A 60,948-nucleotide genomic window follows, 5' to 3' on the forward strand; every position below is an offset into this window, starting at 1 on the left:
AACTATCAAAACTACTAGCATAGAGATGGCAAATCTCACACTCTCAGCAATGAACTTATCACAAAGGACGTAGAGGTGAGACAAGGACATTTGAGAGGTGATATTTTCAAACTAGAAACCCTCTAATATAAAGGTATCTACCTCTAGATGAGAATTTTTAGATAAATGAGGATTTCTAAGAGTCATTAACAAAGAAAAAAGTTAAGATTTAATTTATTAAGTTCGATGAAAAAAATAGTCAAAACGAGGAAATCTAAAGGCCACGACTCACTAAACAATGGAGATAAGTTCTGTTTCGTGCAGGACTGACTTCAATATTTACCCATTTTAATAGGGCTACCATCAACAACAATTGCTAAAACATACTTCTAACATGTAGGAGGACAGTTTTCTTCAATCTGTATCTCTTTAGGCAAATCCAAAACATGTAGTGATCTTGTCCAAAAGTCGAGGCGGTAGATACTGGGGACGTGACGTTCCCGTTGACCGTGTGAAGACTCTGAATGACGTGAACCTACAGCCATAAAACGTCAGTGCCGAGCCAAGGAGTAGTTCCCAGGCGTTGGTCCTCCGACGCTTAAGTCAATCATCGGCGGTATGAAAACAAAGATGTGGAGTGAAAGCAGCAGAGTAACAGTGACTACAGTAGAATATGCATACCTCCGTTGAAGCTCGAGGCTCTTTATATATGGCTCCGGGAGCGCGCGTGCACGTTTCTCAAAGCTTATCCTGAAAAGACATATCAGTAAAATATCCTTAACATCATACCTTAACGATTCGAGCATATCTCTGACAAGATAGTGGAAGCTTCCGTTGTATGATCTTCTGCCTGACCATGCTGTCTGTAGGCGGCACGGGTTCCCAAAAGGATATTGGCAAATTCTCCTTTTGTCTGCTACTGGGTTGAGCGGGAGGGTCGCTCGGCCAACCTTTATCCATGCAGGTGTCGGTCTGTCCTTGGGTTGAGCGGGAAGGCCGCTCGACCGAACTTCCACTGTCCGGGCTCCGCTGTAATTCCGAGCGGGAAGCCGTGTTTGAATGTCATCTGCTCGGTCATGCATCCGCCTTGCTGGTTTCGCGACCTGATATATGTCCGAGCGAGATAGCCGCTCGGCGTGTGCTTTGCCAATTCTTCGGTTTTCTAAGCGTTGGAAGCTCAGTGCATGGCCGAGTTGTGATAATGTCGGATCAGATATTCCTTGTTCCGATCGGGCAAGTGGGTTATCCGATCGGACGATAACATGAGGGCGTTGATCACCTTGACTTTGACCCTCTGTCGGACGGGCCCTTCCTTATCACCGGATTATGTAGTTTTCATTATATTATTATATTATTTTTTAGTCATTTTTACTATACCATAATATTCTTTGAACAATTAATGTTCTAATAATGTTATTCTTTAAAAAAATGATTTTAAGGATGAATTTTAATGATTTAAAATTCATCATAAATTTATGATAAAATTAGTTGATCCGGTGATAAGGACGGGGGACCCTAGTGGGCGGAAAGTCAACGACACGTGGAGGTCAAAGGTCAAGAGATTCAACCCCGAGCGGACATAGCAGGCCGACCGATCGGACATTTATGGCCGACCGACTGGGCGATGCAGGATGACCGGCCGTGAATCCCCCGAACCGAATGAAGACAACCCGACTGGGGGTCGGGTTTCCGATGCTCAAGGTAAAAAGGTTTTAAGGCCAAGCGGGATGTCCGTTCGGCCGTGGCACCCGGCAATAGAGGCAAGAGCAATATCATCTGAGCATACAACCGAGGTAGAAGTGACATGCTCGCCGAGCGGCCGAACCGCCCGGCCCTGGAACAGACAGGAATCGCAAGAGGACAAAGGAGACAGAGGATAACATCAGCCTCGAGACGTCTGCCGCCGACATGCAGCAGAGTTGGCGGCCGAGCCGTACACCGGATCATACAGTGGAAGCTTCCACCGTCACATCCGGGATATGCTCGGGCGATTACGGAATGGCGCCAGAGGTACTTTTCTGACACAGGCTCGTTAAGGTATGTTTTGGGGAAGCATGCATGTATCGGGGAGCGTGCCCGTGCTCCCCCGGGGTCCTATATAAGAACTCCAGACGTTGACGAAGGTATGCGCAACTCTTTACTATAGCCACATTACGCTGCCTCTCTCGTTGCCTGACTTGAGTGTCGGAGGGCCGTCGCCGGAAACCTCTCCCGGCTCGGCTTCTTTGCAGGTTCGTCGGAGAAGTTACGCCACCCGTCGGAGACAGCGGAGCGTGCCACGTCCCCAGCGTCCGTCGACTCAGCGCTCGGACAGGATCAAATTGGCGTTGTCTGTGGGAACTTTACTTGAATCCGAGTCGAGAAGATGGAAGAAGCTGGACGTCAACTTCTGGTAATGCTCTCTCCCGAAGAGCTCGAAGTACTCATCCAAGCGCGAGCAGCAAAAATCGTGGAGCAGCAGCAGAAAGCTCAGGCCGAGCGGGCAGCGCAATAGGCGACATCAGCCTCGGGGGGCCGAGCGCCGCTTGAAGACAGGCAGGAGTAGCTCTCGATATGGGGGCAAAATAAGGGGTCGGTCGGCACTCAGATGGGGGTGTCACCCGCCCCGATACCTTTTCATCGGGCTCTGCTTCAGACGCCCTCGGAGGTAGCGCAAGTCAATCAAGACAAGGGATCTTCATCGGACGAAGCACCCGTCCGGGACGTCAGAAAAGGAAAGGCGCCTCGAACAGATTCGTCACCCGAGCGGATCAACCGGCAGTTTTCAGACGCCATTCTTCGCGATCCGCTGCCAAAGCATTACGCGCCCCCCGCGATCGGGGAGTACAACGGGACAACCGACTCAGACGACCACCTGGGTAAGTTCGACAGCACTGCCACTCTGCATCAATACACAGATGGTGTGAAGTGTCGAGTGTTCCTCACCACGCTTTCGGGATCGGCGCATCGGTGGTTTCGGAGACTGCCGGACGGATCCATCACAAGCTTCAAGGAATTCTGAACGGCGTTCCTCCATCATTTTGCAAGCAGCAGGCACCACCAGAAGACAAGCGTCAACCTGTCTGCCATCAAACAAGGCGCGAGAGAGCCGCTCCGAGCGTACATTCAGCGCTTCAACCAGGTGGCCATGGACATTCCAACGGTCACCTCGGAAACAATGATGAACGCGTTCACGCAAAGGCTCGTGGACGGTGACTTCTTCCGCTCGCTCATCCGGAAGCCGCCCATGGACTACGACTACATGCTGCACAAGGCCAACGAATACATCAATGTGGAGGAAGCCCAGGCGGTGAGAAGAAAAGAAGCCCTGAGTGACCAACCAGTTTCCGCCGAGCGGAAGCAGCCCATCAGTCACCAGCCACCCAGAGGACCGCGAGCCGAAGCCGCTCGTCCTCATCAGCACGCTCGGCCGCACGCCGTCCAGTAAGTCGCGGCTGATCGGCCCAAGCACAGGGGGAAGGTATGGACCCCGATGTTTTGTTCACTCCATCAGTCGGCTACTCACAACACCCGTGACTATCGGAGCCTCCCTCCCATCGCTCACCCCGTGCCAAGGAGTTACCGCCGCCGATCGCCTTCACCAAACCGGCAACATCGACAACGGAGCCCCGTTCAAAAGATAGAAAGGAGATCCCCCGAGCGGCAGCATCGTCATCAGCCCGGAACTCACCATCGGGCATCACACGAACGACCTCGACCTTCCGCTCGGGAGGAGGAAAATAGGGGCAACGCATCTCGGGGAGAGATCAACATCATCGCCGGAGACCCGACCGGTGGAGATTCCAACAGAGCCAGAAAGGCACACGCAATGCAGCTGAGGATCCACGCGGTCTGTTGTAGCCAGGAAAGGGCGAGCGGACCCGAGATAAGCTTCGGGCCCAGGGACCTCAAAGGAGTCGAAGTCCCACACAATGATGCCCTGATTGTCCGAGCGGTAATAGCTAACTATACTATTCACCGTATTTTCATTGACACAGGCAGCTCAGTCAACATAATATTCAAGAAGGCCTTCGACCAACTATAAATAGACCGAGCTGAACTCCTGCCAATGACGACCCCCCTCTACGGGTTCACGGGTAACTAAGTCTTGCCGGTCGGCCAGGTCCGGCTAGCTATTTCGTTGGGCGAAGAGCCACTCAGAAGGACAAGGACCACCACCTTCATCGTGGTCGATGCTCCTTCGGCGTACAACGTGATCTTGGGACGACCGGCTCTCAATGAATTCCGGGCGGTCGTCTCTACCTTCTGCCAAAAGATCAAGTTCCCGATGGAAGATCAAGTAGGGGAGGTGCAGGGAGATCAACTGGGCGCTCGAAGATGTTATGTGGAGATGGTCCGAGCCGAGGCCAAGTCCGCTCGGAAAGTACCGCAGGTCGAGGTAAATACTATAACCGAGAAACCACCTTCTTTGGTTTATGAAGAAAAGGAAGAGGTGCAGATTGATTCTTCCCGACCGGAGGCCACCACCTTCATAGCATCCGATCTGGAGGAGAAACAGAAGGAGAAGCTGATCAAATGCCTACAGCGAAATCGCGACGTCTTCGCTTGGTCGACCCACGAGCTGCCAGGGGTCTCGCCTAGCGTAGCGCAGCATGAACTTCACGTCCGGCCGGATGCTCGACCGGTGAAACAAAGGAAGAGGGACTTCAGCGCGGAGCAGAATGTAATCATCCGGGTGGAGGTAGAAAAACTTCTAGAGGCAGACCACATAAGGGAGGTGCAATTCCCGAGTTGGCTTGCGAATGTGGTTCTGGTCTCCAAGCCGGGCAACAAATGTAGAGTCTGCATCGATTTCCGGGACTTGAACAAGGCATGCCCGAAGGACTTCTACCCCCTGCCCCGGATCGATCAACTGGTGGACTCCACGGTCGGGTGCGAGCTGATATGCATGCTGGATGCATACCAAGGCTACCATCAAGTGTCGCTCGCCCGAGAAGACCAAGAGAAGGTTAGCTTCGTCAAGACGGACGACACCTACTGCTACAATGTAATGTCGTTCGGGCTGAAGAATACCGGAGCCACCTACCAGCGTCTGATGAACAAGGTCTTCAGGGAGCAGATCGGACGCAACTTAGAAGTGTACGTGGACGATATACTCATCAAGTCCTTCCGGGCGGCTGATCTCTACGCGGACATGGAGGAGACCTTCCAAACATTGAGGAGGTATGGCGTCAAACTTAACCCTCAGAAGTGCCTGTTCGGAGCAAAAGGCGGGCGCTTCCTGGGTTACATTGTGACCGAGCGGGCATAGAGGCGAACCCCAGCAAGATAAAGGCATTGCAAGACATGCCGCCTCCCAGAAATCTCCGAGAAGTACAGCGTCTCACCGGTCGGATAACGGCTCTGTCAAGGTTTATCTCTAAGACCGTCGACCGGAGCTTGCCATTTTTCAAGATTCTCCGTAAAGCCATCAAGTTTAAATGGGACGAGGAATGCGATCGGGCATTCGAGGAATTGAAGACTTACTTGAATTCCTTACCCGTGTTGGCAAAACCAGCCGTAGGTGAGCCGCTCCGCATTTATTTATCTTCAACTGAGCATGCTATGGGCTCAGCATTAGTAAGGTCGAGCGACGAGGAATAGCAGTGTACTTTTTAAGTCATATCTTAAAGGATGCTGAGTCTCGCTACACTGGTCTCGAGAAGTTGGCTTTCGCCCTGGTCCTTGTCGCTCGGAGGTTGCGCCCTTACTTTTTGGCGCACACCATTATTGTGATGATGAATAGCCCGCTAGCAAGGGTACTCCTGAACCCTGAAGCATCCGGACGACTCATCAAGTGGACGACGGAGCTGAGCGAATTCGACATCCAATACCAACCCCGCTCGGCGATCAAAGCACAGTCCTTGCCAGATTTCGTGACCGAGGTACAAAGTGTTGGAACCCCGAGGTGTTTTGATGTGATCAAACAAGTTAAGCTAGGTCCTGCGTTGTTTAACCCTTGTGTCTAAGTGTGCAGGAGCTTAGGGACACAGGAAGTCGAGCGGAAGACGCGGCTAACGAGAAGGACGGCACGGGGAGAGAGCCGACGGGCTCGGTGCGTCCGAGGGACGAGGTGACCGCGGAAGAGTACACCGGCGGACGAGAAGAACGTGCGCGGCGTTCTTGGGACGAGAAACCGGGAATGAAGGCTGCTCGAGGAGAAGGCCGGAACATGGGTTCGGGTGAGCCCTATTCCGGAAGGCCGAGATCACCCAAGCAAACGGAGCCGGAGCGAACAGACCCGGACCGAGATGAGCTAGATCGAGACGAGCTGAACCGGAGTCGAAAAGTCAATTTAAGTTGACCTTAGGGCTCCGGGCGCCCGGAACCCTTCCGGGCGCCCAGAATCGACTTTTCAACAGGATCGAGTTTTGACTCGATCCGACCGTTAGGGGATAAAATGTATCCCCCCCAGGGCGTCCGGAACCCTTCCAGGCGCCCAGACCAAGACTATAAATATAGCCTTGGTCCAAAAGCAATGATTAATTAAGAACAACTACTTGTAATCCAGTGCTTTCATTTGTGTTATTTCTTTCTGTGCTTTCAACGCTGTAAGAGGCTACTCCGCCCAGAGGAGAATCAATTAGTGCGTCATCTTTGCCTTGGATTAGCAATCCTCTGATTGCAAACCAAGTAATTCCTCTGTGTTTATTTTCTGTTTTAATTAGTCTCTGCCTTTTTAATTACAAGTTCTTTTAAGTTAGTTGAATATCCGAGAAGAGTTTTTGGTTTTTTTTGTAGGGCAATTCACCCCTCCCCTCTTGTCGGCCTCCAAAGGGACCAACAAGTGGTATCAGAGCAAGGCGCTTCAGGAGGACTAACCGCCGATCGAAGCAACAAAGATGGCCGGACCAAGCATTGTTCCACCAAAATTCGAGGGGAACTTCGCAGACTGGAAGCGTCGTATGGAGGTATTCCTAAAAACAGATTTTGAAATTCGGGTTATCATGAAATATGGTTTTGTAGCTCCAATAGATAAAGATGGAAAAGAAAAAGAAGAGAGCGATTGGACAAAGAAGGAGCAGAATGAGTCGGTAGCAAACAGCCGTGCGGAACATCACCTGCTGAGCGTGTTACCGCCTCAAGAGGTCAACCGCATCGGAAACTATTTATATGCTAAAGAACTTTGGGAGAAGTTCTTAGAACTCCACGAAGGCACGTCCGAAGCGAAGCTCGCTAGAAGGGACATCCTCCGTAACAAACTGATGAACATCCGTCTGGAGAAAGGTGAGAAAGTAGCTGGTCTACATGCGAAGGTAAAAGAACTAGTTACTTGTCTCGAAAACCTTGGTGAAACGGTAACAAACCGGGACACTATACGCTACGCGCTCAACGCGTTTCCAAGAACTCCGGAGTGGACATCAATCGTCGACGCCTACTACATTTCAAAAGACCTAGAGGTAAGTACTTTAGAAGAGTTATTTTCTACTCTTGAATTGCATGAAACCAGGTGTGCAGGAACGACAAAGGATACAACCCAGACTATGGCGCTGAACGCAACCCAGAAGGATGAACTAGACTCCGAAGACGATCAAGAAGCATACATGGTAAGAAATTTTAAAAAGTTTTTTAGATCTAATAAATTTAAAATGCAGAATCAAAAGAATCAAAAAGGTAGAAGAAAGGTACGGTGCTACCAGTGTCAGAAGGAGGGACACCTAAGGGAAGAGTGCCCAGAACTCAAGAAGGTCAAAATGAAGACACCCAAGAAACACAACCTAAAAGCAACTTGGGATGACACTTCTTCATCTGAATCAGAAGCTCAAGAATATGCGGGGATTGCACTGATGGCAAGCCACGAAGGACAAAGCACATCAGAACCCAGCATCGATGAAGGGGGAGCGACCTCAGATGGAAGTAACGAAGCAGGGGGAGATTCAGGCTTCAAGTCTGATATGGTAAGTGAGGTATGCCTCTTACCTCCTGATGAACTTTACTTTGGTATTAAAGCTATGACTAAATCCATGTATAAATTAGAAAATGAAAATATCAAATTAAAAAATGAAATTTTGGAAACAAAAAGAATTTTAGCAAAATCATGTCTTATAGAGGATTTTGATAAATTGAAAATTGAAAATGAAAAACTAAAAGAAGAAATAGAAAGATTGAAAAAATATAAAAGTTCAAATATTTCTACTTTTAGAAATTATAGAGGTTTAAATTGATATTATAGATTTCATCAAAGTCAAATTAGAGATATATCAAAAATCTATGTACCTAGGAAATACTTGGTTAACCCTGTAGGTAGGAACCTCTACTGGGTTCCAAAAACCTGTTTAATTTAAAATTAGACTTAGCATTTTCAGCAAGGAAATTAAACGACTAATTTCATTATGAGGCTTTGTCTAAGGAAGTGGTTGTTGCTCCAATAACCAAGAAGGCCTAGTGCCTCGCCACGACCTGGAAGCCAAGTATCGAAATGAAAAGTTTAATTGACTAACTGAAAAAGTATTAATTTAATTTACCTAATGCTTTAAAAGAGTTATTCAATTTGTGTTAGAAAATACTTAAAATTAATTTATATAATAATTTTTTTTGGGAAATAATTTTTTTTTGAAAATTTCTGAAAATTATTGTCTTATACATTTTTTTTAAAATCGCCTTAGAAATCTTTTATAAAAAATAACTTAAAAATTTTCTGAATATTGACTTAGAAATTTTTAGAATTTTTTTATGACAATTCACTTAAAATTTTGTTTACCTTAGACTTGTTTAAAGAACCCCTATTTTTAATGTGATCAAAGGGGGAGAAGAATGTTAAGTCTAGGGGGAGGTATATAAATTTTTTTATGAAATATCTTTGGACTTAATTGCAAATAAATTGTTTTTATTGCATCTGTTTTTCCCTAGCTTAACTTGGGTTGCTCACATCAAAAAGGGGGAGATTGTTGGAACCCCGAGGTGTTTTGATGTGATCAAACAAGTTAAGCTAGGTCCTGCGTTGTTTAACCCTTGTGTCTAAGTGTGCAGAAGCTTAGGAACACAGGAAGTCGAGCGGAAGACGCGGCTAACGAGAAGGACGGCACAGGGAGAGAGCCGACGGGCTCGGTGCGTCCGAGGGACGAGGTGACCGCGGAAGAGTACACCGGTGGACGAGAAGAACGTGCGCGGAGTTCGAGGGACGAGAAACCGGGAAGGAAGACTGCTCGAGGAGAAGGCCGGAACATGGGTTCGGGTGAGCCCTATTCCGGAAGGCCGAGATCACCCATGCAAACGGAGGCGGAGCGAACAGACCCGGACCGAGATGAGCTGGATCGAGACGAGCTGAACCGGAGTCGAAAAGTCAATTTAAGTTGACCTTAGGGCTCCGGGCGCCCGGAATCGACTTTTCAACAGGATCGAGTTTTGACTCGATCCAACCGTTAGGGGATAAAATGTATCCCCCCTAGGGCGCCCGGAACCCTTCCAGGCGCCCGGACCAAGACTATAAATATAGCCTTGATCCAGAAGCAATGATTAATTAAGAACAACTACTTGTAATCCAGTGCTTTCATTTGTGTTATTTCTTTCTGTGCTTTCAACGCTGTAAGAGGCTACTCCGCCCAGAGGAGAATCAATTAGTGCGTCATCTTTGCCTTGGATTAGCAATCCTCTGATTGCAAACCAAGTAATTCCTCTGTGTTTATTTTCTGTTTTAATTAGTCTCTGCCTTTTTAATTACAAGTTCTTTTAAGTTAGTTGAATATCCGAGAAGGGTTTTTGGTTTTTTTTGTAGGGCAATTCACCCCTCCCCTCTTGCCGGCCTCCAAAGGGACCAACACAAAGGTCCGAGCCTGAAGCTACATGGAAAATATATGTGGACAGATCGTCCACTCAGCTTGGAAGCGGAGTTAGGATCATGCTACTTTCGCCTCAGGGAGAGCGGATGCATTTATCCGTCCGGCTGGACTATCGGGCAACCAATAATGAGGCGGAGTACGAAGCCCTCATAGCCGGATTGCAGGCCGCACGGCATGTTGGAGCCAGTCGGGTGGTGATTCACTCGGATTCCCAGCTTGCCGCTCAGCAACTCATGGGCACTTTTGAGATAAACAATGCAAGGCTCAGGTTATACGCGGAGGCCTTTGAAAAACTCAAGACCGGCTTCACCGAGGTGGTGGTCCTGAAGATACCCCGAGCGGAGACCAGACGGTAGATGAGTTAGCCAAACTCGCAAGCTCAATATCGCCGGTCATCATCCAGCAACCAATCGAGCAAGTATCTTTGGTAGCGCACGTGGACCGGATGGATGGCCTCACATTCCCGAGCGATTGGAGAACAACCATCACGGAGTTTCTACGCTCGGGCGCCACGCCGTCCGATCGGGAGGAAGTCCAGCTACTGAGGAGGAGAGCTGGCCGGTTCACGCTCATCGGAGATCAACTTTACAAAAAGGCGTTCTCCCGACCTCTGCTGAAGTGTGTCAGTTCGGAAGACGCCGAGTACATTCTCCAGGAAGTGCACCAAGGATCTTGCGGAGGTCATCCGGGCGGCCGGCCCTTGGCTAGGAAGATCTTGCTGGCCGGATACTTCTGGCCAACGCTACACGAGGACGCTGCTCGGACCGTCGCAACGTGTCTTTCCTGTCAGAAGTACCACAGTTTCTCACATAAGCCGGCGGAAGAAATGAAAGCGTCCACAGTGTCTTGCCCGTTCGACCGGTGGGGCATGGACATCGTAGGACCCTTCCCTGTGGCAACCGGACAACGGAAGTTTCTATTGGTGGCAGTAGATTACTTTTCCAAGTGGGTGGAGGCCGAGCCATTGGCCAAGATAACCGAGCAGATGGTCAAGAAATTCATCTGGCAGCACATCATCTGTCGGTTCGTCATCCCGCATCGGCTCGTGTCGGACAACGGGCGGCAGTTCGTCGGAAAGCAGCTCGAAGAATATAATGGTGCAATGGATATGACATTGAGCAGCACTTCACGTCTGTGGCGTATCCCTAAAGCAATGGTCAAGCCGAAGTAGCCAACCGGGAGATACTCCGAATTCTTCGGGCTTGGCTCGACCACATAGGAGGAAGCTGGGTGGACGAGCTGCCGGGGGTCCTATGGGCAATCCGCACGACCCCTAAGGAGGGAACGGGAGTAACGTCATTCCACCTGGTGTATGGAGGCGAGGCGGTCGTCCCAGTCGAAGTCGGCGTAGAGTCCGTCCGGATCCTGAACTACGACGAAGATAATTCCGAGCGGAGGCAGCTAGAATTGGACTTGATCAACGAGGAGCGAGCCAAAGCGTCCGTCCGGCTGATGGCCTACAGGCAGAGAATGAAGCAGAACTACAATCGTCGCGTGATTCCTCGAGCATTCCAGGTGGGCGACTTGGTCTAGAAGAAAGTGAAGCCGGTCGGAGATGTAGGCAAGCTGGAGGCTCCCTGGGCGGGACCCTTCAAGGTCGTCGAGAAGCTCCGATCTGGAGCCTATTACTTGGAGGATGAGGATGGACGACGGCTGGATAGGCCATGGAGCGCAAACCACCTCCAGCCCTATCGGGCTGAATGAAAGGTGCCTCGATGTAACATGTTTTCATGAATATTCTGTTCGGATGTATCTTTTTGCTGCAGGAATGAAAGTTATAAGAACAAAGCAAAGGCATGAGCATGGTGCGCCCATTGGATGGATGTATAAAGGCATGATAAAGATCCCGTGCCGTTCGGCCGGGTGTATATTATCTAGAAGCTCATTTTTGAAGACCGTCGAACTCCGACGTTAAACCCTAGAGTCGGACCGGCAACTATAAACCCCCCGGCTTGAAGACCGTCGAGCTCCGACGTTAAACCCTAGAGTCAGACCGGCGACTATAAACCCCCCGGCTTGAAGACCGTCAAGCTCCGACGTTAAACCCTAGAGTCGAACCGGCGACTATAAACCCCCCGGTCGGAAGACCGTCGATCTCCGACGTTAAACCCTAGAGTCGGACCGGCGACTATAAACCCCCCGGCTTGAAGATCGTTGAGCTCCGACGTTAAACCCTAGAGTCGAACCGGCGACTATAAACCCCCCGGCTTGAAGACCATCGAGCTCCGACGTTAAACCCTAGAGTCGGACCGGCGACTATAAACCCCCCGGCTTGAAGACCGTCGAGCTCCGATGTTAAACCCTAGAGTCGGACCGGCGACTATAAACCCCCCGGCTTGAAGACCGTCGAGGTCCGACGTTAAACCCTAGAGTCGAATCGGCGACTATAAACCCCCCGGTCGGAAGACCCTTGAGCAGCGACGTTAAATCTTAGAGTTGGACCGGCGACTATAAACCACCCGGCTTGAAAACCGTCGAGCAGCGACGTTAAATCTTAGAGTCGAACCGGCGACTATAAACCCCCCGGTCGGAAGACCATTGAGCTCCGACGTTAAACCCTAGAGTCGAACCGGCGACTATAAACCCCCCGGCTTGAAGACCGTCAAGCTCCGACGTTAAACCCTAGAGTCGAACCGGCGACTATAAACCCCTCGATCGGAAGCCCGTCGAGCAGCGACGTTAAATCTTAGAGTCGGACCGGCGACTATAAACCCCCCCGGTCGGAAGACCGTCGAGCAGCGACGTTAAATCTTAGAGTCGGACCGCGACTATAAACCACCCGGCTTGAAGACCGTCGAGCTCCGACGTTAAACCCTAGAGTCGAACCGGCGACAATAAACCCCCCGGCTCGAGGACTGTCGAGCTCCGACGTTAAACCCTAGAGTCGAACCGGCGACTAGAAACCCCCCGGTCGGAAGACCATCGAGCAGCGACGTTAAACCTGGGAGTCGAACCGGCGACTATAAACCCTCCGACCAGAAAAAGATAGTAAAAAGGGCGACCCATGAGTCGAGAGGCCGATCGGTCAGGTTACCAAAGGTACTTCGTGAACATCTAGCGGGGATTTAATTTAAAGAAGGGGGGGTGTTCAGGCGAGCGGCCTAGTTATAGAGAATACTTAGTGAAAAATTCCTTCGAAAAGCAAGGGAAGACGAGAAACGATTAACGAGAAGAAAAAGGGGGAGACGCGAACGACAGTAGTTAGTGCTCCGATCGGAGGACACAAGCATTGACAGGAATAAGCTAACAAAAAGACGACATATCTTCATTAAAATCCAAGCCCTTAGAGCCGATCGGAAGGGTTACAAAAAACACTCAAAGAAATCATAAACGCTCCTCACTCTATGGGCTCGAAGATAGACTCCGGAACAGCTTCTAGCAGGACGACCATGTTGTTGGTTGCTACTCGGAAAGCCTATAGGTTCCACTGTACAAAAATTTTGTACAAAGATCTGAACCTTTTCCTAGCTACCATGTGTTCTTTTAAATTAAATTTTGGATCTCCTGCGGAACTTAACACGTTTGATCCAAAACTTAATCTATTTGTTCTTTTAGGTTTTGACTTGGATCTCCTGCGGAACTTAACACGTTCGACCCAAGTCTCCTTAAGTTATTAATTCCATTAAATATTAATTTCCATAAAAGGTTCCCAGTACTGACGTGGCGAGGCACATGGCCTTCTTGGATATGGGAGCAACCACCACCGACTAGACAAAACCTTTAATAGAAAGCTAATATTTAATTTCCTAAAATAACTTTAGGTTAACCAAAGAGAACAATCAAATCACAAGGAAAAGAAAGAAACAAAAGAACACAACTTCGAAAAAACATATTCGAAATACTAGAACGTAAGCCTCTTGTATTTGGTATTATTTCCATAAATAACTAGCATGATGCGGAAATAGAAATTACTAGTTATACCTTGTAGAAAAACCTCTTGATCTTCTACCGTATTCCTCTTCTAACCTCGGACGTTGTGTGGGCAACGATCTTCCAAGATGAGAAACCACCAACCACCTTCTTCTCCTCCAAGCAAGGTTCGGCCACAAAAGAAAAGCTTCACCAAGGAGAAAACCAAAATACTAACCAAGCTCCAAGAGATGCTAGCTTTCTCCTTCTTCTTCTTCTTCTCCGAGTAGTATCCGCCACCACAAGAACTCCAAGGAGAGGGAGGTTCGCCACCACAAGAGGAAGAGAAGGAGATGATGGCCGGCCACACCAAGGAACAAAAGAGGAGAGGAATAATAGATGTTGTGTCTCATGAAGGCACCTCACCCCTTCTTTTATATTCCTTGGCCAAGGTAAATTAGGAAATTCAATAACAATAAATTTCCCTTAATTTCCTTGACATGATTTAATTGAGACAAATAAAATAATATTTCCCCAATTAAACAATGATGGTCGGCCAAAGCAATAGGAAGCAAATTGGACAAGTTTCAATCAACAATTAAAACTTTCCTTATTTGTTTCCGGAAATTTTAAAAATAAAATTTCTCTTTAAAATCTCTTCATGGTTAATAAAAGGAAATATCTATAATTTTAATTTTATTAACATGTGAATAATTTTAAAGAGAAAATAAAACAACTCTCCAATCTACAAATAAGGAAAGAAATCTAATCTCTTTCTTTAATCTTTTGTAAATTTTACAAGAGAGATATTTTAATTTTAATTCTCTTTTAAATTAAATCTTCCACATAATAATAAACATTAAAATTAAATTTTCTTTTAATTAATTATGGCCGGCCCTACTGGCTTGGGTTCAAGCTAGGGCCAGCCACCAAGCCGGCCCTAGCTTGGTTCCCAAGCTAGCTTGGCCGGCCCCTTTAGGTGGGTATAAAAGGTGGGTATATGTGGGTATAGTACTCTATAAATAAGAGGCTATGATAGGGACCGAGAGGAGGAATTGGTTTGGTCTCCCGATAAAATTAAGCATCCCATGTTGCCCCCAACACACAACTTAATTTTATCAATGATAATTCATTCCACTAGAGAACTATCATTGAACTACCGCACCAATCCCAAATTATATTTTGGGCTCCTTCTTATTATGAGTGTGTTAGTCTCCTGTGTTTAAGATATCGAATGTCCACTAATTAAGTGAGTTATTGACAACTCATTTAATTAATATCTAAGTCCAAGAGTAGTACCACTCAACCTTATTATCATGTCGGACTAAGTCCACCGGGGTTTAACATGACAATCTTTATGAGCTCCTCTTGAGGACATTATCAACCTAGTATCACTAGGACACAGTTTCCTTCTATAATCAACAACACACACTATGAGTGATAGCATTTCCCAATTTATCGGGTTTATTGATTCATCGAACTAAATCTCACCCATTGATAAATTAAAGAAATAAATATCAAACATATATGCTTGTTATTATATTAGGATTAAGAGCACACACTTCCATAATAACTGAGGTCTTTATTCCTTTATAAAGTCAGTATAAAAGGAATGACTTCAAATGGTCCTACTCAATACACTCTGAGTGTACTAGTGTAATTATATAATCAAGATAAACTAATATCTAATTACACTACGACTTTCTAATGGTTTGTTCCTTTCCATTCTGGTCGTGAGCTACTGTTTATAATTTATAAGGTACTGATAACATCATCTTCTGTATGTGACACCACATACTATGTTATCTACAATATAAATTAAATGAACAACTACAAACAAATGTAGATAATTAGACCAAATGTGATTCTTTATTCATAATGAATGTTTACAAAGCTTAGGCTTTCAGTATACACTCCAACAATCTCCCACTTATACTAATGACTAAGCTGCCATATCTTTTACCTTACATCTGATTCCCATTCCCTCCACATGCCGATCGAAAGCTTTCGCCGGAAGGGCCTTAGTGAAAGGATCTGCCAGGTTATCCGCTGATGCAATCTTGGCGATGACAACTTCTCCTCGCTTCACGATATCTCGTATACGTGGTACTTGCGCTCTATATGTTTACTTGCCTTATGGGCTCGTGGTTCCTTTGAGTTTGCAACTGCTATTATCACAATAAATTGTGATGATTTTGGGCAAACCAGAATCACATCTAAGTCCATTAGAAAGTTCCTGAGCCATACTGCTTCTTTAGGCCTCAGAGGTGCTACATACTCGACTTCCATGGTTGAGTCCGAACATTTTCGCTTAACACTCCTCCATGAAATGGCTCCACCTCTAAAGTAAACACATAGCCCGATGTAGACTTCTGTTATCCCTATCTCGATTGGAAATCAATCAGTGTAACCCATGTGAGCGGATCATCCTTGGTAAACTAGCATATAATCTCTAGTCCTTCTCAAGTACTTTAATATATGCTTTACCGCAGTCCAATGTCCTTGTCCAGGGTTTATCTGCTGACCATGCCTACGGCAAAACAGATATCGTCTCGTACATAGCATTGCATACATTAGGCTTCCTACAGCCGAAGCATAAGGAACTACTTTCATGTCCTCTATCTCTTTTGATGTCTTTGGAGACATCTGTTTAGATAGAGCTACTCCATGTCTAAAAGGTAAGAAACCTTTCTTGGAGTCTTGCATGCTAAAACGAGCAAGGATTGTATCTATATATGAAGCTTGGGATAGACACAACATTCTTTTCTTGCGATCCCTTATAACTTTGATCCCAAGAATGTGTGCACATTCTCCTAAGTCCTTCATATCAAATTGTTTGGACAACCATACCCTTACGTCTGATAATACCTTGACATTGTTGCCAATTAACAAAATATCATCTACGTATAGTACAAGAAATACCACCACGTTTCCGTTACACTTCTTATATACACAAGACTCATCCGGACTTTGAATAAATCCATATGATGGATTACTTCATTAAACCGGATGTTCCAAGACCTGAAGCTTGCTTTGATCCATAAATGGACCGATTGAGCTTGCATACTAGATGCTCTTTGCCTTTTCAATAAATCCTTCGGTTGCTTCATATGGATGTTCTCTTCAAGACTTCCATTAAGGAAAGTGTCTTGACATCCATTTGCCAAATCTCATAATCCATATGAGCAAAGAATGGATACGGATAGACTTAAGCATGGCTACTGGTGAAAAGGTTTCCTCATAATCGATTCCCTCTTTATAAGTCCTTTCGCAACAAGCCTAGCTTTGAAGGTTTCTACCTTCCGTCTGTCCCTCTTTTCCTTTGTAGATCCACTTGCATCCAACGGATTTTACACCATCGTGGTTCTACAAGCTCCCGCACCTTATTAGAGTACATGGACTCTATTTGAATTCATTGCCTTTTGCCAAGATCTCCATCTATATCTTGGAGTGCTTCATATATCCAGGGATCAGGTTCATGTTTACACCGGATCAAGTCCGAAGACTCTCCCAAGAACATGAATCTTTCAGTTGCCTCACAACCCTCCCACTACGACGAGGCACTGTCTGTGGTTGTGTATCATGTGTGACACGTGTTGCGGTCTCTTGTGGTACTTCTGTTGGTACTGAAGTAGACATGTCCTCTCTAAGTTCTTCTAAAACGACTTTACTACTTGGCTTGTGATCCATTATATAGTCTTCTTCTAAAAACTGGGCATTAGTGCTAACAATGACCTTCTGGTCTTTAGGACTATAAAATAAACCACCTTTCGTTCCTCTAGGATAACCCACCAACACGCGAACTTCTGTACGAGATTCTAACTTATCAGTATTTGGTTTCAGCACATGTGCTGGTCTACCCCAAATTGGAATATGTATTAGACTAGGCTTTCGCCCATTCCACAATTCTATGGGAGTAGAGAATACTGATTTAGAATGTACTAAGTTCAGAATGTGCGCTGTCGTTTCCAGAGCGTATTCCCAAAACAAATTTGTAATTCTGAATAACTCATCATCGATCTAACCATCTCCATAAGAGTCCTATTCCTTCATTCTGCCACACCATTCTGTTGGGGTGTTCCAGGTGCGGACAATTGGGATTGAATCCTGACCTCTGATAAGTAATTCCTAAACTCTCCTAAGAGGTATTCGCCACCACGATCAGATCGTAGTGTCTTGATACTTGTACCTAATCGTTTCTCCACATCAGCCTTGTATTCTTTGAACTTGTCAAAGCATTCGGACTTGCGGCGCATTAGGTAAATGTATCCATATCTTGAATAATCGTCTATGAAAGAGACAAAATATTCAAAACCTCCTCTTGCCTGGACAGACATAGGACCACACAAATCAGAGTGAACCAACTCTAATACTTCTTTGGCTCTATACCCCTTGGCCTTGAACGGCCTCTTGGTCATTTTACCTTCTAAGCAAGATTCACAAGTTGGAAAATTTTCCAACTCTAATGAACTTAAAGTCCATCGCTATAAGCCTCTGAATCCTACTTAAGTTAATATGACCAAGCCTTAGATGCCAAAGATATGCTTGGTTCATTTCTGAAGGTTCTTTTCTCTTATTAGAATTAGAAGATGAATTATAAATTTTCATGTTTTGCTTTGTGGAAGAATTTGGATTTAAAATATACAAATTGCCAACTAATGCACCAGAACAGATAATCACTTTATTTCTTTTAATAACTACATCGTTACTGAAAGAAACTGAATATCCATCTAAAAACAGTTTGGAAACTGAAATTAAATTCTTTCTAAAACTGGGTACATAAAGACAATTTCTTAAAACTAAATTTCTATTTCTACTAAAAGATAAGTAGACGTCTCCCACTGCAACAGCTGCCACCTTAGTAGCATTGCCCATGTAGACGGTAATCTCCCTTGAGATAGTCGTCGGGTTTCCTGGAACCCCTGCAGAGAATTGCAGACATGATCATGGCTCCCGTATCTACACACCAGTGTTGGTAGATAACACCGCTAAACATGTTTCAACAACTAGAGTATGAGATATACCTTTGTTTTGGTTCTTACGAGAACAGTCCGCCTTCTGACTGCTTCCAGATGAAGCACTTGCCCTTCTTCTTCTTCATTCTTATCCCGTACTCGAGATTTATTCACTTTCTTTCTTGAACTTTGTTTCTTCTTCTTCTTACCTTTGGTTTAGAAGTAGAACCATTTTCAGACATAGTGAATTTGAGCATTGTGACGAAATAACCCTTCTGCTTGAAGTTCGTCAGTAGTTCCCCTAATGAATAAATCCTTTTATTCATATTATAGTTCAGACTGCTCAAAACTTCTAGGTAGGGTTTGGAGGATCATATCGATCTGGGTTTCCCATCAATTTCTCCTCCAAGGATGTATTTCGTTCGGATAAGCCATCATGTTTAGGATATGATCCTCAGGAGTACCCTCTTGCATGGTGGTCATTATCTTTCTCATAGCTTCTTGTCTAGAAGCCCTATCACGATGACTAAAGAGTTCCTTGAGATTGTTCATAATATCATAAGTCGTTGGTAAATCTTTATGTTGATGTTGCAATACATTTGACATTGAAGCCAAAATGTAACACCGCGCCATCTCATCTGCTTTTACCCATTTCCTATGATATTCAATCTCCTCTTGTAGATTCACCAAGGTGCATCGGGCAATGCTCAACAAGATAAATTTATAGCTTTCGTCAAAGAAGAACAATATCGTGTTTCTTTTCCAATCTATGTAATTTGGTCCAGTAAGTCTATTTTGTTGAAGTATGATGGACAGTGGGTTGAAAGTCATCCTAAGAATCACAAATAACTTTTGGTCAGAACTCTAAATTTAGAATAATATTGATTCCTCAAACAATACTATTTTAAATTAACCAACACCTTAAAACACCGTGAATTTTGTATGCCACGTTAGTGGACGTATACAAATTCAACATTTGTAAAAGGAGGGTTTTAACCCATTAATTTTATTATCTTGTCAACCTAACTTTTTGACAAACAAAAATTAATAGTTGGTATTATTTGGTCACACAAATAATAGCAGTGACTCAGTTAGGGAGGATACTATTAGATGTGTCTAAGTGTACACCATTACTTGACACTAAGTCCATTAATAAGATTATGCCCCTTCCGTTGGGGAAGATCACACGCTCTTAATTAACTTCCTATAGTCATCCAAAAATGGAAGTCTGTTCTAGTGATCCGCAAACAAGCTCATCCGTTATGGAGGAAGGCACTCAGAGCCAACGCGCAAGCTTGTTTGCATCACTTACAAACCAGTAATGGAGACCATGGGATTTACTTAAAAATCCCTCTCCCACTTAGTTATTTATAAATGAGGAATTTTAACTATGCTAGCCTACTAAACTTGTAAACTAACATGCACACACAGCACAATATAAAAGCAATAAATAGAAAATCTAATTTTCAACTATTATGGCTTTTATCTTTAATTGTCCTCCATGTGTTGTCATCCGAAGCTGCTGCCATATTTGGCCACCGCCACCGGGTCTAACTGTCGCATCCATCTTGCTCCGAGTTCCGCTGCGCCTCTGGTCCTTAGAAGGTTCCACGCTTTGCAAGATTCGATCCGTGACATAAATAGAATTTTACATTTTGATCCTATATTCCATAAAAGGAATGTACATGTATCTAGATCAAAAATAAAATCCTAATAAAACTAAATACAGCTCCTGCTGTATTTTAATACAATCATGCACACACATATAAATTGCCCTTGACATGTCCAAGGGTCCAATCACACATAATTAACTAAAAGCCATAATAGTTGGATCCTGCGTCCATAGAGTTAGCACATCCTACTATTAACTCGCCTAAATTATGTATGACATGTGCATAATTAAACTAAATACCAAATACAGAGGCAAAACCCTAGCTCGATACCAATTGTTGGTTGCTACTCGAAAGCCTATAGGTTCCACTGTACAAAATTTTGTACAAAGATTCGAACCTTTTCCTAGCTACCATGTGTTCTTTTAAATTAAATTTTGGATCCCTGCGGAACTTAACACGTTTGATCCAAAACTTAATCTATTGTTCTTTTAGGTTTTGACTTGGATCTCCTGCGGAACTTAACACGTTCGACCCAAGTCTCCTTAAGTTATTAATTCCATTAAATATTAATTTCCATAAAGGTTCCCATATTGGCGTGGCGAGGCACATGGCCTTCTTGGATATGGGAGCAACCACCACCGACTAGACAAAACCTTTAATAGAAAGCTAATATTTAATTTCCTAAAATAACTTTAGGTTAACCAAAGAGAACAATCAAATCACAAGGAAAAAAAAAACAAAAGAACACAACTTCGAAAAACATATTCGAAATACTAGAACGTAAGCCTCTTGTATTTGGTATTATTTCCATAAATAACTAGCATGATGCGGAAATAGAAATTACTAGTTATACCTTGTAGAAAAACCTCTTGATCTTCTACCGTATTCCTCTTCTAACCTCGGACGTTGTGTGGGCAACGATCTTCCAAGATGAGAAACCACCAACCACCTTCTTCTCCTCCAAGCAAGGTTCGGCCACAAAAGAAAAGCTTCACCAAGGAGAAAAACCAAAATACTAACCAAGCTCCAAGAGATGCTAGCTTTCGCTCCTTCTTCTTCTTCTTCTCCGAGTAGTATCCGCCACCACAAGAACTCCAAGGGAGGGAGAGGTTCGCCACCACAAGAGGAAGAGAAGGAGATGATGGCCGGCCACACCAAGGAACAAAAGAGGGAGAGGAATAATAGATGTTGTGTCTCATGAAGGCACCCTCACCCCTTCTTTTATATTCTTTGGCCTAGGTAAATTAGGAAATTTAATTACAATAAATTTTCCTTAATTTCCTTGACATGATTTAATTGAGAAAAATAAAATAATATTTCCCCAATTAAACAATGATGGCCGGCCAAAACAATAGGAAGCAAATTGGACAAGTTTCAATCAACAATTAAAACTTTCCTTATTTGTTTCCGGAATTTTAAAAAATAAAATTTCTCTTTAAAATCTCTTCATGGTTAATAAAAGGAAATATCTATAATTTTAATTTTATTAACATGTGAATAATTTTAAAGAGAAAATAAAACAACTCTCCAATCTACAAATAAGGAAAGAAATCTAATCTCTTTCTTTAATCTTTTGTAAATTTTTACAAGAGAGATATTTTAATTTTAATTCTCTTTAAATTAAATCTTCCACATAATAATAAACATTAAAATTAAATTTTCTTTTAATTAATTATGGCCAGCCCTACTGGCTTGGGTTCAAGCTAGGGCCAACCAAGCTAGGGCCGGCCTAAGCTTGGGTTTAGGTGGGTATAAAAGGTGGGTATATGTGGGTATAGTACTCTATAAATAAGAGGCTATGATAGGGACCGAGAGGAGGAATTGGTTTTGGTCTCCCGATAAAATTCGCCCCCAACACACAACTTAATTTTATCAATGATAATTCATTCCACTAGAGAACTATCATTGAACTATCGCACCAATCCCAAATTATATTTTGGGCTCCTTCTTATTATGAGTGTGTTAGTCTGCTTGTGTTTAAGATATCGAATGTCCACTAATTAAGTGAGTTACTGACAACTCATTTAATTAATATCTAAGTCCAAGAGTAGTACCACTCAACCTTATTATCATGTCGGACTAAGTCCACCTGCAGGGTTTAACATGACAATCTTTATGAGCTCCTCTTGAGGACATTATCAACCTAGTATCACTAGGACACAGTTTCCTTCTATAATCAACAACACACACTATGAGTGATACCATTTCCCAATTTATCGGGATTATTGATTCATTGAACTAAATCTCACCCATCGATAAATTAAAGAAATAAATATCAAACATATATGCTTGTTATTATATTAGGATTAAGAGCACACACTTCCATAATAACTGAGGTCTTTATTCCTTTATAAAGTCAGTATAAAAGGAATGACTTCAAATGGTCCTACTCAATACACTCTGAGTGTACTAGTGTAATTATATAATCAAGATAAACTAATATCTAATTACACTACGACTTTCTAATGGTTTGTTCCTTTCCATTCTGGTCGTGAGCTACTGTTTATAATTTATAAGGTACTGATAACATCATCTTCTGTATGTGACACCACATACTATGTTATCTACAATATAAATTAAATGAACAACTACAAACAAATGTAGATAATTAGACCAAATGTGATTCTTTATTCATAATGAATGTTTACAAAGCTTAGGCTTTCAGTATACACTCCAACAATCTCCCACTTATACTAATGACTAAGCTGCCATATCTTTTACCTTCCATCTGATTCCCCTTCCCTCCACATGCCGATCGAAAGCTTTCAGGAAGGGCCTTAGTGAAAGGATCCGCCAGGTTATCCGCTGATCTTGGCGATGACAACTTCTCCTCGCTCACGATATCTCGTGTGGTACTTGCGCTCTATATGTTTACTTGCCTTATGGGCTCGTGGTTCCTTTGAGTTTGCAAATGCTCACAGTTATCACAATAAATTGTGATGATTTTGGGCAAACCAGAATCACATCTAAGTCCATTAGAAAGTTCCCGAGCCATCTTGCTTCTTTAGCGCCTCAGGTCGCTACATACTCACCTTCCATGGTTGAGTCCAAACGCATTTCGCTTAACACTCCTCCATGAAATGGCTCCACCTCCTAAAGTAAACACATAGCCCGATGTAGACTTATTGTTATCCCTATCTGATTGGAAATCCGTGTAACACAGGGAGCAGATCATCTACCTGTAAACTAGCATATAATCTCTAGTCCTTCTCAAGTACTTTAATATATGCTTTACATGATCCAATGTCCTCGTCTAGGTTACTCGATTCACCATTACGCCAAAAAAATGTATATCGGTCTCGTCATAGCATTGCATACATTAGCTTCCTACAGCCAAGCATAAGGAACTACTTTCATGTCCTCTATCTCTTTTGATGTCTTTGGAGACATCTCTTTAGATAGAGCTACTCCATGTCTAAAAGGTAAGAAACCTTTCTTGGAGTCTTGCGTGCTAAAACGAGCAAGGATTGTATCTATATATGAAGCTTGGGATAGACACAACATTCTTTTCTTGCGATCCCTTATAACTTTGATCCCAAGAATGTGCACATTCTCCTAAGTCCTTCATATCAAATTGTTTGACAACCATACCCTTACGTCCGATAATACCTTGACATTGTTGCAATTAACAAAATATCATCTACGATAGTACAAGAAATACCACCACGCTTTCGTTACACTTCTTATATACAAGACTCATCCGGACTTTGAATAAATCCATATGACCGATTACTTCATTAAACCGGATGTTCCAAGACAATGCTTGATCCATAAATGGACCGATTGAGCTTGATACTAGATGCTCTTTGCCTTTTCAATAAATCCTTCGGTTGCTTCATATGGATGTTCTCTTCAAGACTTCCATTAAGGAAAGTCTTGACATCCATTTGCCAAATCTCATAATCCATATGAAAGAATGGATAAGAGTATCCTGATAGACTTAAGCATACTGGTGAAAAGGTTTCATAATATTCCCTCTTTCTGAGTATACCCTTTCGCAACAAGCCTAGCTTTGAAGGTTTCTACCTTCCCGTCTGTCCCTCTTTTCCTTTTGTAGATCCACTTGCATCCAACGGATTTTACACCATCAGGTGGTTCTACAAGCTCCCAGACCTTATTAGAGTACATGGACTCTATTTCAGAATTCATTGCCTTTTGCCAAGATGCTGCATCTATATCTTGGAGTGCTTCGTCATATGACCGGGGATCAGGTTCATGTTTACCCGGGATCAAGTCCGAAGACTCTCCCAAGAACATGAATCTTTCAGGCTGCCTCACAACCCTCCCACTACGACGAGGCACTGTCTGTGGTTGTGTATCATATGTGACACGTGTTGCACTACATAAGGTGCTAGCCATCGTCGGAATAGAAACGAGGAAGGAAGGACCGAGGAAAGAAAAGCGAAAGGGTTGACGAAGAAGACCGAAACTATATCGAACGGATGCAAAGACCACCAGAAGGGAGAAAACGGAAGAAAGTAGAGATAGGAGAAGGCTTACTGGGAGCAAAGCGGGAAGGAGAGGGTCGGAAGTTCGTCGGAGCACCGAGGCAAGCGAACGTCGGGAAGATGGTTGCTAAAGGAATCACCAAAAACGCGAAGGCAAGAACGATAGAAGGAGGGTCAGCGTCGGCGCTTCATAAACCTCGGACTCGGTCCACTACAGTCGTCCGATCCAGGTCATCAAAACTAGCGTTAGCATCGGATCGTCAGATTTGAACCGACGCCTGTCCAATCAAAGTTGACGCCCCCGCCGTACGATGACGGCGGATTTGCCAAGTGGCGATCAGCTATTGGGCGGCATTTAATGAGAGCCATTACTCGCGCGTGGGCAGCTTAATGAGGATTGACACGAATTCCGAGGAGACCCGACGACTCCGACCGCCCCCAAAACAGTAGCGCAACAAGCAGCGAATGGAAATCAAAACTACAAGGCATGGTCATCAACTCGCCGATCAGAGGAAGGGGCCTCCTAGAGCCGATCGGAAATACACTTTCAGGAGCGGCAAAGTGAATGTCGCTCGACCAAACTCATAGTCTAGTCAGTCGGACTTAGAGCCTCCTTCGACTAGACTTGAAGGGGAGGTATGTGATCCGGTGATAAGGACGAGGAACCCTAGTGGACGGAAAGTCAACGACACGTTGAGGTCAAAGGTTAGGAGATTCAACCCCGAGCGGACAAAGCAGGCCGACCGACCGGACATTTCTGGCCGACCGACCGGGTGATGCAGGACGACCGGCCGTGAATCCCTCGAACCGAATGAAGACAACCCGACTGGGGGTCGGGTTTCCGATGCTCAAGGTAAAAAGGTTTTAAGGCCAAGCGGGATGTCCGTTCGGACGTGGCACCCGGCAACAGAGACAAGAGCAATCTCATCCGAGCATACGACCGAGGTAGAAGTGACATACCCGCCGAGCGGCCAAACCGCCCGGCCCTGGAACAGACAGGAATCGCAAGAGGACAAAGGAGACAGGGGATAACATCAGCCTCGACACGTCTGCCGCCGACATGCAGCAGAGTTGGCGGTCGAGCCGTACACCGGATCATATGGTGGAAGCTTCCACCGTCACATCCGGGATATGCTCGGATGATTGCGAAATGATGCTAGAAGTACTTTTCTGACACACGCTCGTTAAGGTATGTTTGGGGAAGCGTGCACGTATCGGGAGCGTGCCCGTGCTCCCCCGGGGTCCTATATAAGGACCCCAAACGTTGACGAAGGTATGCGCAACTATTTACTGTAGCCACATTACGCTGTCTCTCTCGTTGCCTGACTTGAGCATCGGAGGGCCGTCGCCGGGAAACCTCTCCCGGCTCGGCTTCTTTGCAGGTTCGCCGGAGAAGCTACGCCACTAGTCAGAGACAGCGGAGCGTGCCACGTCCCCAGCGTCCGTTGACTCAGTGTTCGGACAGGATCATTAGTAATAAAAAATAAATCGTTACTAATCAGTAATAAAATTAATAATAAAAAATAAATTTCATCACAAAATTAACAATAAAAAATTCATAAATTCATAAAATTTACGGATAAAAATTTATTATCATAAAATTCATCATAAATTAGGGATGCAATTTTGAATTCGTTATAAAATTAACTATAAATTTTGAGTTCATGGTTAAATTTGTCAATGAATACGAGTTTATCCCAAAATTTATAACAAATTCAAAATTTGAATTCGTTGCAAAATTTTTAAATTTGTTATATAAAATTTGATAATGAATTTTAAATTTGTTATAAATTTTTCACGAATTCTATAACTAATAGAATTTGTCGCAGAATCCACTCCTATTCGAAAAAGAGTTGTGATACTCATCTAGAATTTTCATCTAGAAAATTCATCTAGATAGACACATAAAGATGGGACCTATCATTTCACTTTTTGTGGGCCCCATCATTTATGTGTCTATCTAGATGAATTTTTTAGATGAAAATTCTAAATGAATATCATTTCTCTTCGAAAAATTATGTGTATCAAGGATTGCATAGATTTGAAAGATATTCTAATGGCTCCGATCTGTGTCCCAGTTAGCAGATTAGGGCGCCGTCCATAAATATAATAAAATATAAAAATTTTGATGGCTCTCGTAGAATAGGTGCCGGCTAGGCATAGGCGGCTATGCCTTCCCTCACTGTCGCCGTCGCCGTCGCCGCCTCTCGTTCCCGACGCTCCCGATCTGCATCCCCGGGCCACTACCTCCAGATCCGCGTCCCCGAGGTTAAAAGCCCGCCTTTCTCGCCATGACCTTCTCGCCCTCCTTCGCCTCCTCCCGCGGCCAGTTCAAATTTCTCGCCGCAATTTGAGAGACAAGAGTTCTCTGCATCATTGTTTTAGAATGTGGTTGGATTTTTGGCCGTCAATTTGACCAAAGGTGGGATTTTTAGGAGGAAGAAGTCAGGAGAGGAGGTGTGGTTTAGGGGGAGATGGGCAACGCGACGTCGTCGGTGGCGGTGCGGTTCGCATTCTTTCCGCCGGAGCCAGCCACTTACGGGGTGTTCCGGGAGGGGGAGGGGCGGGGGCGGCGGTGGCGGGGAGGGCAGGCTGCGCCTGTCGGAGTTGTTACCGGAGAAGAACGTGGAGGTGCGAGGTCAGGAAGCCACCTTCTGGTCCCACCTCGCCGACCGCTTCACGCTCCTCTACTCCCACGGCAACTGCCGACCTCTGTCAGATTCTCGACCTCTTCGACGAGCTATGCGCCCACCTCCGCGTCAAAATCATGAGGTAGCTAGGGCAAAGCCCGTTCTGTTACTCCTCTTCTCCTCCTCCTCTCTAATCGGTCAAAAGATTGTATCTTCCGGGAATTTTTCTATGAAAAAGGTCTAATTTCGATGCTGCAAACCCTAGATTCTCCTATTCTCAAGCAAAAAATTGTTTCTTCTAGTGAAATATTACATGATTTGGCCATTGATCAGGAATTTCTTTCTACCAAATTGAGAAAAGATTGAACTTGGATGCTGCAAACCCTAGGTTCCTTCTTTATTTTGCCTCCAAGATTGCATTTTTAAGCAAAAAAAATTGTTTCTTTTAGGCAAATTCCATAAATTTTCTAAGAGATTAAACTGAAAAAGGTTGAAGGAGGCACCCTTCAATATCCTGGTTCCGCCCGTGCCACCGTCGACCTTTGTGCGGGCTTGGGCTGGCATGGGGACGTCATTGAGCTGAGTGTGGTCATGGGCAAGGGATTTCTGATTGCCACCGGATCTGGAATCAGGTAAGGTTCTGCTCTTGTTTCCATGTAAAAGTTCCTGCTACTTTTTCAACTTTTCTCAAGATGCTAATTTTTTTGCATGAAAGTAATCCTTTGGCTGCACATTTGTCTTTCATATAAAAGAGTTTCTTTTTCTCTAGTTGTATTAGTATTTTTCCCTTTCACAATGCACAATTTGATTGAAATAAAATGAAAAATTCACTTTGTCTTAGTATTTTCCATACGCTGTATTTCTCTATACTTGGATCTTTTTTTTTTCAAAAAGAAAAATCTGTTTTAGTGAATTTATATCAGTGATAATTGACAAAACAACAAATTGCCCCATTAGGCTATATGAGATTAATCGAGGAAGAGAGTTACCAAAGAATGGAAAAAAAAACACAATTCATTTAAATATAGATGAAGATATTATAGAGATCGAGTCCAATCGCTTTGGAGGATTCATATAGCCGATCATACTTAATGAGATAAAGATTTGGTTGTTGATGCTGATATAAAACAGGGGCAAATGTTACCGAAATTGAACTAATTTGAGTTGCATATGACACTACATATGGCTCAATGGGCTCATGAGATCCATCTAGTTGACTCAAATATCTATTGCGCTATAAGAGTTGATGTTCATTACTAAATACTTAGGTATGATCATCGATGGCCTGATGAAATTCATATAGCAGACCCAAATATTTGTCTTACACAAGTAGTTGATATTTGTTACTTTCATATCTAGGTACAATAATTTAATCTCTGATAACTTTACATTTTGTTTGTTTCTTGGAACTATTGGAATATTTTTGGTTGACTCTTTAGCGTATTATCTGTTTGTTTGTAGAATCCTGTACAAATTCTCTACTATACTATATTTTTGAATTAGTTGTTGGCCGATTTGCATTGTTTGTTAATGTCTTTATCGGATTTGAATGGTCGTGACAATTCCATTTGTTAGCTCATTCAACTATGATTATAAATATTAATATCGTTAAACTTATTGAAGAAATCGAATGTGATTCTGTGAATTAACTGGAGTCAAAATAATGCATGTTCTGTCACAATCGGCTGAAAGATGGGGTGACGAATAAAACTCTACTTTCCACCAAATATGTTTTACGACATTACAGCCAGCGTTTTTCAAGAGCTAAGATATACTATATCCTCCAACTTTTTCAAGAGCTACAGATATATTCAAAATCTATTTTAGACCTTTAGCCATTTCTCAAAACTTTGCAACTGCCTCTTGAAGTATCTGTTCAGCTTTCTCTGGAGATATATCCTTGCTTGCTTCATCATCAGATGCCGATAGCTTCATTTTTTGAATCCTTGAAGCTATCTCTGAAAGATCTTCATAAGTCTTCTTCGGAGTCGGTATCCATCTCTTCATATGACAGTGACATGCATAATTCTTTATCGCACCTCTTATCATTTCTTCCACAAATACATATTTATGTTCGTGTCCCGGTAAATCGAGGTACTCTATAATATCTCTATTTAAATAAATAAAAGATAGATTAATAAGTTATAATAAAAAATAATTGATATATTAATAAATTACTTATTTTTTATTTGCAATGCTGAATTTATAGTCATATTCATCATTCATTGACAAGCTGCATTGAATTAAATAAAATATTTATTGAATATATATCTAATAACTTTCTATATGAATTTGAGAAAATTGAAGATTATACCTAGATTCAATGAAGCCGAAATGATTTTTGATGAAGTGCCAGGATTGCTGCACACTTGTATGTAACAACAATCTGTGATCCGGTGATGACCCTGTACTTGTATTTGTAATCGTATCACAGTCTTTGGAACTTCAAGCATAAGAGTTTTTGACCCTACAGTTGGATTAGATGGGTCAAAAGTCCTAGTGTGACGAGCCTTTTTCATAACATCAGAAATTCTATCATAATAATAGCGGATGGGAATTGCGACATCGACCGAGATCGCTGGATGAACACCGACTTGGATCGCTGGAAGGACACCGGTGGGATCACTGTGCAGTTGGTGGCCGGAATCACCGAGATCTGTCGCCCAAATCCAAGAATAATCCGGCTTAGCATGGTATGTTTCCTGCAATTTGAGCATAATTAAAATGTTTAGCATAATTAAAATGAGTTTCTATAGGTGGCAGAAAATAAATTTTGCATATATAAACGATGACCTCTATAGAATTCTAAGAGAATATTTTCAACTATCATTCTTAAAAGACTAAAATTCTAGTCCTAGAAATACTGTCATATCACAGTAATTTTAGAAATTAATTGTATACAGCAAGGAGCAATGCACTATAATATTATTATATGCTGTGTCCGGGTTGATTCCAATTCTTAGCATCTTCTCTAGACATAAACTAACATCTTCAAGATTACCCCTTTTGACCAATGCACTTATTGATGCACAATACGCAAACATATCTCTTGTATAACCTTTCTCTATCATCCCATCAAATATATGAAATCCATGTTCAAATTTTCCATGTCTAAAGCAGCATTTCATGACTATTGTGTTCTATATCTTTCCTTCTTGATTCCTTTTAATGCTGGCATCTAACCGTGTTCTTGATTGCGGGGTAGCTATGGAATGATTATGAAGTAAAGTAATACAACATTAATTCTCAACTCATCATTCTCACCTATCCTCTAAAATGCATTCCAATTCCTCTTACACCCAAAGGAGCTACATGTTAGGTTAAGAATCTTGATTATCATTGCATGCAAATAGGTAGTAAACAATCCATACATTGAAAACCAATTTGATATCAATTTAAATTAATATATAATATTAAGAACATTTTAAATTTTATTCAAAATGATTAGCAAACTAACTAAGTATTACCTTCGCTAAAATATTTATCATTCTTTGATCTCTATCTCACAACTAGTGGTGTTCTAAAGAGTCTAGATGCATCTCTATACGCCTTCAAATTCCATGGTTATCATATAACTTGGGTGGTAGGATCTGGATGAAAAATCTTTACATATTACATATATGAGTATAACATCCATGATAACACTGTCGAACTCTATCTCCGTAGAGATATTCTAATAATATATAAAAAACTAAAATAATAAGTAGCAACATGTGGAGAACTATCTAATTTCCCCTTCACATATTTTTTTAATATACTTCAATTCACACTTAAAAAAAAGGTCATTATGTCGCTCTTAGCACCCTTTATGCCACCATACACACATTTCATTGTCAGTTAATAAATAATATTTGTAAAATTCTAAATTTATTCAAAACTACAAAAGGCAAACTTAATTTATCAAATCAAGTAGGAAATATTACCTAGGCTAAAATCTTCATCTGATCAATGACTAAGCTAGTTGTCTTCCAAAGAATCTGGATGCATCTATATGCACCCTAAATTCCATGCTTAGCATAATATCTTGGATGGTGAATTTAGGCTAGGAAGACTATGCAAACTCACAAGTTTGTCATTTGTGCTAACGCTATTAGACTCTATCTCTACTGAGCCTATAATAGCCAAAAAAAAAAATCAAAAAAAAATCAAAGAGAGAACTAAGTTAATAAATAGCAACTTGCAGAACATTATCTAATTGCACCTTCACATATTTCTTAATGGTATTCACATTTTACATTTTTTAAAAACGGTCATTATCTCTCTTAGGATCCTATGCCACTCACAGTACACAAATCTTATTCTTCTCTTTTTATTTACATAAACAATCCTTAACAATTTCACTAAAAGCAAAAACAATTATAGTCTAAAATTTACACTTGGGTAGAACTGTGTGTTCATCACAGTAAAATTTGTTCTCTTACCTTTAATGCTTCTAGACCATTTGCATTGCACCCACTTATCCGAAGAAAATGTCATTCTTAACTTTTCCCTCACAGCCATAATAGTGAAAGCAAACAAGTTGCAAATCTTGTGATTCCAGCTTACACAAAATCCTTTTGAGTGAAGTGGTGCATCATGCTTAAGTCTAATAGTGAATTGAATATGAAATCAGAGAAAGCTCTTGTCTTTTCAACTGCCCTTAATCTTTTTTCTTACCAATTTGCTTAAGTATCAAACTAATCGTGTGGACCACACAAAGGGACTAGAATGTGTGGGTATTCCTCTTTCATCAACCTCCCAACAGCTAAACTTGTAACATCTTTTGTCGCTATTTGTAGCATATTCTCTTTCCCAACCTCCTTAATACATTCATCAACATATTCTCTGAGAGTTCTCAAATGCATTAATGGACTTCAAAAAACTTATGCCTGAATGTGTGCGCAAGTTCATAATGCTTCTGTCCTTATCTATGAATCGGTCATAGTTGTGAAACTAGTTCTCTTCTAAGAATTCCGATGAGCTTGTTAATCTTTTTCGATCTTTACCACTTCTTATCTCTTAAGTAAAGGTTCACTAAACTCATAGTTGGACCTTTATAGTTTAAACCATATTAACCAATTGCATCTACCATAGTGTGGAAAGGCTTCAAGGAGGTTGCATGAAATGGAATACATGCCTCAGAATCATCTAGCAACATATTGGTCAACTCTATCCCTTTCTTCCTTTGCAAATTTATCTTTAATACTACTTTCCCTCAAAAGCCTTTTATTGCCCAGTTCTTGAATTTCCTCATCCCATTCCCATAAATATTAACCTCTTCTGTTTCTTTTCCGGGTAACTCTTCCTTGTCATTCTTCTTTTTTGTTGACTCCGTGTATTCAAGGATCATTTGAAAGGACCCGGTTTGATTTTGCCTACCTATATTGCTCCTTTGTATACGATGTAGAAGATATTGTGAAAGGGGTTGTAATTAGGTTAAATTCAAAGCTTTAGTTGTGGAGTAAAACCTTTAGAATTGGATGCAGTTTCATAGAAGAGACCAATGGAATAGTTATTATGGATGGAAATGGAATTTCTGTAATAATTTTTGTTATTTTGGATCCATCATTCAATAAGAAAGAGGTATCAAGGAATAGGTGGTCAAAATGGATAGAAGCTTTTGGAGTCTTATGTGATCATTGTATTCCCCTTATCTAAGATTTTGTTTCTATAATCTATAATTTATGCATTGAGTCTTGGGCTTTTAGGAAGCAAAATAGAAAGGATATCATGTAGTCGTGTGATCGTTGAAAAATTGTAGGTCAATCTGCCATACTTTATTAATTGAAATTTTTGGCTTTTAGGAAATATTTTCTAAAAGTTAATATTGCAGAAACGATAATACTAAGATGAATGTATGAATTTACTAAAAAGTATAAAATAACAAATACCAATATTCAAAGCAATTAGATATAACTTCAATCAATGGTCCAATGAGATAAAATAGGTTGAGATGGTATATATATGTAAGATGACCGAAGAGTTGAACGGATAAAGTGAGGCTAAAAAGAACATTTAACTATTAGTTAATGTAATGAATTAAGTAATTATATTTGGATCATAATCTGATTCACCCAAGTCCTTAAGAATCTTCTTTAAGAAGTTTCGAATCTCTTTCAAGGGGAAAAAGAGACAAAACTGCATTTATAATACAAAACTGCATTGATGCGTCGATAGACATGAAAGACAAAAACAAAAAAGGCGACTAACTTTGAGGGTTTGACCTTCTTACCTTACCTTGGGATCTTCTTCTCCAGGCGGCGGGTATACGGAAGAGCTTTAGGTTTTCTGCTAAGAGGCAAAGTTTCATTAGAAGTTCCACGTGTATAGCTAAGAATAGATAACATAGGCAAAATTTCATTTTGCCATGTAATTTTTTTTTGAACTCCTGGACTTTCAAAATGACAAATTGTCCTCCAAAATTCATGGCAAAGAATTTAAAAAAACTCATAATTATGTGTCGTTGTTGGTGCAGTACCGATAATTAAATTTGTATTTTGATATCTGCTAAAAAAAATAAAATAAAATTAGAAATTATGTATTTGACCTGAGCGGTAAGTATGTATGATACTTATTATTAGGGATGGTAATGAATCGGGTTTAAACTCGACCTCGTATTAAATCCGTTCCGTTTAATGCTGGTTTATATTTGGTCAAATGGGTTATGTGATGGGCCTAAATTCGTTGATCGGGTTTAGAAGCCAGTTCGGGGTGGATTACGGGTTTCAATGAACCCGCCTCGAACCTGCCCCGTATATAATAATTGGTAAGAAAAAGAGATTAAGGACAGTTGAAAAGGTAAGAGCTTTCTTTGTTTTCATATTCAATTCACTATTAGACTTAAGCATGATGCACCACTTCACTAAAAAGGATTTTGTGTAAGCTGGAATCACAAGATTTGCAACTTGTTTGCTTTCACTGTTATGGCTGTGAGGGAAAAGTTAAGAATGACATTTTCTTCAGATAAGTGGGTGCAATGCAAATGGTCTAGAAGCATTAAAGGTAAGAGAACAAATGTTACTGTGATGAACACACGGTTCTACCCAAGTGTAAATTTTAGACTATAATTGTTTTTACTTTTAGTGAAATTGTTAAGGATTGTTTATGTAAATAAAAAGAGAAGAATAAGATTTGTGTACTATGAGTGGCATAGAATCCTAAGAGAGATAAAGGTTGTTTTTAAAAAATGTGAAATGTGAATACCATTAAGAAATATGTGAAGGTGCAATTAGATAATGTTCTGCAAGTTGCTACTTATTAACTTAGTTCTCTCTTTGGTTTTTTTGCTATTATAGGCTCTGTAGAGATAGAATATAATAGCGTTAGCACAAATAACAAACTCACATGAGCATAGTTTTCCTAGCCTAAATTCACCACCCAAGATACTATGCTAAACATGGAATTTAGGGTGCATAAAGATGCATCCAGATTCTTTGGAAGACAACTAGCTTAGTCATTGATCAGATGAAGATTTTAGCATAGGTAATATTTACTACCTGATAAATTAAGTTTGCTTTTTGTAGTTTTGAATAAATTTAGAATTTTACAAATATTATTTATTAACCTGACAATGAAATGTGTGTATGGTGGCATAAAGGGCGCTAAGAGCGACATAATGACCTTTTTTTAAGTGTGAATTGAAGTATATTAAAAAAAAAATGTGAAGGGGAAATTAAATAGTTCTATACATGTTACTACTTATTACTTTAATTTTTTTATATTATTAGAGGGTCTCTACGGAGATAGAGTTCGACAGTGTTATCATGGATGTTATACTCATATATGTAATATGTATAGATTTTCCATCCAGATCCTACCACCCAAGATATATGATAACCATGGAATTTGAAGGCGTATAGAGATTGCATCTAGATTCTTTAGAACACCACTAATTGTGAGATAGAGATCAAAGAATGATAAATATTTTAGCGAAGGTAATACTTAGTTAGTTTGCTAATAATTTTGAATAAATTTTAAAATGTTCTTAATATTATATATTAATTTAAATTGATATCAAATTGGTTTTCAATGTATGGATTGTTTACTACCTATTTGCATGCAATGATAATCAAGATTCTTAACCTAACATGTAGCTCCTTTGGGTGTAAGAGGAATTGGAATGCATTTTAGAGGATAGGTGAGAATGATGAGTTGAGAATTAATGTTGTATTACTTTACTTCATAATCATTCCATAGCTACCCCGCAATCAAGAACACGGTTAGATGCCAGCATTAAAAGGAATCAAGAAGGAAAGATATAGAACACAATAGTCATGAAATGCTGCTTTAGACATGGAAAATTTGAACATGGATTTCATATTTTTGATGGGATGATAGAGAAAGGTTATACAAGAGATATGTTTGCGTATTGTGCATCAATAAGTGCATTGGTCAAAAGGGGTAATCTTGAAGATGTTAGTTTATGTCTAGAGAAGATGCTAAGAATTGGAATCAACCCGGACACAGCATATTATAATACTATAGTGCATTGCTCCTTGCTGTATACAATTAATTTCTAAAATTATTGTGATATGACAGTATTTCTAGGACAAGAATTTTGGTCTTTTAAGAATGATAGTTGAAAATATTCTCTTAGAATTCTATAGAGGTCATCGTTTATATATGCAAAATTTATTTTCTGCCACCTATAGAAACTCATTTTAATTATGCTAAACATTTTAATTATGCTCATATTGCACGAAACATACCATGCTAAGCCGGATTATTCTTGGATTTGGGCGACAAATCTCGATGATTCCGGCCACCAACTGCGTAGTGATCCCAGCCGGTGTCCTTCCAGCGATCCCAGTCGGTGTTCATCTTGCGATCTCGGTCGATGTCGCAATTCCCATCCGCTATTATTATGATAGAATTTCTGATGTTATGAAAAAGGCTCGTCACACTAGGACTTTTGACCCATCTGATCCAACTGTAGGGTCAAAAACTCTTATGCTTGAAGTTCCAAAGGCTGTGATACAATTACAAATACAAGTACAAGGTCGTCACCGGATCACAGATTGCTGTTGCATACAAGTGAGCAGCAGTTCTGACACTTCATCAAGAATCATTTCGGCTTCATTGAATCTAGGTATATATAATCTTCAATTTTCTCAAATTCATATAGAAAGTTATTAGATATATATTCAATAAATATTTTATTTAATTCAATGCAGCTTGTCAATGGATGATGAATATGTCTATAAATTCAACACTGCAAATAAAAAACAGGTAAGTAAATTTATTAATATATCAATTATTTTTTATTAAAATTTATTAATCTATTTTTTATTTATTTAAATAGAGATATTATAGAGTACCTCGATTTATCGAGACACGAACATAAACATGTATTTGTGGAAGAAATGATAAGAGGTGCGATAAAGGATTATGCATGTCACTGTCATATGAAGAGATGGATACCGACTCCGAAGAAGACTTATGAAGATCTTTCAGAGATAGCTTCAAGGATTCAAAAAATGAATCTATCGGCATCTGATGATGAAGCAAGCAAGGATATATCTCCAGAGAAAGCTAAACAGATACTTCAAGAGTCAGTTGCAAAGTTTCGAGAAATGGCTAAAGATCTAAAATAGATTTTGAATATATCTGTAGCTCTTGAAAAAGTTGGAGGATATAGTATATCTTAGCTCTTGAAAAACGTTGCCTGTAATGTCGTAAAACATATTTGATGGAAAGTAGAGTTTTATTCGTCACCCCATCTTTCATCCAATTGTGACAGAACAGACATTATTTTGACTCCGGTTGATTCACAGAATTGCATTCGATTTCTTTAATAAGTTTAACGATATTAATATTTATAATCATAGTTGAATGAGCTAACAAATGGAACTGTCACGACCATTCAAATCCGATAAAGACATTAACAAACAATGCAAATTTGCCAAAAACTAATTTAAAAATGTAGTATAGTAGAGAATTTGTACAGGATTCTACAAACAAACAGATAATACGCTAAAGAGTTAACCAAAAATGTTCCAATAGTTTCAGGAAACAAATAAAATGTAAAGTTGTCAGAGATTAGATTATTGTACCTAGGTATGAAAGTAACAAACATCCACTACTTATGTAAGACAGATATTTGAGCCTGCTATATGAATTTCATCAAACCATCGATGATCATACCTAAGTATTCAGTAATGAACATCAACTCCTATACTGCAATAGATATTTGAGTCAGCTAGATGGATCTCATGAGCCATATGTAGTGTCATATACAACTCAAATTAGTTCAATTTCGGTAGCATTTGCCCCTGTTTTACATCAGCATCAACAATCAAATCTTTATCTCATTAAGTATGGTCGGCTATATGAATCCTCCAAAGCGATTGGGCTCGATCTTTATTATATCCTCATCTATATTTAAATGAATTGTATTTTTTTTCCCTTCTTTGGTAACTCTCTTCCTCGATTAATCTCATATAGCCTAATGGAGCAATTTGTTGTTTTGTCAAATTGTCACTGATATAAATTCACTAAAACAGATTTTTTTTTGAAATAAAAATAATCAAGTATAGAGAAATACAACGTATGGAAAATACTTAGGCAAAGTGAATTTTTCATTCTATTTCAATCAAATTGCGCATTGTGAAAGGGAAAAAATACTAATACAACCAGAGAAAAAGAAACTCTTTTATATGAAAGACAAATGTGCAGCCAAAGGATTATTTTCAAGCAAAAAAATTAGTATCTTGAGAAAAGTTGAAAAAGTAACTGGACTTCTACATGAAAACAAGAGCAGAACCTTACCTGATTCCAGATCCGGTGGCAATCGGAAATCCCTTGCTCATGACCACACTCAGCTCGAGGACGTCCCCGCGCCAACCCAAGCTCGTACAAAGGTCGGCGGTGGCATGGGCGGAGCCAGGATATTGAAGGGTGCCTCCTTCAACCTTTTTCAGTTCAATCTCTCAGAAATTTACAGCGGGCAACCCACTTGCTCGATCGAAACAAGGAGTATCTGATCCGGCATTATCACAACTTGGCCACGCACCGAGCTTCCGACGCTCAGAAAATCGAAGAATCGGCAAAGTGCACGCCGAGCAACTATCCCACTCGGACTTATTCCAGGTCGCGGAACCAGCAAGGCGGATGCATGACCGAGCAGACGACATGTAAACACGACTTCTCACTCGGAATTACAGCGGAGCCCAAACAGTGGAAGGTCGGCCGAGCGGCCTTCCCGCTCGGCCTAAGGACAGAGTGGCACCTGCATGGATAAAGGTTGGCCGAGCGGCCTTCCTGCTCGACCCAGTAGCACAAAAGGAGAATCTGTCGATATCCTTTTGGGAACCCGTGCTGTCGACAGAAAGCATGGCCAGCAGCATGGTCAGGCAGAGGATCGTACGACGGAAGCTTCCACTATCTTGTCAGAGATATGCTCGGATCGTTAAGGTATAATGTCAAGGACATTGTATTGACATGTCTTTTCAGGATAAGCTTTGAGAAGCGTGCATGCCTTGAGAAGTGTGCACGCACGTGCTCTCGGAGCCCTATATAAAGGGCCTCGAGCTTCAATTGAGGTATGCATATTCTATTGTAGCTACTGTTACTCTGCTGCTTTCGCTTCGCATCTTTGCTTCCATATCGCCGGTGATTGACTTGAGCGTCGGAGGATCAGTACATGTTTTGGATTCGCCTAAAGAGATGCAGATTGAAGAAAACCGTCATCCTACATGTTAGAAGTATGTTTTAACAATTGTTGTTGATGGTAGCCCCGTTAAAATGGGTAAATATTGAAGTCAATCCTTTACACAAAACAGAACTTGTCTCCATTGTTTAGTGAGTCGTGGCCTTTAGATTTCCTCGATTTGACAATTTTTTTCATCGAACTTAATAAATTAAATCTTAACTTTTTCTTTGTTAATGACTCTTAGAAATCCTCGTTTATCTAAAAATTCCCATCTAGAGGTAGATACCTCCATATTAGAGGGTTTCTAGTTTAAAAATATCGCCTCTCAAATGTCCTTGTCTCACCTCTTCGCCCTTCGTGATAAGTTCATTGCTGTGAGTGTGAGATTGTCCATCCCTATGTTAGTAGTTTTGATAGTTTAATTTGAACAATATGTTTAAAGGAATTTAGTTAAGGATAACCAAATAACTTAATCATGATTTATTAAGTTGAGAGTAAAGTACAAACAAAATAAGGTTGATTTACATCTAAAACGGAGAGATTTGACGCAATGGTAAAGTTACTGTCGTGACTTGGAGATCACGAGAAACAACTTCTTGCAAAACTGGATAAGGCTGCGTACAATAGATCCTTTCCTGAGACACCGCATTGGCAGGAGCACCAGGCTGCTTTTTATCCTTTGCATCTAGGAATTAAGAATTAGAAAAGGATATAACATTAAAAATGTAGAGACTTAGTGATTGTAGATGCTAGAAAAGAAATTTTAAAGATTTGGTAATGTTAGATGTATAAAAAAAATGAAAATTCAAAGTATCTTGTTAATGATAATGCAATTAAGGATTTTTTTTGTAAAAAAATATTTCATGACAATATCTATAAAAATTTTGGCTTTAGAGATTGAAAATTGTGATAGATTTATATGAATTTTAGATTTGTTTGTAATTTTAGATTCGTTTAATAGAGTAAAGACAAAATATGATGACGAGTCACCAATTAAGCATCTAGAATCATTTTTGCAAAATGATGGTTGAAATAGAGGAGGGTGGCTTGATGTTCTTTGTGATAATAAGGTACTTGTAAAACTTAAAGGGAAAAATTATAAAATGATGATATACTTATGTTATATAAAGTTGAATATTGGGTTATGAATCAAACAGAAGATAAAGAGTCGCAGAGATGAGGATATTAAGATGGATGCGCAGACATAAGAGGATGGATAGGATAAGAAATGGGAACATTAGAGAAAAAGTCAGTGTTGCACCTATTGAGAGAAAGTGAAGACAAAGAACTTTTTTTAAAGAATTGAAGTTGAAGGTAAATAAAGAGTAGGTCCGAATGATGATCCCATTGAGGTTTGAAAGAATTTAAGAGTTTTAAAGTAGAATTTAGTAACTAAGTTATTTATCCAATTTTGGGGAATTAATAAGATATCTAAGGAATGGAGAAATAGCTTTTTTGTCCATATTTATGAGAATAAAGGTGATATACAATGTTCTAATTATAGAAGGGTCAAGTTGATGAGTCTGAAACTTTGGGAAAGTGTTATTTCGAAGTGAACAAAAAATGGAAACTAAATATTTCTAAGAATCAATTTGATATCATGCTCGAAACCATAGATATTATTGATTTAGTAAGAATGTACATAGAAGATAAGAAAATTTGCAGATGAATTTATTTAGAAAAGCTATATTTTGTAAAAGAAAAGAATATCTGGAAATTACATGAATGTGAAAAAAGATATGTATAATAATATTGGTATTGGTGTTTGAGATTGAGAGTGTGGTAGATGATTTTCCTATAGATTACAGTAAGGGTCATCTCACTGTGTCTCTATCTGTTTCCGTCAATACTAGATGAACTAATCAAATCAATCATACCCAAGAGAAACCTCCTTGATGTATGTTTTTTGGAAATGGGAGTGTTACTTGATGGGAATGTAATTAAATTAAATTCAAAGATTGAGTTGTGGAGAAAAACTTCAAGGTAAAAAAGTTTTATGATAAGTAGAACAAAAATTGCAATGTATTAAATATAATTTTAGTAATAAGAAAAGAATGAATATAATAGTTAAGATGTATTTGAAATTATTAGGATCTAATTCAGCAAGAAATGAGGATTAGTAAAGGTATCATTAGCTGGATGAAATGAGTGGTTGAATTTAAGAGAAGCCTTCTTGAGTCTTGCGTGATTGCTGAGTGCCACTTGGACTACAAGAAATTTTTTATAAGATTGTGGTATCATACTTTATGGATTGAATGTTAGGCTATTAGGAAGCAACACATAAACAAGTAGCAAAGATGAAAAACACTGATGTATCGAGTTACTAGAAAGTATATAATAAGAAATATCAATATCGAGAATAATTAGGCGTAATTCAATAAATGAGAAAATGAAAAATAGGTTGAGATGGTATGGATGTGTTCAAAGGTGAATAGATTGTATAGTTAGAAGAGTTAAATCTATTAGAGAGAAAGCTGTAATATATAATGGATAGAAGAAGGCTAAAGAACATATTAATCTAATAAAAATATTATTTCATTGATTTGAATCTTAGGGGGTGTTTGATTGATGGGTTTGAGAATGAGGGAATGGAATGATAGTAAAAGATGTTGTTCGGATTGTGGGTTTGGGAATGATAATTTGGGAATGATTTCTAGATTTATGGGAATCAACCAAACCCATGTAACTAGGTGGGTTTGATTTCCATTCTCATTCCCATTACACCTTACTATCAAACTCATACCCATAGTCATTTCCATCATTTAACCAAACACCACCTTAATAATTAATGGAGCTTCATGAAGGAATAAGATACATGTAGCAGACAACATATAATTGGAACAAATATGAAGAGTTGATCTTGATGATGTGCTCTTGATTATTCTGTTAGCCCCTACTCTTATTTGTTAACTAAAAGCTGTTTATAAAATAGCTAATTATCTGGTAGTGGAGGTAGAGACTCATTATTTCACAACTTATTGTACCTTCCACATGGTCCATGATGGAGTTTATTGTTGAGGACTTTGAGAAAGCTATTTTCCGACTATGCATTTTTTTGTTCATTGGTGATACAAGTTTGCAATGTTCTGCATTTTCAAGGAAATTCTGTTGATCATTTGTCCTGCTAATTTAGTGAGTAATTTCCTTATCTCACTGCAAATCTATATGTTTAAATTTGTCAAATGAAAGATTATTTCTGATAACTGGAATTGTTTAACTTAGGGCCAAGTAATTGGAGAAGAAGCTTTTGTTCGAATAGCTCCAACTATTGCAGGTGTGGCAGACATATCAACAGCACACCATCTCTTTAAGGCACTGGTTGGAGATGAAGAAGGCATCTCTTATAGTTTATGGACAACATATCTTTCTGAACTTTTGAAGTATGTCTGAACTTTTAATTTGTGTGCAAATACATTTATTAACAGTCTATCTGCATGACTGCATCTAGTTCATAATACATCATTCTGTCAGCCATATTGCTCTGGATATATAGCTTGCTGATGTTTATTTCGATGGGGAAGACTTGTATTCTTTCCCTATTATGTTCATTTCATCCAAGTTTGTTTTCTCTGTACTTTGTAATTCTCTTTTAACTAAACAATCTATGTTTTTTTAGTTCTCTTTTCACTAAACACTTGCTTGTACTTTGTAAAAAGGGTACATCAGGCAAGACAATCATATGAAAACAGAGACAATGTGTTGCCCAATGAGCAACTTTTGTGCATTGGCTCAAGCAGGAGGCGGCCTGTTTTAAAATGGGAGGATAACATTGCATGGCCTGGAAACCTGACTCTAACTGATAGGGCATTATATTTTGAGGTAAACAACCTTTCTTTTTGGATGAATCAACTGTCTTTTTCCAAGCACCAGCATGGTTGACATTTCTCATTCTTGCTGAGGACCAATACCCTGGGTCGGAATGAGACTTTAGACCTGGTTATTGTCTGCTAAGTAATTACATTTGTGACATTAGGTTGCACATATTTGTTACTTTCTTAAGGTTGTAGTATGCTGTCATGCTTATTTGCCTGCTGAACTCTTCTCAATGTGAACACTTGCATATGTGAATGTCTTTTTTCTATAATTCTAATGTAATTTGATTTGGATGAAAATAGACAACTCCAGTATATTTGACATTGTCATTTTTTAGCCAACTTATTGAGATATTAGCCCAACTGTCTTTTCAATTCCATTGATATTGGCAGGCCATTGGACTGACAGGTACTAAAAAATCAGTGAGATTGGAACTCATGCATCATGGTTCACGGGTTGATAAAACAAAAGTTGGACCACTTGGGTCAAAATTTTTTGATTCTGCTGTATCTGTTACTAGTGGCCTCAAGTGAGTAAATTTTTTATGCTTACACATCTATTTCCATTCTCCCTTGAAGCATAATGATATAAAGTGCATAAACTTGTTTTAGATTATAATCCATGTTCGACCATAATGTAGCTTACAGTACATTGTCATGAACATAAAATTATCAATAAGTGAGTCTCTTTTAGCTTCACATTGAATTGTGATAGCCTTACAGGTTATTAAAGTTTTGCTTTCTATACACCTGACTTTATCATAGTTCTGACATCATATTATATCAGTTCAGAAACTTGGATCCTTGAATTTATTGATTTTGGTGGTGAACTGAGACGAGACGTTTGGAACGCTTTCATTAGTGAAATTATCTCAATGTATGAGTTTGTACGTGATTATGGACCAAGTGATGATGACCCATTAATCCATTATGTATATGGTTCTCATAAAGGGAGGAGACGAGTTATTAGAAGTACAGCAAACAGTATAGCAAGCTTACAATGTCTTCAGTTTATAAGAAGACTGTCAGAGGATCCAGCTAAACTGGTGCAGTTCTCATATTTACAGACTGTTCCTTATGGTGAAGTGGTTTTGCAGACTTTAGCTTTAAGTTTTTGGGGTGGGCCACTGATAACAAAGTTTGAGCAAACAAATTATCAACGAGTTGAGTGGAGTAGATCTGTTGAAGACCTTTCTGATGTTAGTATTCATGTGTTTGACATAGATGGAAGTGTGTACTTGCACAAGTGGATGAAATCACCAAGTTGGTCAGATAACATGTCGGTCACCTTCTGGAGGAATTCTTTAGTTAAACGTGGGATTGTGTTGGCAAAAAACCTTGTTGTAGGTGATCTAAGTCTTGTTGAGAGGGCAGCATTGACATGCAAAGTGAATAGTTGAATAGTGGAGAAGACTCGAGCAACAATTGATGCAGCTATGATCAAAGGAATCCCAAGCAATATTGATCTTTTCAAGGTATTAATTTCTCCATCTATGAACTCTTTAATGGTTTTACTGATAGAAAATCTGTGTTTTACACTGACTAAGCTTCTACCTTATGAAGTGCTATAGCATGTGTCATATGAATAAACATAATGAGCATGTGGAGCTAAATAAGACAATTAATCATCGTGCCTTAGATAAAGCATGAAATGTAATACATATTCAGAGGATCAGATCCTTAGCATGTTGAAATTACCATCATGCCAGCTCAATTAATGTCCAAGTAAAATAATGTGTAAAGTAGAAATTGAATTTTTGAATGCCACATTTACTTGGCTAATTATGTATATTCTTGTGGTTGTGTTTTTTCCATAATTAACCTTATCTCTTGCTTTATTCACCATTAGAATAGGAAGACTCAATTTTCCTATGTGCTTTACCTTATCCACTTACACTGGGTTTAGGCAGGGGCTCATTATTGCAGTTTGGTAATAAAAAAAAAAATTCACTTGGTTCAAATTTATGGAACTTTGCTGGTATCCTTGTACATTCTCATCAAATCCAGTACATAGAGTCATGAAATTTGAGGCATACTGGCTAGGAGAATAACAACTCTAGTTATGTCATTTTTGATTCAAATATACCCAGGCACTCACTGGATTTGGTTCAAGAAAACCTGGGTTATGGTCATTCCCATTCTTGTTTAGCACTGGCACTCCTAATGTGCACTGATTAATATTCCTGTTATCTAAAACCCATTTCTAAGGTATGAGGCATTATCATCTAAACAAAGACACACACACACACTCACACAACACACACACACACACACATAGATATATATATTGGGAAATTTCAAAGTTTTACTTATCTGTTTGTATGTATAATTGTATATATCTTTTAGACCAAATCAAAAAGGATTTTTAGATGACCTTGATGAAGTTCTTCATGATATAATGCTTCTCTTAGAAGAAATTTGAATGAGCGTATAAGTCTTTGGGGAATACAGAGGTGTATTTGAAGGTTTTTGGTGAAAGAATATATCTTATGATATTATAGTTACTTTTTTGTGAAAAAGACAAGTGTTTTTATTACTTCTAAGAGTGGGAATAATCATTGTTAGATAGATTTTTTTTTAGGTAGATTTAATTGTATGATAATTGAGGAGTCATACTTGGCAGATGCTTAACCAACCAATATTGACTGGTGTTACATATAGGTCATAGAAAATATCATATCATTTTCATCGAGTCGTGTCTGTCTCAAATAAGTTGTTTTTGTACTCAATATTTGTGGTCTTTTATAAGTATTGTATTCCTTTATTGGGATCCATACCATGATATATCATTAGTGATATTTAAATCAATTTTTTTATTCCATCGACCCTGTTTCTTTTTGTCTCTCTTCACTTGTTAGACAATTCATTCTAATCAAATTCAAATCTTCTAACTATAAAGTTTACTGGTCACCTTTGAACATGATGTTACCACTTCAACTTTTTCTCTCTCATTTTATCATATATTAGAGTTACACTAAATTGTTCTTTAGAATTTTTAGTTTTTAATTTTTTATTTTATCCTTCATAATAGTTTTATACATTCATCTTAGCATTCCTATCTCCTATACATTAATATTCTATATATGTTGCTTTCTATTAGCCCAATACTTCGTTTAACTTAAAAGGCACACAACAATCACACTTGTGTAGAAAAGATCCTCTTCTTTTTGACCAATACATTCTTCGTCTTATCAGTGATGCCTTCGTCGACGTCTCTTTGTTTAGTAATAGCTTGAAGATATCTAAAATCTTACATGAATTTCATATTCATCCATCTTGTTATCTTTTCTTATTAATGAAATTACATTTCATGTATTCTTATCTTATTTCTATTTGTCTTATTGTAAACTTTCACAGACCTGATATCTAACTCAGGTTATTTCATAGACTAGATATGGAAAAAGAAAAATAGTCCAAAACTAGTTAAACACGGTAGTCTTCACAAAATCTTCACAAAATCAAGTTGACTTGTCATATGACTTAAAATGTCAAAAATGAGCGTTCACAGTTTGACATAATTGACTTAGGAGTTGAAAAATAATTCGTTTTTTATATTTTTAAACTATCCAAATAATAAATACATCCAAAAAATCCTAGAATTCTCTAATTGCAAAGTAATTGCAAGTTGGTTATTCTGGTTATATATCAACAATTGTTTTAATCATAATAAATTAATTTTTAATATTGGTTCATCTATAATTATGATTTTTAAGTATATTTTAGGTAGTTTTTTAAAATCTTAAATTGATGTGATTAATAAGCAATTGGAAATATTAATCTGGGTTTGTCCGAACAATTATCTTCTCCTGGTTGATGTAGCCAATCAAGATGATTGAACCTCTAGTTGAGCAATCTTTTGATTCATTAACAGTTATTTATCCATAGTTATATTCTTCCTTTAGTTGATTAACTTGTTCAATCTTTATGGACCTCAGGAGCTTTTGATTCCCTTGGTAGTGGTTGCCAAAAAATTTGATGAGCATAGGCAGTGGAAGAAGCCACGTTTAACTCTATCTTTTTTATTCATTGTTTATACCATTATTTTCAGGTATGTAGATAATTTATTTGTTTTTAGATACTTGAAATTTTTTGTGTGCTTTTCAAGTTTTACTGCTAAATTTTTTTAATTCAGAAACTCAAAGAAAACATAGTATTTGAATGTCCTAAAGAAGTGATGCATATAATTTCAGAATGTATATAGTTGTAGTGATAGATATTAACAAGGTTCAAAAATTCGAGCTGTTTCGAAGTTTTGGTTTTTTACTACAACGATGTTTCAATATTGTGACGATATTTCAATGCATGGTGCCGATAATGGATTGGAGTTCAAAAAGGATGGAGATGAAGCATAGGAAGGAGACATTGTTGTGCCAAACATGATTTTAAATTTTGTACCATGCTGGTAGAAACCTATCATTTTGGTAAATTACCGAAACTTGATATCACTTAACACGGCAATGTCTCCTTTGCTTCATCTCTTTCCTCCTTCAACCTCCAATCTATCATCTGAGCGTTGGCATGATACTAGAAGTGTATCTTGTCACTCAAAGATATTGTGCATGTTTTACGGAGGGATATTTTAGTTGCAGACTTGAGAAAATACAAGGGAGGGAACCAATCCATTGCTAGTTGAGTTGCATGAGCCATGTTAGTGTTATGTTATTAGTCCCTGAGTTTGTTTATGGCTTTCGCCTTAATCATGATATTGAAAATAGCTAACTGTTCCCCCATAATCTAGAGAGACCTAGAAGGTAGATATTGTTCATCCCAGCTGGGATCCATAAAGAAAGGTTGAACCAATCCATACTCCAAAATATGAATGACCATGATATTTTAGTCTTCTATAGAAATTTCAATTAAACTCATTCTTGTTTAAGACAACCATAATTTGTATACCTGAAAGAAACAAATGATGGACTGGGAATTGGCTGACCAAAGGCCAATATATAAATCATTGTTTGAAATATTGTCTTGTGTCATGTGCTATGGTCAAAACATATTGTTCGGGTAAATTATCAAAATTCAATACTAATCGGCACAAGTATTCTCTTCTATATTATTGTGTCAACTATATGGATGAATATATCATTGTGTCAATTATATGGATGAATATAGTGTCATGATAACACTTAATTTTTCTTGACATGCTATGATGCATGTTGAAATAATTTAAAATTTTAAATGTCATCTTTCTTTTTTTTTTTTTTTTTTTTGTAATCCATTTCTTTCAGATTCTGTGCCCAAAAGAAACAAATGAGTTAAGAACTGAGAATTTGGTGAAGGTCAATATACAAGTCATGTATTGAAATCTTGTATTGTGTTGTGCATATGGTCAAAATATATTCTTCTAGTAAATTATCAAAACTCGATATTAATCGCATAACTAATCTTTCCTATGTCATTTTATCAATTATGTGGATGCATCTTGTGTCATGCTAACACTTGGCATGTTATAGTAGATGTCAATATAAATTATTTTTTTAAAGCTTGTGTTTGCCCAACATACTATCCGAATTGTATCATTTTAGATGTAACACCAAGTGCAAAACAAAATATGTAGATGTCATCTCTTGTTCTTTTTTCTTCATTTCCTTCTTGCTTCCACTTCTGATTCTTCACTAGCACTATAAGTCAGAACATCAGCATGATCCAAACTGGGTACAGTTCCAGTCAAAGATAAATCCCGCCATGCCTCGAGATTTTGAACCTTGATAGAAATGGCTCATTCATGTGGGAAAGACCACAAACAACTACAGAATCGACCTGTTAAATTAGATTGTCTTTTCAAAAAAAAAAAATGATAAATCCAGTTAGCCTCATTGACTAGTCCTGGGGTGACTGGCCTAGCTCTACGGAATTTTTCCACCAGCCACCAGGGTAAATCCGGAAACATTTGCGGCGGGAAGTCCAAAAGTCCCATTTAAAGGAAAAATTTCTACAAATACGCCATAGTTGGGGATCAAACCGCGGGTGTCTGGGTAACAACTTGGATGCCCTATCGCTGCACCATAGTCCCGGGGGACTAGATTGTCTTTCCATTTATACAGCAGGAGGTTCAGATGGATTATCTTTTCTTTTCAGTTTGCATCATCTGCTTGTTGTAAATTCTTTCATCAACATCATTAATCTTTTGTGTAATAACGAATGCATCCCTGATTTTTATTGTTCTTGGATTTGTTTGTTTTAATGTTTATCTTGCGAATTAAATCGCCTCGGCGTTGGGTAGGCATTTACTTGCTTTGAAAAACATCTCCATTTGTTTCTTCAATAATATGGCATTGTTTTTTTCTTTTGCCAATAAAAGATTACATTTGGTTTCCTAACCATATCTGTTGCCTTTTACTTTCAGAAATTTACTGTCTTATGTGCTCCCGGCAACCATTGTGACTATGGCTACCACTATGCTTTTATTGAAGGGTCTCAAAGAACAAGGGCGTCTAGGAAGATCTTTTGGTAGAGTAGTAATACATGATCAGCCACCCTCGAATACAATCCAGAAAATAATTGCTGTAAAGGATGCCATGACATACATCGAGAACTATCTTCAGAATGTTAACATTGTTCTCCTTAAAATTAGGACGATTTTGTTATCTGGTCAACCTGAGGTATGCTATCGCCATTTCCACTCCTGTGTGATTGCTGCTGGTCTCAAAAATTTTACTTGCATAGAACATGTTTAATTATTAATTATAAATATCATTTGTTCTGTAGGGGTACCATAATTTAAAAGGTTAAGAATCAACTATGCGAGCACCTGCCAGTGAAATTCCCTCTAAATACCTCTCTTAAGCATATCCATGTAGGTGTATTGAAAGAAAGCATAAATAATTTGATATTAACTACTTTGATACAATCCTTATAAAATTGCATAAGCCCTCTTTTTTCCTTGTCATTTGCATGCTTCTTTTAGATAGACAAATATGTGACAATTTCTTATGCTACTTCATACACATATGATCCTTCTATTAGAATTTGTTTATAGACCTGCTTCTCTTTTGAAATAGATTTTCTCATTAAACTTTGCTGTTCAAGCAATCAAGTTACCCTACTGGAGTGTCAAGAATCTTAAGTGGAAGATGTAATCATATGGAAGACTTTTTGGATTAAAAAAATCAACACGATTTCATCCTTCCTTTGCTCAAAGATTGCTTGAGGTAGAAGACACTAATTCTATTTGCACTTCTTGCAGGTGACATCTGAAATTGCTATGGTGCTTCTCGGTTTGGCTATTATTCTCCTTGTGATTCCTTTTGAGTATATTCTTGCTTTTGTTATCTTCGATCTTTTTACGCGTGAGTTAGACTTCCGAAGGAAAATGGTTATAAAAGTCATGAAGTTTCTAAGAGAATGGTGGGCTGCTGTTCATGCGGCACCTGTGGTGGTACTCCCATATGAGAGTATGGATATGGTTGGAGTCGACAACACTGATGCAGACAAAACAGATCGAAAGGATATTGGAAAACGGTAATGCTGCAGCCATAGTGTAGAAATGTATGAAATATCAATAAATCCATTGCTATATACTAATAAACAGGCAAGAGGTTCAATATATTTCACAAATTATAGTTCTAGGATAATTTCATATATATATAGCGCATATGCTTCCGACTCCTGCTGCCAACTATGACCGGTGAACCGTTTTTCACCGGGCAATTTTTACTATAGTAATACTCTGTGAGATTTTTTTTATTTTCTACTGTAGTACCCCGTCAAAATTAGTAGATCCAGTGTTGCAGTAGTTATAAAATCATAGTTACTACAATAGTTTTATTTATGGTCCTACTAAATTGTAGAAGCTATGATTCTATAGTTATTATAATGTTCTGGTTTAATCACGTTGTAACAACTATAAAATCGTAGCTGTTACAATATTTTGGATTAATTATGTTGTAGCAGTTATAAAATCATAACTACTATAATGTGCCTAAATTAGAACATTGTAGTAGCTATAATTCTGTAACTATTACAATATTCTAATTTTTGGTCTAACCACGTTGTGGCACTAATATATTGTAGCAGTTATGAAATCACAGTTGTAACAATATGGTTAGATCAGAATGTTATAGCAACTACAAACATTATAGTGGCTACGATTTTATAGTTGATATACTATTCTAATTCAATCATGTTGTTAGCCGTTATGATTTTATTTTAATTTAATCATGTTGTAGCAGTTATGATTTTATAGTTATAATGTACTGATCTAGTGCATTGTAGCAATGATTCTGTAGTAGAAAAATAATTTAGGATTTTTAAAATTTTGACATAGCGATGCTATAATAGAAAATTAAAAAATCATTTTGACGGAGTGATGTTATAATAGAAAAATTTTAAAAAAAATTATGACGGGATACTGCTATATAGTAGTGAGAGTCAAAGGGTAGATATATATAAGATTTTGATATACACATCTTTACCTTACACTCCTGAGCGTCCTCTCTCTCGTACACATTTTGTATTTATTTTTCCAAGCAAAGAATGTTAGGAACAAGTTTCTAGTATTCCATTCACCGGTTCCTTCTAAAAATAAAATAAAATGAATGAAAAGATTCAACTGTTCTTTTGAGGGAAAGTTGTTTTGATTCAAATGTGAAAAAATAACAAATTATTATTAAAATATTTTCAATTCCATTCAATATCTGACTGTTAGGAGCTTTTTTTTTAAAAAAAATTAAACTATAAAGTGGAATTGTAGATGATCTGATCCATGGATATTGTGGTGGTTGATTCTACATTAGGTATGTTTCTTTCATAAAACTATTTTTAAGATTTTTTTTTAAATCATGATAAATGAGTTTTTCTGTCAATCAAAATCTTTCTTCTCATAATAGACAATTTTTTGAGAAAAAATAATTTCTTTTGAAAAAAGGGCATAATGTTGAATCGTAAAGATAGTAAAGGAGGGTGAATAATGATCGTCACTTTTTTTAAAGTTTAGAATAAGTTGCAGATAAAAAGTTAAGGAGAACGAATCGAGAAAAAAAAAAGACAAGCATGTGCTAACACAAGTAATTTTTTACTTTGTTCAGATCATTCAACGACTCCTCTAAAGCCTACACTCGTTGAGTGTTTTCGTTGGGCAATCCACTAATAATTCGAATAATACAGTTGAACTAAAAAAGGTTACTAACAATAAAGAAAGGAGAACTTGATCGTCGATTGTTGGAGGAGTGTTATAGCTTCATCCTGCCTTTTTGGAGCAGCGCGTAGGAATGAAAGTCGTAGCACTTGATGTTTTGAAACTGTTGGTCGAAGGCTACTTTTATAGCCTCATCCGGATGCTTGGATCCCCTCCCAGGTGCATGAATTATGCTGATTTAGCGAGCTCTCGTTGAAACTTCATCCTTGAAGTTTATCCACCTCTGTGCGCCTGGACACCCTCCAAGCACCTGGACCATTGACGTGTGTTTGGCTCGTTGACGCCCTCCAACTCAGCTTTTGGATGAATTTTCTGGTTTGAGCGCCTGGACTAACTCCAGGCGCCCGGACCACCCAGGTGCCTGGCCAAACACCTGTTCGAGTGAAATTGGTCTGGGCGTCTGGATCAACTCCGAGCGCCCGAACCACTCTTTTTCACCTTCTTCTTTTCTGCAAAAAAGAATTAGTCCATACAATCAAAATATGTTTATCCTACAAAACAAAGTTAGCACAATAAGGTAGTATTATTAATTGGATCGTATCTCCCCAAGATCTGGATCTAGTCAAGGTTTCAGCTTAGATTTTCCAAATGAACTTAAGCTGGACTGACACTTACTGTTCCCTTAACCAGGAACACATCCTCACTAGATCTCTCCTCCAGTTGCTTACCTTTTACTTACCAAGTGCATTCATTTGACTTGCCTTTACCCCACTAAGTATTCCTGCTAGTTGTTAGGTCAGGACTTCAGCTGGTTGTGAGGTCCTGCAGACCCAACCGGACTTTTCACCAGATATCGCGTCACTCCTTAACCTATCTAGACTTTGCACCAGATATCAAATCCCGCAGACCTAATTGGATTTCAGCCTAGTGTCAGGTCTTCTAGACCCGTCAACTCCTGCACACTTAATAAAGCAATTAGACCATAAACAATCTAACTTTAATCCACTTGTCATTCATCAAAATCTGAGTTAGATCATTAGTATAAATTGCACCAATAATCTTTCTCTTTTTGATGCAATAACAACCTGAGTTAAAGTTAGAAAAAAATAATATTGAAAGACAATATGTAAAATGTAAATAAATGATCTAAGTTAGTTTTGAATGTGATTTACTTGATCAAGTTTGTTTGTTCTTTTTCTATATTAACCCTTATCCTCCCCTTTGATATTCATAAAAAAAAAAATCTAAGGTAAAAGAAAGACAGACATAATATGGGAAAAGTAATGCTAAACATTAATACAGAAATATAACTGAAAGTAAACACTTTATATGTATCGGACTTAGGGAGAGGTTTAAACAAAAATTAAGTTTAGCAAAAAAAAAATTACAAATAAATTTTAAGAGCATTTTCTAAGTAAAGCTTTGTCAAAATTATGTTCCAAGTAAGATTTTGTCAAAGGATTTTCCAAGTGAATTTCTTCAAAATTTTCTAAGTAATCTTTTTCAAAAATTTCTATGTAAAATTTTCCAAGGATAAGGATATTCAAAAGTAATTGTAAGAGAGAAAAATTCTAAATAAATATTTACAAAGGAATGAGATTCTTAGTAAATATTTTCTAACAATTTTCTAAGTAAAGATTTTCATTGTAAGTTTAAAGACAAATTTTCTAAGAAAGATTTTCAAAGTAATTTTAAAGAAAAGTGAAAAAATGCTTTCAAAATTTTTTTGATAAATGTTTCAAAAAAATTTAGTAAATGTTTTCAAAAAATTTCAAGTAAGAAATATTTTCAAAATAATTTTAAGAGTAAGGATTCAAAATAATTTCCCAAGCTTTAAAAATGGTCGGATTTTTTAAAAACTTTCAAAATTATGTATTTTTCAAAGCAAATAATTTTTCAAAATATTTTCTAGGAAAAGTTTTTTCAAGAAAAATTTCTCAAGTAAACATTTTTAAATTTTTGACTAATGATTTGAAATTATATCCTTCCCTGAATCTGATATCTTTATTTAAAAATAATCATTCAACTACCAATATCCTTAGTACATGTCTAACCGTTAGTTAATAACTATCTACTAGAAGATAACAGTATTCACTTGGTTAGTCAAATTAAGTAATAATATGTCTAATTAGATATTTACTGAAAAAGGATTACTTAACTTGATCAATGTCTTCTTATATTTTTCGCCCAAACTTATGTTAATGCACTGATATAACCATCTAAAGTCCAGGAAAAAGGCCTACGCATCTCACGTCATTTTAAGTTTCTGAATACACAATCAAGGTAGACTTAATATATTTGTGAGATGCTCATTCCCTAGATCTATAGGATCATGCTTTCTATGAGTTTAATCTAGACAAATGCCAAAATAATTTTACAACACTAGAAAAATGAAATTTTTTTAAAAAACATAAGTAAATAATTTTCCTAGAATTTGCAAATCACTTGAAAATTTATTTGATAACAAGAGTTCTAGTCTATTGTGCACCTTCTCAGTTCTATTAATTTAAAGTTAAGTTCAAAGTAAGTTTATTTAACAGGTTTATGTTTGCATTGATAATATTTAATTGAGATTTGAGTTAATTGATTGGTAATTTGAATGATTTAAATTAGGTTAGTTTAAAGTTTTAATTTAGTTGAATTAAGGTATTTAATTTGAGTTTTCACTTAAGGTTATAAATTACCAATTACCTTTTATAAGTCCTTTGTGAAGTTGTTCTTTCTTCTAGTGAACATTTTTCTAACCATGTTCACTAGTTGTTCTTTTTCGTCGGCTTCTGAGTTAGATTCATCTTCTGACTCGGGCTTGACTCGAGCTCTACGTATTATTTCTTTTGATGGATCTGTAAGAAAAGCCACACTTTTCTCGACCTGCTTTGAGTTATCCTATTCGTGGAGTTTATGTTCACAAAATAGCTTATCTAATTTTAATTTATTTAAGTTCCTCAAAAATTTATAGGCATCTACTATAGGTGCCCACAGTGCATTTCGAGGAAAAGAGTTCAAGGCATACCTGATTACATCCATGTTTTCTAGTTGGTAACCGATTAGGTGGAACTCGTTTAGAATATCATTGATTCTTGCATGTAGCTGAGTAACTATTTCTCCATTCTATATTTTAATATTAAATAAATTATTCAAAAGTAATTATCTCTTGGTTACCTTTGAATTGGTCATACCCTCATGTAATTCGACTAACTTATCCCATAGCTCCTTCGCATTCTTGTGTGGGTCGACACGGTTCAATTCTTCCTTTGTAAGTTTATACTGGATTGTGTTCATTGCCTTTGAGTTGATCTGGACCTTTTTCTCATCTTTCGGATCCCATTTTTCCTTTAGTTGATTCATCTATCGGCACCCTGTATCCTCGTTGGATGGTGAACCATTGATCGATGTGTTTTTATGTATACTTTCATCCATTTCTTCTAATATGGGAAGTCGTCCCCGTTGAAGAGGGGGAACGAACGGTGTTGTATCTCTCATTTTTTGTTATTAATTTCTGAAAGAAAATTTTAAAATTATTGCTAAGACTTGGTCTTGGATAAGTAGTGTGGGAAAAAGAAAGACTTGATTGGTTTTGCACTAATTCAAGATATTGCAGAAAGAGGCGGGAAGACTTGTCTAAAAAGGTAATTGCACCAATTTAGACTATATCTAAAATCTCAAAACTGAAAAGAAAGATTAATAGAAAGTTTGAAAGTCACCCCTTCTTGATTGGTGGTTGCACCAATTCAGAGCCAACTTGGCTCCTATACCACTTGTTGTATCGTAAAGATGCTAGGGGGTGAATAGTGATCATCACCTTTTCGAATGCCGAGAATATTCAGTGGATAAAAAGTTAAGGAGAAGGAAGCAAGAAAGAAAAAGACAGACACACGCTAACACAAGTAATTTTTTACTTGGTTCGGAGCCTTCGACGACTCCTACTATAAGGTATGCACTCGTTGAGTGCTTTCGTTAGATAATTCACAAATAGTTCGAATAATACAGTAATGAAGTACAAGTGAACTAAAAAAGGCTACTGACAACAAAGAAAGTAAGGAGAACTTGATCGCTTATTGTCAAAGGAGTGTTACAACTTCATAGAAGCTTTTTTAGAGCAGCACGCAGGAATAAATGTCGTAGCACTTGATGTTTTGAAGTTGCTGGTCGAAGGTTGCTTTTATAGCCCCATCCAGGCACTTGGATCCCTTCCCGGGCACCTTGAATGTGCTTACGTGACAAGCTTTCGTTGAAACTTCATCCTCGAAGTTTATCCACCTCCGGGCTCCCAGACCCCCTCTGGGGGCCTAGACCGTTGATGTAGGTTCGGCTAGTCGACGCGCTTCAACTCAGCTTTTGGATAAATTTTATGGTTCGGGTGCCTGGACTAACTTTGGACGCTCAGACCACCCAGGTGCCTGGCTAGGCACCCATTCGAGCAAAACTGGTTCGGGCGCCCGAACCACTCTTTTTCACCCTCTTTTTTCCTTAAAAAAAAAAAGTTAGTCCAGACATCCAAAATATATTTATCCTACAAAATAAAGTTAACGCAATATAGTAGCAGTATTAATTAGATCATGTTTCCTCGAGACCAGGATCTAGTCAAGGTCTCAGCTTAGGTTTCTCAAATGGACCTAAGCTAGACCGACTTCTATCGTTCTCTCAACCAGGAATGCGTTCTCACCAGATCTCTCTTCCAATTACTTACCTTTTACTTACCAACTGCAGTCGCTTGACTTACCTTTGACCTATCAGGTCTTTCCGACAGTTGTCAGGTCCCTCGGACCCAACCAAACTTCCTGCCTGATATTGGGTTACTCCTTGACCTATCTAAACTTCGCACCCACTATTGGGTTGTGCAAATCTAGTTGGATTTTAACTTAGTGTCAAATCCTTTAGATCTATCAACTTCTGTATATTTGGTAAAGTAATTAGATCAAAAATATATTAATTTTAATATACTTATAATTTATTAAAAATCTGAATTAAATTATTAGTATAAATTGCCAACAGGTAAGCCATTTTCTTGCTAGGTTAGGAAATGAAATGCTCTTTCTTCTTCAATTTTTACCCTTTTTAATGCAAACTCATCCTTTTGAGAATGGTGCCCTGCCCAAATACAATGAGAAGGCCAAGTCATTTGGCCAACTCGGCGACGAACAAACGATGCAGCAAGCAGTCTAGGGAGCCAATCCAAGTGAGTTGGATGGGCCAGGTCGACTGATCAAGTTGGATATAGGGTTGGTTGATTGGGCTATATGTGATTTGATCGAGTCAATCGCTCAAGTTGGGTAGCAAAGTAATTTGGTCAAATCAGGGGACATTGGGTCGGTTAGATTGGGTTAAGTTAGGGGCAACTCCTCTAGTTGGGTCATTGATTTGGCCAAGCTAGTCATACCTATTAGGTTAGTCAATTCAAACGGTTTATTTGAGTTGGTTGATCATATCAATTTGATTAGGTCGTTAAGTTGATGAAGTTGGTAGGTTAAACGGTCTCGTCACTCGTTTCAGCCATTCAATTTGAGCAATCTAATTTGTTCGGATGACCAAGTTTGCTCGGGCTAGCCAATCAATCCAAATGACCCGATTAATTTGAATGTGCTAAACATATTAGTCAAATCAATTCGGCAGGCATTTTCCTATAATTTAAATTGAGATTAGAAGGCACTTATTGAAGCGCCTAACTCGAAGTTGAAAAGTGAAATACTGAAATCGGCCAAACTAGTTCATCACTTTCAAGTCTCAACACGAGAGTTTTGTTTTGTGTGAAAAAAATACTTGGCCGAACTCTAATTAAAAAACAATGAAAGTGATTTAGAAAATATTTTTGAAAACGATATCATGTAGACATATTAATATATTATACACCTCTAAAGGAATAATTTAATTAAATTATTAATTTATAGATAAAAAATTAGACTTTTACATCATTAATTATTTTTTCTTATATATGTTTGTTTACGTTGCCTTTTGTTCTTTTGGTCAAAACTTTTTACAAGGTTCACTCAAATGTTAGTTGGGCAGTAATGGAGTGATTAAAGCAAATTAGTCAAATGAGTATCGATCTAAGTGTACGGTTAATTAAAGATTAAAATATGATGCATCATTTAGGTACTAAGTTGGGTATGACGTCTCCTAAATTGCATATTAATAATTGTTAAACTAGGCAAACAAAATAATTAATTAACTGATTAATATCATTAATAGCAAGGACCTTGCTAAGTTGGAAAGGAGACGCCATTTGACTGGATTAAAGATAGAAGACGATCCAACAAACAAGAAGCTTCTGCACGGCTTCACTTCACGCAGGCGAAGCTGCAGGACGACTCACGGCCGAGCTCAAGACAAACCGGTCCGACTCAAGTATGGGCTCGAGTCGGGCCAGCAGACTAAAAGGGCAGGCGACCATAATCCAGAGAGACGGGAAGTGCACGGAGTGCCGATGAAGATTCTCCCCCTCTCCTAGGACACTACAAAAAGGGACTCGCTCACACAACGGCTGGGAGGCGTTGCCGACGTTGACTCACGACATCCGCTGAAGCTCTTCTAGTAACTTACGCAAATAAACGTCATCAAAATTATTCAGGTAGATCCTCTGTTCAACTTTAGATTTGTTTTTTTTTTTTGCAATTAATTAAATTGTTTGATTCTTATTCGCGTTCTTTGTCTTCTTGTTCAGTGTGACACCAAGATTATTGTTTGGGGGAGTAATTGCTGATGACCTAATACAAACTGATTGGGGGGAAAAAATCAAGATACAAACAAATTATGCTATTGAATCTGTGAGAAGACGATCAATATGATTTCATCAAAACAAACTTAGGATTATTTCAACTTTGTCTTTAATTTATTCATCTAAAATTTTGTAATATATAAATAAATAATTATATATATATATACTTCAATCTACATGGTGATTGCTACTTGTATCTGACGATAGATTCTGGTTCTGACCACCGCCGATAGTGATATCATCGCTTACTCCGGCTGCCATGGAAGGTACCTCCTCCGCTCCCTCCGCGCCCGCTGTAGAAGAAGGCGAACGGGCCGCGCCGCAGTTGAAGTACCGGGGCGTGAGGCGGCGGCCGTGGGGCAAATGGGTGGCGGAGATCCGCGACCCGCACAAGGCCGCCCGCGTGTGGCTCGGCACCTTCGCGACGGCGGAGGACGCGGCGCGCGCATACGACAGGGCCGCGCTCCGCTTCCGCGGCAGCAGGGCCAAACTCAACTTCCCCGGGGACGTCCGCCTCAGTCCGCCTTCTTCCTCCTCCGCTTCCGCTGCCGCTGCTCCTGATCCCCCGATGCCGGGTGCGGCCGCAGTGAGCGACTACTTGGCCTACTCGCGGCTGCTGCTGGGCGCGCCGGAGTGCCTACTAGATCAGTTTGGCGCCTACGACGCCCGCGCATCTCCGGCGATCCAGGCCGGCTGCAGTTCCATGCCTTTGCGCTCGTTTCCGGTCTCCTCTGTTTCGTCTTCCACTCGTACTCCTTTCGACGCTCCGAGCGAAACAGCTGAGCTGCAGATAATAAACTGGGGAAGAGGAGGAGGAGGAGGAGGGGCAGAGGAGTCGGCGGAGAGTTGGACGGACTCAATCGAGTTTCCTCCGCACTTGCTAAATTGAATATTCGATCAATCATTTAGCAAACAACTCTGCACTTGCTAATCTCTTCCTAGTGATAACATTCAGGTATTGTTCAGTTCGTCATGTTCCATCAATGCTGGTAAACATGGTTGAATCATTGTATCTTGCAAAATAAAGGACTTGCCAAACCTCTAAGCACAGTTAGATAGGGGACTAATCTGTTTTCAAGAAACTGTGTTTAACTAACACATGCCTCTAAGCACAGTTAGATAGGGGACTAATATAAAATGGAGCATTAAAAAATGGCTACAAATTAAAGAAATCCTTAGATTTTAATAAATACTAAAGAGACCTTCCGTGTTAAAAATTATGACACTTCTCACTTTCTAAAATCTCTCAGTGTTCTTTAGTAATCACATATAATAGAAAGTCTCAATTTAAATTCATTTTTTATTCATATGTATTATATGAATTTTTATATTAAACTTTAATTAAAATCATACATCCAACTGTTATTTCCTGTAATAAATAAATAAGTAAATAACAAAGTAAAACATGTAGTTTAGGTGTTTAGAGTTGGCTTCTCTAATACTTCAATCTCAATTTTCAGTTGAGTTATCTTAGACCTAATTTTTAATTAAGTTTTTCATCGTCTAACCTCATTATAATTTTCATTGTCTAATTCCCAAATAGATCTTCCATTGTCTAGTCTCATTAGGACTTCCATTGTCTAGCATTGATGTAACTTCTACTGCCTAGTGCCACTAGATTTTTCCAGCAACCTACTAAGTATATGATCCTATTTAAACTCTTCACTCACTTTTAAGCTTCAAATCAACCTTATTTTGTTTGTACTTTACTCTCAACTTAATAAATCTTGATCAAGTTATTTGGCTATCCTTAACTAAATTCCTTTAAACATATTGTTCAAATTAAACTATCAAAACTACTAACATAGGGATGACCAATCTCACACTCTCAGCAATGAACTTATCACGAAGGGCGAAGAGGGGAGACAAGGACATTTGAGAGGCGATATTTTCAAGGTAGAAACCCTCTAATAGGGAGGTATCTACCTCTAGATCGGAATTTTTAGAGAAACGAGGATTTCTAAGAGTCATTAACAAAGAAAAAAGTTAAGATTTAATTTATTAAGTTCGATGAAAAAATTGTCAAATCGAGGAAATCTAAAGACCACGACTCAGCAAACAATAGAGACAAGTTCTGTTTTGTGCAAATGACTGACTTCAATATTTACCTATTTTAACGGGGCTACCATCAACAACAATTGTTAAGACATACTTCTAACACGTAGGAGCACGGTTTTCTTCGATCTGCATCTCTTTAGGCGAATCCAAAACATGTAGTGATCCTGTTCGAAAGTCGAGGCGATGGATGTTGGGGGCATGATATTTCTATTGACCGTGTAGAGACTCCGAATGACGTGAACCTGCAGCCACAAAATGTCAGTGCCGAGCTAGGGAGGAGTTCCCGGCGTTGGCCCTCCGACGCTCAAGTCAATCACCGATAGTATGGAAGCAAAGATGCGGAGCGAAAGCAGCAGAGTAACAGTGACTACAGCAGAATATGCATACCTCCGTTGAAGCTCGAAGCCCTTTATATATATAGGG

The 60,948-nt window shown here is 39.0% G+C and overlaps 1 protein-coding gene and 1 pseudogene across 1 annotated transcript; both read left to right on the plus strand.

The window, feature by feature from the left end:
• Window positions 1-26,756: 26,756 nt before the first annotated feature.
• On the plus strand, window positions 26,757-50,362 carry LOC122046412 (annotated as a pseudogene).
• A 7,590-nt stretch (window positions 50,363-57,952) lies between these two features.
• Window positions 57,953-59,356, plus strand: LOC122048461 (ethylene-responsive transcription factor ERF112-like). The gene is made up of 2 exons (XM_042610025.1): window positions 57,953-58,320; window positions 58,675-59,356. Exon 2 carries the CDS (start codon window positions 58,727-58,729, stop codon window positions 59,354-59,356), a length of 630 nt encoding a protein of 209 aa, XP_042465959.1. The 5' UTR covers window positions 57,953-58,320; window positions 58,675-58,726.
• Window positions 59,357-60,948: the final 1,592 nt, after the last annotated feature.

Source organism: Zingiber officinale, chromosome 2B (assembly GCF_018446385.1).
Source record: "Zingiber officinale cultivar Zhangliang chromosome 2B, Zo_v1.1, whole genome shotgun sequence".
NCBI lineage: Eukaryota > Viridiplantae > Streptophyta > Magnoliopsida > Zingiberales > Zingiberaceae > Zingiber > Zingiber officinale.

What these genes read in the sequence shown, in the direction of transcription:
- LOC122048461 (XM_042610025.1), top strand. Translation starts at nt 58,727, where the DNA reads ATGGAAGGTACCTCCTCCGCTCCCTCCGCGCCCGCTGTAGAAGAAGGC.